This window comes from Erythrolamprus reginae, chromosome 4, assembly GCF_031021105.1.
Source record: "Erythrolamprus reginae isolate rEryReg1 chromosome 4, rEryReg1.hap1, whole genome shotgun sequence".
Taxonomy (NCBI): domain Eukaryota; kingdom Metazoa; phylum Chordata; class Lepidosauria; order Squamata; family Dipsadidae; genus Erythrolamprus; species Erythrolamprus reginae.
In genome coordinates this window covers 102,577,597-102,649,685 of record NC_091953.1, presented here as the reverse complement: position 1 = coordinate 102,649,685, position 72,089 = coordinate 102,577,597, and the positions used below count along the sequence as shown (strand labels likewise).

Genomic DNA, 72,089 nt, shown 5'->3' with positions numbered 1-72,089 from the left:
GGCCGATCTGGATTTTGTCCATGTTGCACGCGAAGTTTCTTCCGTTCGTTCGTCGCCAGTGAAGTAGACCCAGAGACAGGGTTTTGAGCAATCGGTACTTTTATTCAGCTCAGAGAACAAGTGACAGCTCAGCAAGGTAAAGTGACAATTCAGCGAGTACCGACTGACTCTGCCTGGAGAAACCGCTTCTTTTATACTTTTGCGGTTCCCGCCAAAGCTAGAGCCGGCCGCGTCTGAGCCAATCAGGAGCGACTTCCTGCTTGGGCTCAGACAGTGCTGGAAAGAGGAACAAACTATTTACAGAGTTACAAGGTAGCCATTTCGGATACAACATAACTGGCAATCCTTGATGGAAGAACCATTTGTTTAGGACTGTTCAAAATTACAATGGCACTGAAAAGACTTACACTTAGTTATACTTCTAAGTAGGGCATACAAAACCTTTGACAGACTTATCCTTGAATACTGCTCACCTGTCTGGTACTACATGGTATTTCGGACATTAATACATCAGAGAAGGTCCAGAGATATTTTACAAGTAGAGTACTCAGCTCCTCTGCTTGTGTGAACCTACCACCCCTGTTCTACTGTACCCATGTCTATGTACTCATTTTATGTGTTTATGGCTATGTTTTGCTTCTTTATATCCAATTATTTGTGCCATTTTTTCATGTCCTAAAGAGGTCATAGCTGCTTCCAGAAATGCTGCAAGAACTTAGTTTTAACAGAAATTTGTCACGTATTACAGAATCAAAGGCTTTACAGAAGTATATGTAGATTACATCTATTGCTTTACTCTGGTCAACATGAGAAGGCCAAATGTTTTTGCAGTGTATGAGTTGCAGATTATATGACAAACATTTCCTGAAACCAAATTGCTTATTAGAGAGTAAGCTATTTATCACTAAGTGGAAGGTGATGGATAGATTTATGATGGCTTCCATGACTTTACAGGTGATGCAGCAAATTATCAACAAGGCCAGGATCATTATTCTTTTTTTGAAGATAGGTATAACTGTTGCTAATGACCATAGGACAGGCAAGGAGGTGATTCTAAAAAATATGCTTCATAGATGGTGCTCTGCTATGGCAGAGGAGAACTTTTTTTTAGAAAATAGGCACATATTCCATCAGGATTAATAGATAGTGATCGCTTTGGTAGTGCCCTTTTGATGGTATCTTCAATAAAATTAATGTGGAATAGATTGTTGCAATTGGTAAGGTACAACTAAGAAATGAGGGGGAAATGCCATTGCTGTTGACAAAAACTGAACTGAAAAAAGTGTTGAAGAGATTAGCCTCAATGGCATCATTAATACAATCTTCACCATTTTGTCCTTTTAGAGGGGAATGGTTTTTGAGTCTTCAAATTTGGTGTATATGAAATTATAGAAGGCAGAATTAGAATTTGTATGTAACAGCTCTTATTCCTCTTTGCAGTGGTAATTGGTACATGATGTTTTTGTTTTGTGGCATAAGTTTTTGTAACCATTTTTGAAGTTAGCTACATAGTCAGTTTTATTTTTCCGTGAAAGGGATTTTTTTTGCAATGTATTGGAATTTCCTTAGGGGAATTTTTTCTTTTTGGTTTTGGAAGTTACTAAAAGTACATATAGATTAATGACTCTTTGAACTTCAAGTAGAAAAGTGTTACAGTAGTCATCTGCAGAGTTGCAGTCATTTAAAAGGTTTTGCCAATCCAGAGATGAGAAGTCAGCAGCTATGAGATTGTAGTTTGTTTTTTTGAAGTTGTACTTAGGAATCCTATTATGAGATAGGTTTCAGCAAGTTCTGACTACGGTAGTTGTGGAGAACCGGTAGTGGAAATTTTGAGTAGTTTGGAGAATTAATAGTGGAAATTTTGTGTAGTTCAGAGAACTGGTAAATATCACCTGTGACTGACCCCACTCCATCTATTCTCTGACTCCCGAGTCCCAGCTGATCAGGAGGAAATGGGGATTCTGCAGTAACCTTCCCCTGGAGTGAAAAGGGAATGGAGATTTTGCAGTATCCTTCCCCTGGAGTGGAGTGGGAACCGAGATACCCACCAAGCTATGCCTACCAAGTTACACCCACCAAGCCAGATGCCCACCAAGCCACACCCACAGAACTGGTAGTAAAAAAATGAATCCCATCACTGAAGGAAAGTAATTACCAGGAAGATAATGTGGAGAACTGAAGTAGCAATAGCATGATTTTTCTCGGCCCAATGCACAGCAACATGTGTTTCATGACCACTCTTGTGGTTTAAAAACTCATTTTCCCATCTGCAAGGTATTTTTTTATTTCATCTACTCATTTTCTTGATTAAAGATCCCGTTGTTTAAAAGTGTTAGTCTTACACATTTTATTCTTAAAACTTAATGAAACAATGTTTATTTGCATGCTGCTCACTCCCTTAATGCCTCAGGACAGCTGAGCTATTAAATGAAGAACCACTGAAGTCAGAGAAATACAATGAAAAGGAACCATAAACCATTATAGAAACAACCCATTTAAAGTAATGAAAGCAGTAAAAATTATTATCAGAGAGTCTAGATAAATAAGCATTCTTTGAGATTTCTCCTAAGGTAATTAAGGGTGATATCGTTTGACATCGCCAGTGGCATTTTCTCCCATAACATAGTGCTTGCCAAATGTGAAATGTATCTATGATCAGATCCAAAAATGTTATTTCATTGAGCATCTAATAATGCAGAGCAGGGTGAACAAGAGTACATAACTTGCTTCCTTCCTAGTCTCCTTTAGCTGAAATGTTTACAAATCGTTGGCCAGCTACTTATTGTTAGTTCATGGGATTCCTATCAGGGAGGGAATATCTCTATAATATTTATTTATTTATTTATTATTATTTATTTATTTATTTATTTATTTATTTATTTGTTTGCTTGTTTGTTTTGTTTTGTTTGTTTGTTTGTTTGTTTGTTTGTTTGTTTATTTATTTATTTATTTATTTATTTATTTATTTATAACAGAGCAAAAACAGCATGTAAATCCAATACTAAAACAGCTAAAAAACCCTTATTTCTAAAACCAAACATACATACAAACAAACGAACATACCATGCATAAATTGTAAAGGCCTAGGGGGAAAGAATATCTCAGTTCCCCCATGCCTGATGGCAGAGGTGGGTTTTTAGGAGCTTACGAAAGGCGAGGAGTGTGGGGGCAATTCTAATCTCCGGGGGGAGTTGGTTCCAGAAGGTCAGGGCCGCCACAGAGAAGGCTCTTCCCCTGAGCCCCCCAAACAACATTGTTTTGTTGATGGGACCCGGAGAAGGTGCACTCTGTGGGACCTAACTGGTCACTGGGATTCGTGTGGCAGAAGGCAGTCTCGTAGATACCCTTGTCCGGTGCCATGAAGGGCTTTATAGGTGATGACCAACACTTTGAATTGTGACCGGAAATTGATCGGCAACCAATGCAGACTGCGGAGTGTTGGTGTTACATGGGCATTTTTGGGAAAGCCCATGATTGCTCTCGCAGCTGCATTCTGCACGATCTGAAGTTTCCGAACACTTTTCAAAGGTAGCCCCATGTAGAGAGCATTACAGTAGTCGAACCTCGAGGTGATGAGGGCATGAGTGACTGTGAGCAGTGACTCCCGGTCCAAATAGGGCCGCAACTGGTGCACCAGGCTAACCTGGGCAAACGCCCCCTTCGCCACAGCTGAAAGATGTTTCTCTAATGTGAGCTGTGGATCGAGGAAGATGCCCAAGTTGTGGACTCTCTCCGAGGGGGTCAATAATTCCCCCCCTAAGGTGATGGACGGACAGATGGAATTGTCCTTGGGAGGCAAAACCCACAGCCACTCCTTCTTATCAGGGTTGAGTTTGAGTCTGTTGACACCCATCCAGACCCCAACAGCCTCCAGACACCGGTACATCACTTCCACTGCTTCGTTGACTGGATTGCAATAATTGTAATTTTATCTTTAGAGGAATGAATGGTGCTTATTCCATCATGTGGAAGCAAAGTAGTTAAACAAAACCATGTTCAGTATTTCAATTTCAGGGGTGTCCACACAGAATTATTTTTAAAAAGGCAAGATGATGACTATGATATTGCAATTAAAATTTTGCCTGTGGTTTATCCATGTCAATTCCCACCATTGTGGCCACCATCTTGATTTTGTTTTGTTACAACTTGTTATGAGAGAGTTTAAACTCTCAAATGAGCAGTTTTCCTAATCCGTTTACAACTTTCCTCATTTTGTTCTGTCCAGTGGTGGGTTGTAAATAATTTTGTCACCAATTCACGCAGATGTGTCCCAGGAGGGTTGTTGGAGCCTCCCATGCCAGCATTACCAGTTTATTTTATTTGTTTGTTTGTTTGTTTGTTTGTTTGTTTGTTTATTTTGACCAATACATAATACACATTGAAGAGAAAGATATGTAATAATATAAGTAAAGAAAAGAATAGAAGAAAATATATAAAAGTATAGGTGAACATATTTGAAAGGAAGAAAAGATAAATGAGATAAGGAGAGACAATTGGACAAGGGATGGAAGGCACACTGGTGCACTTATGCACGCCCCTTACTGACCTCTAAGGAACCTGGAAAGGTCAATCGTGGATAGTCTAAGGGAAAAATGTTTGGGGTTATTTATTTAGTCCAATACATAATACACATTGAAGAGAATAGATATGTAGTAATATAACTAAAGATACAAATAGAAGAAAAGATATAAAAGTATAGGTGAACATATTTGAAAGGAAGAAAAGATAAAGGAGATAAGGAGAGACAATTGGACAGGGGACGGAAGGAACACTGGTGCACTTATGCACGCCCCTTACTGACCTCTAAGGATCCTGGAGAGGTCAATCGAGGATAGTCTAAGGGAAAAATGTTGGGGGTTAGGGGTTGACACTACTGAGTCAGGTAATGAGTTCCACGCTTCAACAACTCGGTTGCTGAAGTCATATTTTTTACAGTCAAGTTTGGAGGGGTTAATATTAAGTTTGAATCTGTTGCGTGCTCTTGTGTTGTTGCGATTGAAGCTGAAGTAGTCATTGACAGGTAGAACGTTGCAGCATATGATCTTGTGGGCAATACTTAGATCGTGTTTTAGGCGACGTAGTTCTAAGCTTTCTAGACCTAGGATTGATAGTTCTAAGAACCCGTCTGGACTAGAAGAAACCCACTGCTGGTTCTGTTCGCATGTGTTGAATTCAGTTCCTGCTATTCTTACCCATTGTGAGTAAGAATTGCCAGCTATGAAATTTGTAATCTCTAATTGGCATTGGGTTAGAAAAGCTACATTATATGCAGAGCTGCACTCCATGATGGAGTGAGTCCATGCATCTGATGAAGTGAATCGAAGCTCATGAAAGCAAATTCCTTTTAATAAAATTCAGTAGATGGATAAGTGTTTTCCAATGATGTATTGTTTTCTCAGCTAACAATTGTTCCATATTTATGTCTCATTGCTAAATGTTTGGATTGAATCCATATAAAACACTTCATTTGCGATGATGCAAAAATTCCATATGCTGGCTATATGATTGTTTCTCATCCACTTGTTCAAGCTACCACTTGATCCTGCACCCATCAGGATATTGAATCTGCATGTGAAAACCAGCCCTATCATTATTTTTCCTGCTCTGTAAAGTAGATTATTTTTTTTAATTGCCAAGAAATCTCTCTCCTTACCCAGTGACGAACTGTGGTTGTTTAACAGTTAAACACCTGAGGACAAACATTATTTTGTTCTACCAATTCTTCCAGAGTTCTTTATATTAATGCTGTTTGCTTGCTTTAAAATAATGCTTATTACTTTAAAAAATATCCATACCATGGCCTTTAGCTTCATTTGTAATACTCAGGGCAATTTGGAACAGTTTAAAAATCAATACAATCAGTAAAATAAAATCAATAGCAACAAGTGAACATGAGTGAAGGGAAAGTCATCTGCAGCAGATGAAAGAAGTCTAAAAACAAAGGGACGAAGATAGGCCATGAGATGCATGTTCCCTAACATTACAAGATAGTATTTCAGTGATAGCAAGATTTTTTCTACTGACTTGATATGATCTTTTGGAGCTTAAAGGTTTTTTTAAATAATAGTAATGATAATTACTATTACTACCCTTGCTTTACTACCTTACTACCCTGATAAGAAGGAGTGGCTGTGGGCTTTGCCTCCCACGGACAATTCCATCTGCCCGTCCATCACCCTGGGGGGGGGAACTACTGACCCCCTCAGAGAGGGTCCGCAACTTGGGCGTCCTCCTCGATCCACAGCTTACATTAGAGAAACATCTTTCGGCTGTGGCGAGGGGGGCGTTTGTTCAGGTTCGCCTGGTGCACCAGTTGCGGCCCTATTTGGACCAGGAATCACTGCTCACAGTCACTCATGCCCTCATCACCTCGAGGCTCGACTACTGTAATGCTCTCTACTTGGGGCTACCTTTGAAAAGTGTTCGAAAACTTCAGGTCGTGCAGAATGCAGCTGCGAGAGCAATCATGGGCTTTCCCAAATATGCCCATGTTACACCAACACTCCGCAGTATGCATTGGATGCCGATCAGTTTCCAGTCACAATTCAAAGTGTTGGTTATGACCTATAAAGCCCTTCATGGCACCGGACCAGACTATCTCAGGGACCGCCTTCTGCCACACGAATCCCAGCGACCAGTTAGGTCCCACAGAGTGGGTCTTCTCCGGGTCCCGTCAACTAAACAATGTTGCTTGGAAGGACCCAGGGGAAGAGCCTTCACTGTGGCGGCCCCAGCCCTCTGGAACCAACTCCCCCCAGAGATTAGAATTGCCCCCACCCTCCTTGTCTTTCGTAAGCTTCTTAAAACCCACCTCTCCTGCCAAGCATGGGGGAAATGAGATACTCTTTCCCCCTAGGCCTTTACAATTTTATGCATGGTATGTCTGTATGTATGTTTGGTTTTACAATAAGGGTTTTTAACTGTTTTAATATTGGATTGTCATATGCTGTTTTACTACTGTTGTTAGCCGCCTCAGTCTACGGAGAGGGGCAGCATACAAATCCAATCCAATCAAATCAATAATAGGCAAGAGAAAGCAAAGTAGTAATAGGTGCCTTGGATGCAACCTCCAAAATAACTGGAGTACCACTTGCGTATCACTGGCATTCACAAAGTCACTATCAGTCAATTGCAAAAGGTAGCTTCATTATGAACAGCTTACATCCTTCAATGATACCCTTGACACCATCAAACACCACTATCTACCTATCTCATATCCTTGGGGAAGACTCAATAGATGGCAAATCCAGTCTAAACATCTGGCTGATCATAGTAAGAATTTGTCCAATCAATCCTACTTCAATTATCCATGCAATAGGAATATTTCCAAATGAAAGTAAAACTTTCACTGCCCTGGCCAATACCCTATGTAACAATTACTTACAGAATGAAACAGAATGCCTATAAAAAGGGCATTTTTGGACTCACTAACATAGGATACATGCAGTGATACATTATTGTTATTTCAGAGCATTAACTTTTCACGAGTGGCCACGAACATATGCATCCTGATTGATCCAACTTAATTTTTGCCAATAGGAGAGGTAACCAAATCAGGTTGCTCAATTTAAGATTTGTTGCAGGTTATATGTAAAATGCATTTCTTAGCTTAGAAACATAGAAACATAGAAGTCTGATGGCAGAAAAAGACCTCATGGTCCATCTAGTCTGCCCTTATACTATTTTCTGTATTTTATCTTAGGATGGATATATGTTTATCCCAGGCATGTTTAAATTCAGTTACTGTGGATTTATCTACCACATCTGCTGGAAGTTTGTTCCAAGGATCTACTACTCTTTCAGTAAAATAATATTTTCTCATGTTGCTTTTGATTCCCCCCCCAACTAACTTCAGATTGTGTCCTATTGTTCTTGTATTCACTTTCCTATTAAAAACACTTCCCTCCTGGACCTTATTTAACCCTTTAACATATTTAAATGTTTCAATCATGTCCCCCCTTTTCCTTCTGTCCTACACACTATACAGATTGAGTTCATGAAGTCTTTCCTGATACGTTTTATGCTTAAGACCTTCCACCATTCTTGTAGCCCGTCTTTGGACCCGTTCAATTTTGTCAATATCTTTTTGTAGGTGAGGTCTCCAGAACTGAACACAGTATTCCAAATGTGGTCTCGCCAGCGCTCTATATAGCGGGATCATAATCTCCCTCTTCCTGCTTGTTATACCTCTAGCTATGCAGCCAAGCATCCTACTTGCTTTCCCTACCGCCTGACTGCACTGTTCACCCGTTTTGAAATCACTACCCCTAAATCCTTTTCTTCTGAAGTTTTTGCTAACTTAGAACTGCCAATACAATACTCAGATTGAGGATTCTTTTGTAACAAACCAGAATCATAAGCCAAGAACAAAAAGTGGTGTGCTAAGAGAAAAATATGCCAAAGCTTCTTTCATGAATCAGAATTCTAAATAATTGTGCTTATCTCAGTGAAGATAAAATGAGAGCTGGGGTGGCACAGTGGTTACAGTGCAGCACTGCAGGCTACATCAGCTAACTGCTAGCTGTAGTACAGCAGTTCAAATCTCATTATCGTCTCACGGTTGACTCAGCCTTCCATCCTTCCGAGGTGGGTAAAATGAGGACTCAGATTGTTGAGGGCAATATGTTGATTCTGTAAACTGCTTAGAGAGAGCTGTAAAAGCACTTTGAAATGTATATAAGCCTAAATGTTATTGCTATTGCTAAATGTATGTCAGCTTAGCAGTTGCTAAGACAATTTTAGACAATTTTATTTTCCCTTTTTCCTGTGTGGATTTCAAATGACATTGGACCATTCATTTTTTTCAATATTTCAATATGATATTGCTTTGTTTCCAGTGCGCGTGGTCTTGCTGTTTTTGTACCGGTTATGAAATTTGCACTTCATGAGCTGCAATGTCCTGATTCAAAAAATACAGATATTTCTGTGAATTGTATACAAAATAAATATACTGCATATAATAATGCCTATATTTTAGGGGAAATTACTGGTGAAACAGGTTACAAGATTATATATTAGAAAGAAAAGGGCGGTAGGAAAAGCAAGTAGGGTGCTTGGCTGCATAGCTAGAGGTATAACAAGCAGGAAGAGGGAGATTGTGATCCCCTTATATAGCGCGCTGGTGAGACCACATTTGGAATACTGTGTTCAGTTCTGGAGACCTCGCCTACAAAAAGATATTGACACAATTGAACGGGTCCAAAGACGGGCTACAAGAATGGTGGAAGGTCTGAAGCATAAAACGTATCAGGAAAGACTTAATGAACTCAATCTGTAGAGTCTGGAGGACAGAAGGAAAAGGGGGGACATGATCGAAACATTTAAATATGTTAAAGGTTCAGGAGGGAAGTGTTTTTAATAGTAAAGTGAACACAAGAACAAGGGGACACAATCTGAAGTTAGTTGGGGGAAAGATCAAAAGCAACATGAGAAAATATTATTTTACTGAAAGAGTAGTAGATCCTTGGAACAAACTTCCAGCAGACGTGGTTGGTAAATCCACAGTAACTGAATTTAAACATGCCTGGGATAAACATAGATCCATCCTAAGATAAAATACAAAAAATAGTATAAGGGCAGACTAGATGGACCATGAAGTCTTTTTCTGCCGTCAGTTTTCTATGTTTCTTCTAAAAGTTTTAGATATCAAAATAGGCTGATTCATCCATTTTTAATAGTTTAATAGCACCTGATGGGGAAGGGCTGTCTAGTCCTGGACAATAGACATCAATTTCATGTTATTTCACTGGGCCAGTAACATTGAAAAGCAAGTTGCTATGTTGAAAAGAATGATGTTAAACATTGACAGGGAATGGAATATGACATGGGGCGTTTTCTGTTGTGTGACAATGGTGTGCACCTGAGCAGCAGTAGATCTGGCCATGTCCCCACTACACTGACATCACTATCTAAAGATAGAACAATTACATTTCAAAGACACAAACATTCTTTGGTGGCCCAAGGCAGAATTTTTACAATGTCATGGTTGCTGGAACAGTCACTAGGCTGGGACACTGCAGAACATCTGCAGGGCTTAGCTATTGCATAGTTGATTGAGCAAAAGAGAGCTTATTAGAAGCAAACAGAATGTTTTATCCACATTGTGTAACAACTCTAGCAAAATACAAACGAATGGATCCAGAGGCAAAAATTTACCTTGTACAGCTCCTTTTTCCATTAGTATGTAATAGAAAGGTAAGAACAGAATACTGTTTTTAAGGAGTGATATTAAGACTGCAAACACTAAAAATATTCTTTCAGTGAAATTTAATGCACAGCTTTTTCATTCTTGTTTTACTAGACATCTTGGCAGCATCTTTCCCAAATTCCTGAAATATTATTCCGAAAGTACTTTGAATCAATTAATGTCTTTCTGTCTCTTCATAGACTTAAGACAGTCTGATGGCTGTAAAAAATTGACAACACATTTTTACCTTCAATTTTAATAGCGGTAATCCTTACGTTTGAAATTAAGACATTAATAAAAGGATTAACTCTGAATCCCAATAATTCCTACGTGTTTCCTAGCTCCTGTTCTTCTGTAAACACCATAACGAAAGAGCTGGCAACCTATATTAATTGCACCATAAAGGTTTCCGTTCTTAATTTTGCTGCACAAACCCCACATGTATTTTTATATTTTATAGGGGGTTGGTGTGGGAAGTAATTGTTAACAACCATTCCCTCCAGCTGCCCGCCACCAAACTCGGAACCAGTTGCACAAGAAATCACTTGACAGGGGGGGGAGAGAAATCCAGATTTATGTCTTTCTTCATTCATGTTGGTCTGGAATTTTTACTACAGTTTCTTTAAGGAAGGACACCACATGGTTATGTATAACTGCTGAACATCTCAGTCACCTCTGTGATCAAATAACATCTGTGACTAAGTCAGTTTGGTGGTGTCTGTGCATGCAGGAAAGAGAGGTTTCCTTAATCCTCTGGGTTGGAAAAGACAGCTTCAAAATCAATTTATGAACTGGATTTATAGCTTCCTGCTCCTTTAGAGGAATAAAAATCCCTCAAATTCTCATGCTCTGTTTTAAACACAGAAGAGATCATTATATAATGTCCTCCACCACAATAATTTCATTCTTATTTATCATACAAACTTTCAGTTTGTCTGGATTAATTATCTAAATTATTGTCCTATCGATCTTCATGGTAATAAAATACAATGAATTTCTTCCCTCTTTTTAAATTTATTGGATTTGTATGCCGCTTCTCTCCGAAGACTCGGGGCAGCTCATAACAATAATAAAAACAATGTTACAGTGGAACAAATCTAATATTAAAAGAGAAAAAGACATATAAAACCCTATCATTTAAAACCAAATAATACATACATATCAAACATAAAGTATAAAAGTCTGAGGAAGGTGTCTCAGTTCCCCCATGCCTGGCGATATAGGTGGGTCTTGAGTAGCTTACGAAAGACAAGGAGGGTGGGGGCAGTTCTAATCTCCGTGGGGAGTTGATTCCAGAGGGCCGGGGCCGCCACAGAGAAGGCTCTTCCCCTGGGGCCCGCCAAACGACAGTGTTTAGTCGACGGGACCCGGAGGAGGCCAACTCTGTGGGACCTTATCGGTCGCTGGGATTCGTGTGGTATTTTAGAATCTAATATTTAGACACTCAGTGATGTGCTCCAAAACAATTTCCCCTCACCACCGGTATTTGTTTTTTCCCCCTGCCTTTTGAACTTTATATCAGACAGCACAAAATTTAAAAAAATCCATAAGCTCTTTAATACTTAAGATTAGAACCAAGTGTCAATTAAGACCAGGCTCCATATTTGTGCTGGAATAATAGTCTAAGTAGGAAATGAGTGCAGAAAATTTGGAATCAGCACAAAAAGCTAATCCTTCTTTTTAAAGTACGTTTACATATAGCGCTCTTTGTGTGAAGCAGTATCCAGCAATGTCTGCAGAGGAGTTCTGAGAGAAAAATGACAAAAACAGCTATCTGTAGTCCCGACAAAAGTCTCACACGTATAAATGGTTATAGGAGGAGAGCTGAGTTAGTCTACGGTGGCTCCTTTAGCAGTGCTATTTCCATCTAATTTTTATTAAAAGGCATCAGGTTTTGTGAGCTACAGCTCCATTCATCAGATGCCACCAGCTTTTGCTTTTTCAATAAAATTTGTTATATACTAACATAGAAATGTTATGGACTTTGAGGTGAATTTCATGTGGCTGTTTTCCTCATGATGACAAAAAGTGTGGTTTCCATAGATTCCCAGGACAACACTTCCTTAATTGGTGATGGCAAACACAAGCCCTTCACTCTACCACTCGCAACAGAATACCCTACGCAACTAGACTTACAATCCTAGATTTAAAACGCTTAGAAATAGATCACCTTAAACACAACCTAAGCATAGCCCATAAAATAATCTGCTACAATGTTGACGACTACTTCAGCTTCAACCACAACAACACACAAGCACACAACAGATACAAACTTAAAGTAAACCACTCCAAACTTGACTGCAGGAAATACGATTTTAGTAACCAAGTAGTTAATACATGGCACTCACTACCAGACTCTGTAGTATTATCACCTAACCCCCAAAACTTTACCCCTATATTATCCACTGTTGACCTCTCCCGATTCCTAAGAGGTCAGTAAGGGGCGTGCACAGGTGCACCAGTGTGCCTTCCGTCCTATGTCCTAATGTTTCTCTTTTACTAGTATCATGTATATAAATATTATTGTTATATCTTTGTATACCACCAATACATACTTGACAAAATAAGTAAATAAAATAAAAATAAATAAGAGTTCGCCCAACTTTGCCCCTTGAAATAGTAGCATTTACAGCTTGAACTTGATAGTCCTGGTGCATAAACATCGCTTTCTGAGCTTGAAACAGCAACCCAGCTTGTACCAGCGAGATTCAGAAGCCTTATTCATAACTGTAAAACTGAATTAGAGGAGAAAATGATATGTAATGGCTCATAAATAATGCAGCCATGGTTTAAAACATTTTCAAGAGTGTGTGTCAGAGTAGGACAAATATAAGATTGTTGAGATACTCACCAAACTTGATGCAGGCAAGCAGAACAGATGGGCCCCTTCTTACCTGATCATCCTTCCTAAGATGCTCGGGTTGTTTCAGTCAACTGCCATCACATCTATCTGGGCATCTCCAAAATTAAATTACAAAGAAATCCAATACAGGTTGTTCTTGTTCAGCAATTACATGTTCCTGGTGCTGAATAAGGAGAGTTATCATCCTGCCTTGTGGTGGCTATCACAGGATGTCCAGAGTTATCATGATTCAGATGGTTGGTAAGGATGGTTGCAATTTCCCAGTGACACCACCATCAATGACAGCTTCCAGGAAGCCAAAAGAATGGGAAACCCAGCAGGAGGACCACAAGATACTGTGACTATGCATGATTCATCTTAGCAATGGCAGCTGGCACTACTGCAGCTATTGTCCTATGTTGGCATAGTTACATGAGGTTGTACTTTACAATGGAATTGCTGATCAACAGAATTGCTGGTCCCAATTCCCAGTTTTTAAGTAGGACTATATATTTATTTATTTATTTATTTATTCATTTATTTATTTATTGTATTTATTTATTTAGTCCAATACATAATACACATTGAAGAGAATAGATATGTAGTAATATAAATAAAGAAAAGGATAGAAGAAAAGTTATAAAAGTATAGGTGAACAAATTTGAAAGGAAGAAAAGATAAATGAGATAAGGAGAGACAATTGGACAGGGGACGGAAGGCACACTGGTGCACTTATGCACGCCCCTTACTGATCTCTAAGGAAAAATATTGGGGGTTAGGGGTTGACACTACTGAGTCAGGTAATGAGTTCCATGCTTCGACAATTCGGTTGCTGAAGTCATATTTTTTACAGTCAAGTTTGGAACAGTTAATATTAAGTTTGAATCTGTTGCGTGCTCTTGTGTCTTATATCCTTCAAAGTACACTAAGAATTCAATGCCATGTACTAAGTCAATGCTACTTTTATTGTAACAGCAACAGAAACTTTCAAGTCTGAATGACTTGAAAGTCATTTTTTCCCCTTCCTTTCTCTTCAGGTGGAGTAGGACTGACCTGTCTGGGACATTTTCTTCTTGACATAGTCTCAAGCCTCTTTCATCTGCTTCTTGCCTTGATAGTGATACCTGTCCCTCAGCTCTGTACAATGTCTATTTGGAAGGAAGCCCTACCGGGTTCAATGAACCCAGTATGTATTTCATAGTTAAAAGAAAAATCATAGGAACTTGAGAAATAAAACCAGAGCAAAATTGTAAATTGGTTCTGTTCTCTTTGTCTCAATGTACGTCATCATTGCATTTGCAACCATTGGTTCAAGGGTGTAAGATTATTTATTTATTTTTATTTATTATTGGATGTGTTAAGACTACCCAACTTCAAGAAGATTCTGGGTAGCATAAAAAAGATCCAAAAGATAAAATATAAATATTGTATATGATTGTATAAATAAAAGCCAGCCTCCTTTCAGGTAATCTGATTAATTTACTAAAATGTTTCCAAAAGAAAATATCTCAGTAGGGGTCCTGGAGTTGGGGTGGCACAGTGGTTAGAGCACAGCACTGCAAGCTACTTCAGCTAACTGCTAGCTGTAGTTCAGCAATTCAAATCTCACCACCAGCTTAAGGTTGACTCAGCCTTCCCTCCTTTGGACATGGGTAAAATGAGGACCCAGATTGTTGGGGGCAATATGCTGATTCTGTAAACTGCTTAGAGGGGGCTGTAAAAGCACTATGAAGTGGTATATAAGTCTAAATGCTAAATGCTATTTGTACTCTATTCATGCTAATAAAAAATATTTGCAAAACTAGTTTGATTTTATAAAAATAAACTGGCTGTATTTCAAACCTGTAGATCAAACACATGAACATAGCTTTTTGTGGGACTGCAAAATCGAAGCAGTAAAAATGCAGAGCGCAAAATTGTATCTATCCCTACCTCTTCATAAATAACTCCCTTTAAATTCTGTGGGGCTTCCTTTCAGATCAATACATACTTTAAGACTATGATCTTAACATTTGCATCAGTTTGGATCAATCAGTGGATCTCCAAGATCAGGGGTCCCCAAACTTGGCAACTTTAAGACTTGTGGACTTCAGTTCCCAGAATTCCCCAACCATCATGGCATAGTTGGTTGAATTAATTCTGGGAGCTGAGGTCTACAAGTTGTAAAGTTGACACATTTTGAAACCCCTGTCCAAGATTTCAGTCCAAGACCAGGTAGTCCTCAACCTATGACAGTTCATTTAGTGACTGTTCAAAGTTACAACGACACTGAAAAAAGCAGTTTATGACTGTTTTGCAAACTTACAACCATTGCAGTACCTTGGTCACGCAATCAACTGGTAACTGGTGAACATTTATGACAGTTGTCGTGTCCTAGAGTCATGTGATCACCTTTTGAGACCTTCTGACAAGGAAAGCCAATGGGGGAGCTACCTTGGCTTAGTGACTATGTTACTAACTTAACAACTGCAATGGTAGTGTACTGGAACCAATGCTCTTCATTCTCTACATCAATGACCTTTGCGATTACATCACAAGCAACTGTGTCCTCTTCGCCGACGATGTAAAACTCTTCAACACCACCGATAACACAACTACTCTCCAAAAAGACCTTGATGCTGTTTCTGAGTGTCTAACACATGGCAACTCCAAATCTCAACTAGTAAATGCTCTGTCCTACAAATTGGGAAGAAGAATCTGAACTCCAAATACGAACTGAATAATCAAATTATCACAGATAATCCCCACTCGGGTAAAGACCTTGGTATACTAATAACAAAAGATTTAAGTGCCAAAGCCCACTGCAACAATATAGCCAAGAAGGCTTCAAGAGTTGTAAACCTAATCCTACGTAGCTTCTGCTCTGGCAATCTCACACTACTTACCAGAGCTTACAAAACTTTTGCCAGACACATCCTCGAATACAGCTCATCTGTTTGGAACCCATATCGCATCTCAGACATTAACACCCTTGAAAATGTCCAAAGATACTTCACCAGAAGAGCCCTTCACTCCTCCACACGAAATAGAATACCCTATGAGACTAGACTTTCAATCCTGGGCCTAGAAAGCTTAGAACCAAGATGCCTTAAACAAGATCTAAGTATTGCCCACAAGATCATATGCTGCAATGTCCTGCCTGTCGGCGACTACTTCAGCTTCAACCACAACAACACAAGAGCACACAACAGATTTAAACATAATATTAACCGCTCCAAACTTGACTGTAAAAAATATGACTTCAGTAACCGAGTTGTCGAAGCGTGGAACTCATTACCAGACTCCATAGTGTCATCCCCAAACCCCCAACACTTTACCCTTAGATTATCTACGGTTGACCTATCCAGATTCCTAAGAGGTCAGTAAGGGGCGAGTACAAGTGCACTAGAGTGCCTTCCATCCCCTGTCCTATTGCTCTCCTATATATCCTATACCTTTCTTCTATTCCTATATCTCTTCTTCTATTCTTTCATTGCTATGTTCTATTACTATATCTTCTTTTCTATTATTTCTTAGATATATTTTACTATGAGTATCTCCTCTATAACCTTCATCATGTACAGTGGTACCTCAAGATATGAACCCCTCGTCTTACGAACAACTCGTGATATGAACCCGGGGTTCAGAAAAATTTTGCCTCTTCTTACGAACTTTTTTCGAGTTACGAACCGGCATTCGGGAGGCTGCTGGAAAGCCCCCTGGCTGTTTTAAAAGGTGACAGCCGGGCGGCGGGGCTTCCCAGCAGCCTCCCGAACGCCGGTTCGTAACTCGAAAAAAGTTCATAAGAAGAGGCAAAAATGTTCTGAACCCCGGGTTCGGTTCGGGAGGTTGCTGGGAAGCCCCCCAGCCCGGCTGTGACCTTTTAAAACAGCCGCGCGGCTTCCCAGCTGTCTCCGAACGCCGAACCTGGAAGTTAGGGTTTGGCGTTCGGCTTTGGGAAGCTGCTGGGAAGCTGCGCGGCTGTTTTAAAAGGTGACAGCCGGCCTGGGGGGCTTCCCAGCAACCTCCCGAACCCCGAACTTTTGCCGAACTTCCGGGTTCGGGGTTCGGGAGGTTGCTGGGAAGCCCCCCAGCCCAGCTGTCACCTTTTAAAATAGCCGCGCGGCTTCCCAGCAGTCGCCGAACGCCAGTTTTTTTTGGGGGGGGGGGGTTTGGTTGCATGGATTAATTGACTTTACATTGTTTCCTATGGGAAACAATGTTTCGTCTTACGAACCTTTCGTCTTACGAACCTCCCCCTGGAACCAATTAGGTTCGTAAGACGAGGTATGACTGTATTTTACTTCATCATGTATTTTACTATATACCCACTAAAACCCTCATTGTGTATTGGACAAAATAAATAAATAAAATAAATAAATAAAAAACTCCATCTCTCTAACATTAAAGTAGTACTAAACTTTAAAATCAAGGGCAAAGAAAAAGAGAGAAAGAAAAAAGAAAAGAACAAAAACAAACTCTCAGTATTTAACATTCTATAAATCACATATTAATCATTATTTACAAAGAAAGGGAGAGAGAAAAGAGAGAGGGGGGGGAAAAGAATAGAGTAAAAAAATCCCCTTCACTCCAACATTTAGCTAATTCCCTAATAAAAATAGTTAGAATAATATAAAACATAAACTATCTTAAATTTGCATTAGCAACTAGTGCTGCCTCTTTTTTTTCCTTTTTTTTTCATCTGGGTGTCTACCTGCTATTTTTTCAATCTTTTACTTCACTTTTTTTTTTAAAAAAAATGCATATATTTTAGCAACAGAGATGTTGAGCTCAATCGTGGTCGTAAGTCGAGGACCAGCTGTAATGAAGAAAAATCCTTTAAGAGACCAAAGTTCAAGGAGAAAAACATGGATTCCCTTTCATCTTTCTTCCATTTTTATTACAGATACGTCCGTGGCCCTGATGTTCCTTTTCAATTAAAGGATGGCCAAAAACAGGATAAAGGGACACCCCTCCAGCACTTTTGAGTCTTCTCTCTCTTGCGTTCTTGTAGAGTAAGCACAGCATTCTCATTAAAAAACCCTGTTCTTGGCATTTACATTGACCTAAATTAATTCATATGCAGTAGATTAACTACGATTAACCACAGCATGTAATCCATTTTAATGTCCATCAAGGGGGTGGTGTTGAATTTTTAAAAGGCATACCTGATATTTCAGCCATATTTTATGTTTCCCACTTTTTGTCCGGTTCTACATAGATTTGATTAATATACACTCTTAGTTTATAGACACCCCCCCCAACCCCCAAATTGCCACACTGGAATACCTCCAAGCAACAACCACCCATGTTGGCAGTCATTAAACTGCTGTAAAAAATCCTGACAACTCTACAGAAGAACATCAAATCTTTCCAGAGTTCCTCCAGGGCTGGGGAGAGATTAACCCCCTCAAAATTAATATTGAGAAGAAAAGGAGAGAGAGAGAGAGAGAAACCACCACCCCAAATACCTCATTACTCCCTGCAGCTTTGCATCTAATTTAGAATCTCTACAACCTTGTGCCAATACATCAGCTCTACTTAGCAGGGATGTTTTGCTTTCAAATTAACATCTTCTTTGACTACGAACATTGGCCTGGGGGGGATTGTTTTGTGTATGTTTAGAAGTCTGTCTTACATGAAACTGAAAATGTCCTTCAAAATCAGTGAGGGAAGGGGAAGGTTGGACTAGAAGTAGTATTATAATGTCTTTGTTGATTTACTACTCCCCGTAGAAACAAGCTAGTGGGAATAATTTTCTTCTAGAGAGGTTGAAAGGCAGGAGGTCTTCTGTAACACTCTCCCTATGCTTAATGTCCCTGTCTCCCCTTAGTCTCCCCAAGAATTAGTTTCTAATCATCGGGGAAGAATGAATTAAGTAGCTTTTGAGTTCATATTGAAGAATAATATCCATTAAGTTGCCATTGTAGAGCCCAGATGATGTGTGGCTAATGTGTGTCGAGAGTATTTAATGCTCTGCAAAGGTCCAGGTGTGCTTGCTCCCTACATTTCTTCTTTACTAAATCAGATTGATTTTTTTTCACACACACACATATATCCCTCTCTGGTCTGCATCTCCAGCGTTTGCCAGCCCTGATTTACAATCTCCTTGACAGCCAAGCTTGCATGAAGCGATTTTTTTGCAATTAGCTGGGCACGTGATCAAGCTCAGCCCAGGGAACTGCCTCCAAATCTCCTTGCATGTATGAATTCTGCCTGCAGCTTGTGTGGCTTCAGATTCCTGGAGAATCTTGCTCGGGCCTGTGAGTTGGCACGGGAGCAGGATCACATGCTCCAGTCCTTCCCAAAAGGCTGCTTCTCCTTCCTTTCGCAGCGCACACCCAGCTTTTCTGCTGAGTTTGCAACATCACAAAAAGCGAATCCCATTTGCTTTCCTTGCCCTCTTCCCGTTTGGATTGCCAGGTGGCACAGGGTTCAGCGCATGGCTTGGCACAACGAACAGGGGGAGCGGGGAGCAAAGAACAGCAGAAAAGCTTCGCAGAGAAATGGCTAGAATGAATCAATAGCGACTGTCATTGCAATTTGAATTTATTAAAAGCAAGAAGTGTTCAGGGTGACATTGCAATACCAACCTATAGTATTTTAAGAGTCACCATCCCCTATAATCCCTGTGATAGGCACATCACAGTCTTTACGTTGAAGAACACGGCAGATTTGCAAGAATACCTGCTGAGGCTTCTAACATAGCGGCAAATAAAAAGAATGAAAATGGTCCATGTGTGCATAAAAAAGTCAAGATGACAGCCACAAGTATATGATCAAGGTCCTGCAGCTGTCACATGCACACAACCCTAGACACATTTTGTTTTGCCATCAGTTTTTCATTCAGGAGGAAGCGGAATAGAAAATAATAATAATGATGATGATGATGATGATGATGACGCATAAGAATTTATTCTAGTAATGGGACCCATGGCCCTTTGCATCAATAGCACATTTGTTGTGATGGAAATATCTTCAATTTTGCAAGTTTTATGCTTGGGAACATAAATAGAATACAGTGGTACCTCTAACCAAGAACGCCTCTACTTACGAACTTTTCTAGATAAGAACCAGATGTTCAAGATTTTTTTGCCTCTTCTCAAAAACCATTTTCCACTTACAAACCCGACCCTCCGAAACTGTAACCGGAAAAGGCAGGGAGAAGCCTCGGTCGGGCCCCTCTAGGAATCTCCAGGGAGGAAACAGGGCCGGAAAAGGTGGGGAGAAGCCTCCGTAGGGCCTCTCCAGGAATATCCTGGGAGGAAACAGGGCCTCCAACCTCCCTGTGGTTTCCCCAATCGCACGCATTCATTCCTATGGGAAAAATTGCTTCTTCTTACAAACTTTTCTACTTAAGAACCTGGTCATGGAACGAATTAAGTTCTTAAGTAGAGGTACCACTGTAGTGGGTTTTTGAAGGTCACCTGTTTGCAAGACTAGACACAAAAGTTTTTATACAGGCATTTCCCCCTTATTTCCCCCTTACAATCTACATACAAAAGGCATTCCTGAATCAGAAAGTCATGTGTGTCAGCAACATCCTACACAGGGGTTTTGCAGGGAATTCCAATTAGTGTCATGTCATGTTTCTAACGTACAAGGGCGGATTCCTGATTCTGCCATTACTGCGCTGGGCATGCAGCTTTGCTTCGACTGCAGGTGTGCGTGTGCGTCCCAGTGAGATTTTGCTTCGGCACATGCGTAGGAAGCAAAGTCTTGTGAGGGGACATGCATGTGCATGAGATTTTGGTGATTTTTCACCAAAATCTTGCATGCACGTCCCTTCGTGAGATTTTGCTTCCTGCACATGCGCAGAAGCAACATCTCACTTTTGATGCACATGTGCACCCACGGCAGAAGCCAAGCTGCACGTGCAGCTCAATTTTAGCTACTGGTGTGCCGTCCTTATCCGTATCAGTAGCAACCCGATACTGAATGTACAGCAATCCTAGCTTTTCAAATTAGACAGTATAGCTAGATGTAATAGTAGGTGGGAATGACCTTAGGAGATGTTGTGGTTGGCTCTGGGCCAGCTCCTGCTCCAAAGACTGTGGATGTTGGTTTGGGAGAATCCTCAAGTTCTCAGAGACTGATTTTACTGCCAACAGCTTTGGACAGTGAAGATTCTGTGTCAAGGGCAGACTCTGGGACTGAAGCAGGATCGGACAGTGACGTAGTTGCAGGCAGCCCATTAACTAATGACCCCATTAGTGAGTCATCATCATCAGACTCAGAAGAAGATAGATTAATAGATGCTTGCAGGTGCAGGTTTATGACGAGACGGGAACAACTGCTCAAGTATTATAGATGATAAGGGAGAACACCTGTGGCGGTGGCAATTAGGCTAATGCGTGCGTGGGAGTTTATCACTTTGGTGAAGAAAGAGTATTGTTCCAGGACTTACAAAGACTTTTTGGATATTTCACAGTTAAGTACATTTTGTAGACTCTTGAAGGGGGTGGCTGTGATGCTTTCACAGCTGCCTTTATCTGCTCTGTGTTGTTTTTGCTTTTAGCAGCATTCCAGGCTTGTGGTTTGTGGGAGAGCACTTTGGCTGTTTAAAGTGCATGAGTACACTACTTTTGTTTTGATAAACCGACTTTTTGTCGGCGTGTGTGTTCGAATTTACCTTTCTGACTTAATTGGGGCTCATAACATGAAGCCCGGCATAAAAGGAGAGAGGTGGAAGACCCACTGCCTAGACCCGTGATGGTGCAACAGGTGGCATGCGGAGCCATATATGCTGGCGCGTGAGCCATTGCTCTAGCTCAACTCCAACGTGCATGTGCGTACTGGCCAGCTGATTTTTGGCTCGCACAGAGGCTTTGGGAGGGCATTTTTGGCTTCCAGAGAGCCTCCGGGGAGATGGGGGGAGGGCATTTTTACCCTCCCTCGGCTCCAGGGAAGCCTTTAGAACCTGGGGAGGGTGAAACATGAGCCTGCTGGGCCCATCAGAATTTGGGAAACAGGCCATTTCCGGCCTCCAGAAGGGGGCGGGGAAAGCTGTTTTTGCCCTCCCCAGGCATTGAATTATGGGTGTGGGCACTCACACATGGACAATAGTGTGTGCACACACTCTTTTGGCACCTGAGGAAAAAAAGGTTCACCATCACTGGCCTAGACAAACAAAATTTCCATACAAAGCAGGAAGAGTAGCAAAATTGCCTCAGAACCCACCGTTCCTAGTTTTCAGCATAGTACAAATGAAGGGATGGAGAGATACTTACAAGATTGATGTAGGTCTTATAAGGTAGTCCGAACAAGAAACACACCCAGAATAAACTGCTCTAACTTTATTGCAAGGTTAGTTTAACAGAATCTTGTGTGGTTTTCATTAGTTGAAAATACTGGAATATATATGCACACAATACCTATAGTTAGAATGGCAATTGCACATTTTACTTTCTGCCACAATTTCTAAGGTATTTTTCACTGAAATGTGAGAATTTGAAATTATGGCTCATGTGGGGGCAGTTCTTTGTTCCTTCTTCCCAGGTGACCATAATAATTAGTCTGCAGAACAAAATGAGATAATAGAATTAGCCTGATCCTGTACTGAAGCAGATTTTCTACATCAATTTATTTGAAGAAATTGGTATGTTTAGCTTAGTGAAAAGAAGGACTAGGGGTGACATGATAGTAGTGTTCCAATTTTTTTAAATTCAAAGTAAAACTGGAAGGGACCTTGGAGGTCTTCTATTCCGACACCCTGCTCCAACAGGAGAACCTATATCATTTCAGACATGTGGCTGTCCAGGTATCTTCTTTAAAGTCTCCACTGATGCAGCACCCATAACTTCTGAAGGCAAGGTTTTCCAATGGTTAATTGTTCTCACAGTTAGGAAATTTCTCCTTAACTCCAGGTTCCTTCTGTCCTTTATTAGTTTCCATTCATTGTTTCTTGTCTTGCCTTCTGGTGCTTTGGAAAATAAGCTGACCTCCTCTTCTTGATATAGTGTACATCAGAGGTGGGTTTCAGCAGTTTCTGATCAGTTCTGGGCAACCAGTAATGGAAATTTTTAGTAATTCTGAGAACTGGTAAATACCATCTCTGACTGTCCACGTCTCCATCTATTCTCTGCCTCCCGAGTCCCAGCTGATTGGGAGCAAATGGAGATTTTGCAGTAACCTTCGCCTGGAGTGGGATGGGAATGGAGATTTTACAGTATCCTTCCCCTGCCACGCCCACCAAGCCCCACCCACCATTCCCCACCATGCCCACAAGCCCAGCTCTGCCCAAAGAACTGCCAGTAAAAAATAAAATCCTACCACTGGTATATATAATATATAAAGATATTTGTTTTCGTACAATATAAATATAATATAAAGATATTGTATGTATAGTGTACTTTATATAGATAGGGTAGAATCAACCTTCATGACAATATTTATGTAGCAGCCTCCAGATCTGGGCTACAACTAAAGAACAGATAAATATACTCTTTAGGAATGGTTTATTGGAATGTGGTTAGTGGAATAATGCATGGTTGTTGGAATGTTAGCAAACTTCAATACAGAGCAAGCAATATAAGATATAATATTTTTCCTTCCATAGTTAGGAACACATGATTCTACTCTCAACAGAATAAGAATATAAAGAAATAAGAAAAGATACATTTTGTGAAATAGTATTCTTAATAGCAATATAAGTTTTTCTGTCTGCCCTTTGATAAAGCAATTTTTAGAAGCATCATCTAATCAAAATTGTGACGTTTTAACTGCCTGGGTTTCAAGTGAAAATATAAAGTGAATTTCATTCATTTCCGGAGAACTCAATAAGACTTTTTTTTTTTTTTAAAAAAGGCTGACGGGTTGGTTTGTGTTCTAAAGAAATTATGTATAGATAAATCAGATTCTTTGCCTTTCTCTATACAGTAACTTGTCTGAGCTAGCCTTCTTGCTAGAAGGAACATATGCGGGGAGTTTACTACTTAGTAATTCATACATATGACATCAGCTGTATTGATTTTAAAAGTAACATCTGTATGTGTATGAGAGAGTGCCATTATTTAACTGGACGTTGTAATGTAAACTGAAACTACTGTATGCTGCCTTGAGATTCAGAAAATAACTTAAAACTTAAATGTGTTCAAAATAGATCTATAGAAAAGGAGTTAATGCTTTCTGCAAAGACCACACTGTTACAGCCACACCTCAAATATCAGAGATATTTAATTTGTTAAAACCCTGAAGCATAAACCTTTTATAGCAAAAGCTTGTTCTCCCACCCCCCCTCATCTGCTGAAGGGCAGGATTTTTACTCCATTTCCCCCAACAATTTCACAGGAGATGGGGGGGGGGACAATTAATGAATCCAATCAGTTGTCTATCCTACTTTTGATAAAAAAAGAGGGTATGTTTTTGTATTTTAAATCTGGGAGTTCTTTTTGTTCTTTTGGCAACACTTTCATGCTAGAGTCTGCCTGCCTATCTGTCTGTCTGTCATGCTATTTATTTAGCAATTCACACTTTGATTGAGCTGTCCATCATTTCTCCAGAAAACTCCCCAAGACCCTCTGAAAATACGAGAGATCCATTAGATGATTAGGACAGGCTTCTCAAATAGATCTTCCCCTCTGCATGGGGATTGAAGCACGGCACTTCAATCAGATATGGTCTGTTCATAACAAAGTTCAATCGTCTCCATATGTCCCAAACCAAAAATCAGATCTTGTGTGTGCCCTCAGTAAACTGGATCAGATCCACGTTGCCATTGTTACCATGAATTCCTGATCTATTTCAGATCTTTCACCAAGGAAGGCAAATTAAAACTTCCAAGTACAGCGATACCTCTACTTAAGAACTTAATTTATTCCGTGACCAGGTTCTTAAGTAGAAAGGTTTGTAAGTAGAAGCAATTTTTCCCATAGGAATCAATGTAAAAGCAAATAATGCGTGCAAACCCATTAGGAAAGAAATAAAAGCTTAGAATGTGGGTGGGAGGAAGAGGAGGAGGAGGACAGTCGCTCCCAGAGCTAAGGGAGCATTTCTTTTCTCTGGGTGCTGACAGAGGTTTATTCTCTCTTCCAGCGCCCAGAGAAAGGAAAATGCTTTGTTCGCTCTGGACTGCCAAAGCCTCCTTAAGCGCCACCAAAAGGCTCCTCTGGCAGCCCAGAAAAGCCCGAGATGGCTGGGATTAAAGGGGGAATGGCAGGAAACTGGCTGGGCCTTCGTGCTGCTCTCATATTTCCTGGGAATTTTTTCCGGGCTCGGGTTCTTAAGTAGAAAATGGTTCTTGAGAAGAGGCAAAAAAATCTTGAACACCCGGTTCTTATCTAGAAACGTTCTTAAGTAGAGGCGTTCTTAAGTAGAGGTACCACTGTACAATCAAATTGTGGAAATGTACTACCAACCCAGCATTAATGTTATCCATCCCTGGCCAGGATAACACAGCGGAACAGGAAGACTAATCCACAAAACACAATCCACAAACAAACCCATTTGATCCTTCAAACCAGGCAAGCATCAGCAATGTCATGCCTTTGATGTCAGCAGACTTTCATGGATGATAACAGCTGCCCTCCTCCCCTCCCAAATGGGATTGTGGCTAGTGCCACATCCCAAATGTGGGTGGGCAGAACTCTTCCATTCAGATTTTGATAATACAAATTAGGTCTGCCATCTCATTCTGTGTTGGAATGAATGAATGACCTTGGGGATAAAGGGAAAGAGATGCTACCTAGAAAACCACCAGATAAGAAGGAAGGAGCCAAATAAAGGAGCCAAATGAAGGAAGGAGCCAAATGAGACAAATAAATTTAGGAAGAACTCACTTTTATGGATCAAACAGTTAAAAGTTGTGGCTGGAAGTTGGTACTTCAGATTTGCAAGAGTCTCTTAAGATAAAGAGCCTTACAATAAAGTAAGAAGGACTGACACATCCAGAGTTAAATTGGAACTCTGCCTCTTGCAAAAAGGAGAGAGACTTCCCAGTCTATTGTGCTTTTAATTAAAAGTGTCCTCCTCTGGAAATAATAACATCCTTTGTCTCTTCTTGTTCAGAACAACTTGGCTTTAACTAATGAATTGCTCCACCATTCTTTTCCTATAAAAACAAGAACTTTTTATAGCAGCTTCTTATTGTGTGATGACAATGATTTCCAAGTAATATGCATAAGAAAGAATTCTAAACGTGACCTTTTTTCCCCTGCAATAACAGTTAATCTTTCTTTTCTTTTCAGATAAATTATCAAGATAATATGGTGCATCTGGGCGAAGGCAGATGGACCCACATGTTCCCTTTTCTCATAGTAGGTATTTTGAATGCATAAGCTGCAGGTCCATCCATTAACTGTAGCGAATTGACAATAAAGAACCATTCATTAGTGCTTTATTAATCAGAAACAAAATTTCCCATGTACTATAACTACTTCAGAATATTTCATTTTAAAAACACTTTTTATGTCTTTAAAATAAATCAAACCCATAAATGTCATTAATGTAGTTGAATCTCAAGGGATTAGGTTGATCTGATTGACAAAGTACATGCAATGTTTATTATTTTTACAAGATCCAGGGTTTGTGCTGGATAGAGATGGAGAAAGAAGAGATCAGAATTTCCAAGCAGCTCCAACTTACCCCGCTGCCAATTCGCTTCCTTGTGCACTGCGTGGCTGTGTGTGTGCTTTGCACGCACATATACACAGTGGCAAAAATTACTTTTTAAAAAAGCTAAAAGCAAGATGGCGACCGCATGCACAGTGCTGGAAACTCAGCTCCTGCACATGCACAAAAGGAAAAAAAAACAGATTTTATTTTTTAAAAGCAATTTTTTTAAAAAAAGATGTTGACGCCCACAGACCTGTACCGACAGAACCAGTTCTGTGACATCATCATGACATCACCAGCAAGTCGCTACCAGTTCAGGTAAAGTGGTCCAAACTGGGGAAAACCCACCTCTGGATGGAAGAGATTTTGTTTCTGGGACCATGTTTTGTATTACCATATGATAGAGTGCTGTGACAAGATGGTCTATCTGTCCCAAAGACTACAAAAAAAAAAAGTTTTTTACAATATCAAGTCCAATAAAAGGACTTACTAAGTTTCTCAATTAACTCTGAAGAAGAACACAGATTCATAAAGTTTATGGCCTTCACTGTCTAGATAAATCAAGGCTCACAGCATGGAAAATAAACAAAGGAGAGTTTGAACTCATTACAGGAAACCAACTGTAAATTGATTGACATGATTCATGCAATTACAATAGCGCTTAAGAATCAATGGAAATGAAGAAAGAGTTTTATGTTAAAAATATGCATATTTGCTCACAAATTCAGATAGATGACTTTGCTTTGCTGTAGAAAACATCTGGATTAAATTAAACTAGGAAATGCTATTGCAAAAACAATAGTGTTATTGGTTTATGTCACTGGCTACTCAACCAAACAGAGTATCTTTTAAATGGACTGAAGGTAATACCGGTAGTAATGGCAGATTAATTGGGGATGAACTCTGCCAAATTTAGGAAGAAATCTATAGGAAATTTTCAAAATGGTCAGAAGATTCCATCACTTCACCAATTGGTAAAAGAAACAAGTTGTTCAAGTATTCTTGTCTTGATCTCAAGCAATAGAGTACATATAGCAGATGAAGACAGCAGATCATACTTACCCACTACTAGAGAATGTACTGTAGTTATATGCAAACCTTTGTCTTCACGAAAGCAGATTTGAATAAAATCAGGGCAATTTTAAGAGCAACTCTGCAATTCTATGATCCCCTGAACCTGGAATAAGCTTAAAATCTAGAGCTTATAAACTTCAACTAACAGAAGGAAAAAGGATTTGGGAATTATCACTCACTGCTTACTTTGGAGATAAGTGAAGTTTATTAAAAAAGAAACAAATGAAAAATAAGTTCTGAAAAGAAAATAATCCGTTTAATTTTGAAATGCTGAAATTGCTATATAGCCCAAGCTATCTTATGTTCAATGTAATATTTGTTTCAGAAAAGTTCTGAAAATAAGTGGAAATGGATTCTTTTGATCTTGAGAATAATAGCTGCAGATTGCTAATTTTAGAGAGTGTTACTAAGAAGGCATGCTGTATAATATTTAGTACTTTCATGTGAAAAGCATTTTTGCTTCATTGGTGGGTTTCATCCCCACCTTTTAGGGTGGCCATTTGGGTGTAGGTGGCACTCAGAGCCATATTTGATGGCACGCGAGCCGTTGCCCTAGAATGTGCAAGCTGGTCAGCTGATTTTCGGCTCACACAGAGATTTTGGGAGGGCATTTTTGGCTTCTGGAAGGCCTCCAGGAGTGGCGGGATGGGGCATTTTTGCCCTTCACAGGCTCTGGGGAGACTACTAGGCCTACCAGAAGTAAGGAAATGTGCCATTTCTGGACTCCAGATGGCCTTGGGGGTGGAGGAGGCCATTTTTGCCCTCTCCCAACATTGAATTATGTGTGTGGGCACTCATGTGTGTGCGATAGTGCATGCGCATGTGCTTTCGAGAACCAAGGGGAAAAAGGTTCGCCATCACTGTTATAAACCATTAATGTGCAAATAACCTTCAGCATCTTTTTCAAACAAAAAAGCCGTTTATATTGCATTTATTGACAATTAAAATACAATATTTCTTTATTAGATATTTTAGACATAATTTATTCAAACAAACCAGCAGTTTCTTTTTTCAGATCCACAATTAGGGTGCAATAAATATAAACTTATGTGTCTTTGATTAATAGCCAAGGCTTTACATTCTTTACATTTTAAAGGAATATAATTTTATGAAGAAAGCTAAATTATCCACTTATTTTTGAAAAATGGGCTCCATTTTTTATTTAATTTATTCTAATTTTGAAGTCTACCTTACAACCATTGATAATCTAATTTTCTCCCTTTTCACTTCCATTGTTCTCAATATATGCCTTTACACATATCTTCAATTGTAATATCTCATGTTTTAACAAATAAGATGTGGACAATTTTTAAAATTTAGCTATTGTTCCAAATACCACATTCTTCATATTTTTGGCTGCCTATCAAATAAATAATAGACATAAATATATTTATAGTCTTTCCTATTCCAAGAAAATGTGAAATCATGGAAGAAATTCAAGATCATCTGGTTCAGCTCATAAAGATTAGAAGATCCATGACAAGTTTTCATGGGGAATGGTTTCTTCAATGTCCAGTAGCCCATATTATTGGGGTGGGTGTGTATGCTTTAAGGGATGTGTATGTTTTAAGACCAGTGATTCAGCCATCCATCATGTCTGCCTTTAAAAAACTATGACACTTGGCAATAGAAATAACCAAGCTGTACTTTCTGATACAGGCATCACTTGTGTATTCTGGTCATGGTGAATATTCTAATTGTGGTGAAAATGAGTATTACAATCAGACAACCGGAATGTGCCATGAGTGTCCACAGTGTGAGCCAGGAGAAGAACCTTATATGGTGAGCTTTCCACATCATTGTGATGTTCTTGAGGTCATTTCTTCTAAAGGTGCCAATTTGAAAAATGCATCATAGAAAATAACAATTGTTGTGATTAGCTCCTGCCCCAAGGAATGTGGAGGTGAATGTGGGGGAGACATCCACATGCCGCAGGCCTGTTTTGCTCCCAGTAGAATCTGCTGACGAAGTCTCCTCTGACCAAGGAAGCGTGAGTGACAGGGAAGAGGGGAGTTTGGCAGACAGCCCAGGAGGAGATCAGTCATCTGTATCATCCCTGGATTCTGAACAAGAATTAATGACACATCCACGCATGCATAGAGTGATGCATAGGAGACAACAACTGAAGGATTATTACAAGAGAAATGAGGCCACCTGTGGTTGGGTGGGGCTGCTATAATTAGTGCTGCAGATAAAAGTGCAGCCTGGTGTTTTAGCCTCATGGCAGTTTATCTGATTCATTGTTTCGTCAAGATCGTGGTTTTTGCTGTTCAGGATTGTGTGTGTGGACTCTCTGGACTTTAGAATTGGACTCAATATCCCAGTTATTGGGTGAGCAATTGGACTGCATTTAACCTGTGCCTTGTGTGTACCAGAAAATCCCTTTGACATTTAAAAAGGGAGCTGTTTCTGTTTTTCTGTTTATAAAAACTTTTGGGTTTTCCTTTTATCGTGTGGTGTGTGTCTTCCTGGACTAATTACCCTGTAATTATGGGCGGTTGAGACACGCCGGCAGAACAAACAATGTTATTAAGAAATGTGTTCAAAATATTATAAAACGTATTTTTGAAGAGCATCTGTTTTCATGTAGCTGTAGTGAATGTGTTTTCCATGCAAAAGTTGAAAAGAGATGTTCCATAAAGAGAAAAAAGGACCATATCTTCTTCCTTGAATGCGTGTGTGTGCATGCGCACTCACACACACACAAACACACACACACTGGAGATGAGAAATCCTGCCTCCTAGCCAGAGCAGTAAACAAGATCAGACTAAATAAGTTTGGCCTTCCTTTATAAAGGCAATTTCTGATCTGTACTGAATCATATCCATAAGCCAACAAAAGCACACTTTTTTTTAGTCTTGTTCAACAATGGCAGTCAACAATGTCATTTTCCCTGTGGTGCAGGATATCATTATTCTAAATTTCCTCACTGTCAGGAAAATAGCCTTCACAGGACTGCTATAAAGTAAGAAAATAGCCGTTGTGTTCCAAATAGGATTTTTCAGACAAGGTTGGTGAGTCCAGCAAAGCAGGAACAGTTTCTCTCCAGTGCAATTTCCCATAATTACTTTGCCTTAGAAATATAATTATCCCTGGCAGCATTTTTTTTTAATGGGCACCATATTTTGAATAAGAGAATGCAACTCTGTCCTACATAAACCTAGCAGTACGTAAGAGATTCTTAAAACCTCTCCTTCGGAGAAATAGCAGTAACAGAGGATTTTTCCCTGATATTTCATCCCTGTTCATCCTTTGTACATCACCGTCTTTCAGCTTTTGAATGCAAATAAGCAGGAGAAATGCACAGTAAAAGACCTTTGCTAGGGTCTCTTTATGTTCACGCTGAAAACTATGAGGTTTTAAATGCCCCTTGCCAGATCTTAGGTAACTGTAGTGCTGAGTGATTAGTGAACTCCTGTGCCAGTAGTGACAAAAACCCAAAGAGCTAAAGAATATTTTTAAAAACAAAGGATGGTCAACATTATGATAAAAATGTGTGTCATAAAAGCTTAGTAAAAAAGAGCAAACATTACTGTCTACCAGAAACAAGAAACAAGCCACAAACACCTAAGGGAGGAAGACAAAGAGGTTCTACAAAGACTAGGTGCCACCCCAAAGAAGGCTCCTCTTTTTATTAGATTAGTCACAAAGGAAAGTCATGCCAGGTCTTTTTTCACTGGATTGAAAGCACACTTCATATTTCCTTCAAAACTGAATTTGGACAACAGCGCTATAAAAAGACCTGGGTATCTCTATTCTGTTCTAGACTGAAGTTATTATTTAATCCAATCAGGAAGGCAAAACACAGACTACCAGGCAATAATCTGCCAAGCAGGGCAGTGGGGAAAAAGAGGAAGGGTCATCATCAATTCTGTCTGTGTCATTGAAAAAAACTGGATTATTTGAAACGCTCTTGTTCTCACAGACATGTGGGTATGGCACTAGAGATGAAGATTATGGTTGCATCCCGTGCCCATCAGAAAAATTTTCTAAAGGTGGATATCATATTTGCCGGAGACACAAAGATTGTGAAGGTTTCTTTCGGGCGACTGTGATGACACCTGGAGATAAAGAAAATGATGCTGAATGTGGGCCTTGTCTCCCTGGGTAAGGATTTAATTACCATCTAAACAGTCTTCATTCTGTGCTTCCTCCATCTTTCTTCACTCATTTAAATCTATGATAGTGATCTGTATATTAGTAATGAAGGTGTCCCCAAACATTTGTGTTAAAGAAAGGAACAAGAGTATTAAAGCACATGAAATATCAAGTCAAATGCACACTTGCTTGTTCCTTAAAATTAAAAACCACCACCATTCTGAAACTTTTATTTTCACATAGAAAGCAATATGAAAACGTAGTCCTGGGTTAAATCCTAATGATTATAAAACTAATTAACCTACCAAACTGAAGTGAAATGAAAATGTTCTGTGTTTCTGAATCCAGGCACATTTTTTGCAGATATGAGGGTGGTCTTTGCATGAGCCACCCCTGCCAATAAATCTATAGAAATAGATTACTTAAAATTAAATCCACATGACTACTAGATGACATAGGAATTAGTTTTCTGTATACTTTTACTGCCATCTCATGGTTATCCAGAGTTTTGCAACCCTAAGTGCTTTCCCAATTCTTAAATGACCTCTAATTCTGGGTCCAAACCAAAGCAATTAGTAAAATAGCAATGTTTCTTTCTTCCCTAATTACAAATAAATGAATTTTTGCTTAGCATTCATCATAGTATTATTTCAGGTTTTGCTAATAAACATTTGAAGCTAGAGAGAAAGTATCATAAAAAGCACATAAAACCTGTTTCCTAATCAACATGAATACATTGATGTTTTGCCTTGATATGATTATCATTAGCAAATGATGGGATAAATCTTAAGTTCCTTCCCACTTAATTTTTGTATAAAATCCAAATTGAGGAATGGCAAATATCTTTGTGTATGCCCAGGAACACAGGATATTGCCAAAGCTCCTATAAACTCATTGGGTGTTTATTTTAACTATCCTGTTTATCATAACCAGGTTACACCCTTGATTTTTTTCCCCCAGTACCTAAGGATATTATTTTTCTGTCAGTTAAGGCCAGGCTCTGTCTGGAAGAATACCTCTGCCGGAAATTTCTAGTGCAGAAAATATTTAATTTTAGAAATGTGTTGAACTTTACTGCAAATTTTGTGCACAAATGTATGTTGGATTAGACTGATATCAGTCATGCCATGGGCTTTCAAGCTTGATTTGACTAATCTTATGAGGCAGTGGAGAAGGGACCTTTTTTAGTCAAGCCTAGGAAAATAGATAATATTGAAGCACTTAAAGTAGGGTATTTATACAGAAATTAATTATTTCAACCATAGTTAATATCAGTAAATCCAGTTTTATTACTTTTGCCTTGTTTGTTCTTTTTTTACAGCTATTATATGTTAGAAAACAGGCCTCGGAATATTTATGGGATGGTTTGTTACTCATGCTCAATGGCACCTCCAAACACTAAAGAATGTAAGTTGGATTCCATTTTAATTTTATTTTCCTTTAAATTTAACTCAAATTTTAGGCCATTTAAAATACTATGATGTTGTATATAGAATCTGTTGACTGGGCAAAATTTTGGATTTTTCATAATTCTATTTTATAAGAATGGAGTTTATATTTTCTATTATAAAAATCAAAAATTCCAATGCAGAAAACACCAGGTATAATACTTAAATATCCATATATCAAATCACATTCAAACATTTGAAGTGTATTACTTTTTCCAAAAAAAAATCTGTATTAACAAACATATCAATATTAAATTCATAATCATACTTCAAGGTCCCCTCCATCATTTTACAATTCCTGCAAAATGAAAAAAATAGCCATCCTTTTGGGGGTGAGTCGATATATAAATCTTAGTTTATAATCTTTAATAGTCTATAAAATGCTGTTTATTTGGAATGCCCCAAATTCATTTCAACACAATTTTATGCACACTGAGAAAATATGCACCAAAGACAAATGCCTTGTGTGTCCAATCACATTTTACCAACAAAGAATTCTATTCTATTCTATTCTATTCTATTCTATTGATATTATAATCAGGAGAATTTAGTCTTCCCTTCCTTCATGCAATTGCATAATTCAAATTCAATGATAATCGATTACGGTCCCAATATCTTTATTCATTCGACTATTGCCCTATGAATTTTCTACTTCAGTATTGTATGTGCATTATTTTGACTGTAAATTTTGGCAAATTGCTAAGGGATGTGATCTGGCTTGCCAGGAGTATAGAGGTAAAAGTAAAGCAAGGCATAAACAAATAAACAGATTGAAGACAAATAACTTGCCATGGAATATAATAAAACTTTTTATTTTATGGATCTCCTTTAATTTAACTTTGAATGCAAAGGGGGGAAAAACCCTGAATTTAAATTAGTCCAAAGCATTTTTACATAATTTTATATTGAGTGTGTAACCTTGGCAATTTAAAACTTCAACTCCCAGAATTCCCCAGCCAATATGGGTAGCTGGTGAATTCTGGAAGTTGAAATCCACAACTTAAATTTACCAAGATTGAACCCTGGTTCATATACATATTTCTATAATTTATGCTACAATTATGTAAATTATATAAACAAAGCAGCAGATGATTGAAAACCTATAGATATTAGGTGGTCTTGGCTATAATGAGATCTGGATTTATGGCACTGATGGAGAAATATGGCCCCTTTATGACTTGTGGACCTCAACTCCCAGAATTCCTGAGTCGGCATTCTGGGATTTGAAGTCCACAAGTCATAAAAATGCCATAGTTCTCCACCCTTGTTTTATGGTGTAAATTATTGCAAGCAGTGCATCAGTTAACTGTCCTCACCAGACAAGGAGGATAAATAATAATAACTGAGGAATAAGGAGTGTTAAATATGTTCTATACCTTGAGCTATTTATAAAAATAATACAGGTGAAATAAAAGTATAAAGAAATATTTATAAAATGTCCTAAAAGAACATGTAACAAAGGGATTTTTTTTAAAAAAATGGGGGAGAAATATATTTACACTGCCAGGGAGAAACTAAGTAAAAAATGTCAGGGAACTCGCTCCAGATTCACTGGATCATCAATTTAATTCACAGCAATAAATGTCAGCACAAAGTCACGTTACAGATAGTGAATGCAGGCACAGCTGAAACGGGCCACCTAAATAAAACTGGTTTATTAACATTGCATGAACACTATTTGGATTTCAAATGAGCATCCTTAAAAATTAAAGGTACACTATATTTCACAGCTAGTATTGCTTGGAAAATGCTTCCCACTGTTCTAGCAAAGACTTATTCAAAATCACGGGTACTCGGTTGGGCAAATGAAAATGGATGTCATTTTTACATAATATACTGTATAAAATGTTATTTAATGCTACATTTTACTTAAACTATACACATTACTTTGCCTCTTAAGCTGAGAGATATTTATTTCATTGTATTAGAGAACTGAATTTCCTGTTCAGTTTGTCTGGTGTCTCTGAGCTATGCTAAGATTCATATTCCAGAACTGCAGAAAAGTAATACACTGTATTTTTCAGAGTATAAGACACACCTTTTTACACACACACCCCAGGGTGAAAACTTGGGTGTGTCTTATACACTGAATGTAGCCCCATCCAACCACCACCACCCGTTGGTTTCTGCCTGCCAGCAATTTCCCTCCTTGCAGCAAACAGCATCAGAGCCTGATTAGCACAAGGAACTGATTATCTGCTTCCTGACACTCATCTGATTGATTGAAGTTGGCGGCAAGCCCACATGCTAAAATAAAAGTGAAACTAAAGTTGCACAGGGCAGTTGCAGTTGCAATTGCAACTTGCAACTTGCAAAAGCTGCAACTGTTGCAGAGAGAGGCAAAGGCTGAAACTGGCTGTTTGGTTTTTGCTGCAAGGAGGTAAGTCAATAATTATAAATGTTTATAGAATGTTCAAATTATTAGACTTATTTTTTAAAGACTGCCTTATTATTGTTCGAGACCAGTGTTTCCCAACCTTGGCAACTTGAAGACATTTGGACTTCAACTCCCAGAATTCCCCAGCCAGCGAATGCAGTCCAAATATCACTCTAAAAAGACAATTAAATTAGAGGATTAATAATATTTGTATTGCTCCTTAGGATTTGTAGAAGTATTCACATTCCAACGTTTCAGTTATTTGTTTTTGTACTTACCTTTGGTTTTGTTCTTATTTTTAAAAAACTTTTGTTTCTTTCTAGTATTGTTTTAGTTCTTCAGTAGCCATATAGTATTACAAAAATTTAAAAAGCAAACCCAAATTTTATTATAGCAAAACTTTTGTCAACTACACCCTATCCAATGCATAGAGAATAATACTGATAATACTGATATACACCTCTTTCAGCATAAAATAACATATTGCTGATGTAACAGATCAGTCTGAGAAAATGTGTATTATATTTTTTTAGTCCTCTAGCTAGCATGTCTTCTTTAAATCAATCAATAACTAATTTCTGAAAAAAATGTTTGAGATCATAAATTGCTTCTCTGCCTCAGATAAAGATGGGTAAATATCTCCATTCAGTCAGAAAAATGTGCCAACTCTCTATTTCACATCTCAGCGGGATAAATTGAATCATATAAAGTCATCTTTTAAATGGATAGGAATCTCAAATAATTGGTCTCTCTTCATGAAAAGAAAAGCAGTTCAAAGTTGAGATTTTGCAAGAAACCAGCAAAATGTGTAGCAAATTTGTTTCTTATTATAGGCACAGGCGTTACTTCTGGTGTGTCAGCCAGTTTCCCAAGTACTTCTGGCACAAGTACCCATTCTCCTTTTCAACATGTGCACAAAGGTAAGAAAAGCAGCTCTTGATTTAATTCTTCTTTGTAGTTAATAGCAGGCTTTGCAGTACAGTGCAGTGCAGTACAGTAGCCTTTATAACGTCAGCTTGAAGGAAATTTGGCAAACACAATGACACACAACTAGAAAAGACCAAATGAATGTTTCTGGTCTATTACCACTAGGCTTACTTACTTACTTACCTATTCATATTCATTCATTCATTGCCCCGGAAACGGAGTAATGATGCTGACACAGTGTATGGGTTAAAAATAAGGTCAATTTATTAAAGTAACATAAATTTAAATAACGTAAATTTAAATACGCAAATTTAAATATTCAAATTCAACTATAAACAAAGGACCAGCAGAGGCCAAAAACTAATGGGCGGAAATTCCTGCCAAAACCTTCCTGGGCAACATTGGACAAAAATTCCTTGCTGAACCAGGTGAAGGTAGCCACCTTCACCTGGATCCAAGCCACGCCCCTTGGCGTGTGGGAGGAGCTCACCCTCCAATCCCCGAGGGGAATTGGATCCGGTGAGTCCCATGGGCATCCTCTCTCCAATCCCCAATGTTGTCAATACCTCTAGTTCTTGGAGAGAGTCGGTCCATCACCCCTTTAAGAGATGCCCAAAGGAGCATGCGCGGTTGCTCCTACTGCCCATTTCCGCCCCTAACCTGCCAACCCCAGTGACCAGAGGGAAGCCTAATCAGTACTATAAGGCACCGCACCCCCTAACCATTCCATCCGTACTGTCAGTGTGGAATAGGCGAAAAAACAGCCGCCTCTAAAGGGGAGGCCGCAAAAAATTCCTATTCGGCCCTGAAGCAACCTCTTCAGACACACTGTTGATAGCGGAGGGTGGGCGGGTGTTCGCTTCAGGATCCAAGGAGGCAAGGAGGAGGTCCTGCTCAGACCGCCCTTAAATAGGGCGATCCAGGACCTCCCCTCAAGCCCAGAATGCAGTGCGCCATCCTGGCGCACTGCCAAAAGCCAAACTTCCGGTTTTGCCAGAAACCGGAAGTTCGGTGCTCCGCAGAGCTCAGAACAGCGTCCCCTTGCTCCGAGGCAATTTCGGCCGGCGGTTTAAAGCGCTGGCCATGCATTTCTTTCTTTCATTCATTTATTCATTCCATTTCTAGAACTACCTATCTAGCTAAGTGACACTGGGAGTTTATAATTGTAAAACTGTAAAACTGTTAAAACAATTGATGACAATAAAAACATTCTAAAAATAAATATATACCACAGCCCAGATAGCTAAACAATTAACAACAACTAAAAGAAACAGGGCTGTTAACACAGCTTCAGACGCAGTTAGATATCCAAGTTTTTAAGCATTAGAAAAGCCCCACAGAATTGGGGCTGTTCTAATCTCCAATGGGAGAAAACCCCATAAAGCTACAGGAGAGTATAAAATTGTAAAACAGTGGTTCTCAACCTTTCTAATGCTGCGAACTCTTAATACAGTTCCTCATGTTGTGGTGACCCCAACAATAAGTCTAGCGCCAATTCTCCCAACAGAGCTTTGAGCTGATTGGCAGGAAGTTCAGAGGGACGCCCCCACTGTAAACGCCTGATTGGTCGGATTGTAAAGATACGTTCCTAGGTGCCAGAATAGAAACTTTAATTCGTAACACCATGGAAAATTTGTTTTCCCCCATGATCTTAGGCGACCCCTGTGAAACGGTCTTTTGACCCCCCAAAGGGGTCCTGATCCCCAGGTTGAGAAGCACTGTTGTAAAAGAAGAGGCTGCAATCAACAGACAATCCTCCACAATGGCTTCTTTTCTCAGATATGAGAAACTCTCAGAATTATTCTTCAGCAATCAGTCTACTGCAGTAAAGATGAATTATATGACTTTCATTTGCCAATGGATGTACCTATTCAGGGAAATTAATTTAGTTGCGTTATCTCCTTGGGTGTAACTGACTTGGAAAGGAGAAATTTAATGAAATGTAGCCAAATGAACAAGCTTTTGGCTGCTAATCCACCAGATCCTTGTTTAGGAGACATATATATATGGAAATGATATGCAGCCTTGTAATTGGGGCATGTGGTTTATGAAATCAGCTTTTTGTTCTGATCCCAAGAGTAATCATCACTGTAATGTGTGAAGAATGCCCAGCAATTTCATTAGTTAATTGCAAAGAGAGTGAGCGTGCTGTACTTGCATGGAAGTAATTTACTAGGCATTTAGTGAGACTTCTACACTAGGGCCTTTTATGCATGAATGGGGAATAGCCGCATACAATAAGTCAGGGTTTTCCAACCTTGGCAACTTGAAGATATTTGGACTTCAACTCCCAGAATTCCCCAGCAAGCATTTGCTGGCTGGGGAATTCTGGGAGTTGAAGTCCAGATATCTTCAAGTTGCCAAGGTTGGGAAACACTGCAATAAGTCTCCGTTTAAAAATATAAAAATTGGGGTTTTGTTTTTTTCCTGAATTGAAGCAATTTTATTTTCTTTGTCAGTTGCATGTTTCAAACTGGCACAAAATGAAAGCCAACGAGCTGCAGAAAAATATATTGAGATGCCTACATGGCACAAGGTTGTTTGTTTGCTGTTTATTTATTGAAATTTATCTGGCTGTCCAACTCCCGCTGTGACTCCAGGTGGCTTATAGAGTTATTCAAAGGGTAATTTGCTAAAGCTGAAATAAGAATATTTATTTTATAATAATGCCAAATCCCAGTTGGAACCTCTGGCTGACTGTGTGATTAACCATATAATACTAATAAGTAAATAGAATAGAAACAAACAAGCAAATAATAAAATACTCCACCTAACCTCGCCCTACAGTGAGATAGGTAGCAAAGAAATGTAACAAAATAAAACAACCGAAATTGACAAAATAATCCATTGCGAAGAGTCAAAGAACCAAATAGTAAATCCATTTCTATTGAAAATTCAAGTCTTACTTTTAGGTGACAATTCTAAAAAAAAAGATGGTAGTTGCAGAAGGATTTCAACTCCAGCTTTGATCTTTTCATGGCTAATACTAAAAAGACTGAATAGACAAACTGGTATATCGGTGAGCCATTATAAAATGTCCACAATTTGCAATGAATGTCATATTCTGAGATGGTATTGACGAGTGAGGATAGAGCATCCAAGACTACATTTCTCTTATTGTTATTTTCTGAATGAGCTCTGTGAACAATGCTCTGTGGAGAATGGAGATTGAGAGAGTGTGAAGACAGATTGCAATCTGAAACATAGAAGTTTATAAAGGCCACTGCAAGCAAAGAACAATTCAGTTGACTTAAAATACTATACAATATGGCAATACAATCCTAGGTGTAGCTACTGTATATTATTAAAATGATGTGAGCTCTACACGCTAGACACGGAATGTAACAGATTGGCTGCTTAGAAGGGAAAGGTTTGACCCAAGAAACTAGGAAGTTGTTCTCCCAATTCTAACCACTATCATTTGGCCTGCCAGAGTGTTTCTGCAGAAAAATACAGTTCTTCATACACATTTAGTTCTTCATCTTTGCTCTAGACAAGTGATGGTGAATCTATGGCATGGGTGCCAGAGGTGGCACATGGAGTCATATCTGCTGGCACACAAGCCATTGCCCTAGCTCAACTCCAATGTGCATGTGTGTGCCAGCCAGCTGATTTTTGGCTCACACAGAGGCTCTGGGTAGGCATTTTTGGCTTCCAGAGAGCCTCCGGGGGGTGGGGAGTGGCTTCAGAGAAGCTTATAGAGCTTGGGGAGGGAGAAACATGAGCCTACTGGGCCCACCAGAAGTTGGGAAAAGGCCATTTCTGGTGTCCAGAGGGTCTATGGGGGAAGGGGAAAGCTGTTTTCACCCTCCCCGGGCATTGAATTATGGGTGTGGGCACTCATGCATGTGCAATAGCGCACATGCACGCTTTTTCGGCACCTGGGGGAAAAAAGGTTCGCCATCAATGCTCTAGACACTTAGTTGGCTGAACTTAGTAGAATTTATTTTCATAATAAATTGCCTTTGCATTTAGTGCTGATGGTTTCCATAAAGATGTGATGTGATGTGCTTTTATTAAAGCTCTTCTATTTAAAAAGATGCTTTTCTCAAAGCTAAGGAGGTTGTTCCTCATCTCCCTGGACATCTTTGGAATCTGCTTTGGCAGATTGGAAGCCTTCTTAAAAACCTTTTTAGGAAGCTGGATGGGCAGTGCAGAATTACATTCCATTTTCTTCAGGGAAGTTTACCTTTTAAATATGTTCAGTTTGATTATATTATCCCCAGTGAACTGTTTAAGAGTACATATAAATGTACAATACAAGTACTTGTACGAGGGTCACCCAGAAAGTAATGCACCACATTTTTTTCTTCAACAATTATTTATTGAACACAATGAAACTTACACACAAGAAAGAATGATGTTTCTTCTACACTCTCTATTTTTCCACATAATCTCCATCCTGTTTTATGGCCTTCCTCCAGTGAGACACAAGGGCATGTAGGCCTTGTCAGTACCACTCCTTGTTCTGGTCACAAAGCCATTTCTGCACTTTGCGAATCACCTCTTTGTCATCCTCGAAATGTCTTCCACGACTAACTGTACTTCTGTCAACTGTAGATTCTCCATAAACTGTACACAAACGTTTGTGAATATTCCCAGACTTTCTTTCTCTATAGTGAGAAATTCAATGACGACATGTTGCTTGTAACGTACATCATTTACAGATGCCACTTCAAAACACTGCTGCAGCTACACTATCTATCTGAAGAAACAAAAAAATTAAACAATTCAAATAATTTATATCTAAAGTTTCGCATTCATACCATTACTGTAGGCTGAGAAAAAAAATGTAGTGCATTGCTTTCTGGGCAATTCTCCTATTAAAGACAAATACTCTTGGGTTGACTTTCATTTATTCTCAAGGAATTGTAAATTATAGATCTGGGCAATCTACAACCTCTAAGGCGTGTTCAACCTTCAATTCCACGTTTTATGCTCCCATTTTCAGCACATACAAATCTAAAGACAGTAATCCCCCAATATCTCATATCCTCTCACTAGGGTAGTGTCACGATGCTACTGCTGTGTGCACTACAGTCCTTAATTAAACGAATAATAATAATTTTAAAACACTATTAAAATTAGGCTAATAATTACAAACTCGGTAGGTTCAAAATAACCTCCAATGAACTGTTTGATGGATTTTGTTATTTAATTGTTGCTTTTAAGTAACTGTAGCAAGCAAAGCACCACCAAAAGGAAATTGTTGCTTTCTTCAAGCCTACAGAAGGGCACCCTAATTTAAGATGGTCCTGGTACTACCTATGAGATAATAACAAAACATTGGAAGGATTTTTATCTGCTTTAGAAATATTAGATTGATCCTAGATATATTTATAGCAACAGCAATAGCATTTAGATTTATATGCTATTGCTTATATGCTTTTTAAAGCCCTCTCTAAGCGGTTTATAGAATCAATATATTTCCCCCAACAATCTGGGTCCTCATTTTACCCACCTTGGAAACATGGAAGGCTGAGTCAACCTTCAGCCGGTGGTGAGATTTGAACTGCTGAACTAGAGCTAGCAGTTAGCCGAAGTAGCCTGCAGTGCTGCACTCTAACCATTGTAATCGATTAAATGAAGTAGTTGATGGTTAACCCTGAAAATGTTTTTAAATTAGATTATTTCTCTCCCCTCTGCTTGTCGTTCTAGGAGATCTTTCTGGACAAGGGCATCTGGCAACTGCTCTTATCATTGCCATGTCCACTATTTTTATAATGGCGATTGCTATTGTGCTGATCATCATGTTTTACATCATGAAAACTAAAACTTCAGCTCAAGGTAACTGTCAATTAATTGCAAAAATCACAGTTTTGAAATTGGGGAGGGGGAAAGTTGCAGCAGAATTTTTAAAAGGTGAGCTGGCAGTTGCAATGACAGAATTGGAGTGACCCTTCTGTTCATGGGCTACAATGATGTAACAAAAGGATGGATTTTTGATCATGCTGTATTTGTTCATTCATTCATTCATTCATTCATTTATTTGATGCCGCCCATCTCTGAGGACTCGGGGCAGCTCACAATATATAAAATATATAGTACACAATATTTTAATCCAATCAACTAATTAAAAATCTAAACCCTCCCCCCAAAAAAGACCATAAAAAATCATTCCATTCACTCCAATTCTCTCAACATATTCATTGGCTAGGGGGAAAAGATCTAATTGCCCCAGGCCTGGCGGCATAAGTGAGTCTTCAGACTCTTACGGAAGGCAAGGAGGGTGGGGGCAGTACAAATCTGTGGGGGTGAGCTGATTTCAGAGAGCCGGAGCCACCACAGAGAAGGCTCTTCCCCTAGACCCATCAAATGACATTGTCTAATTGACGGAACCTGGAGAAGGCCGACTCTGTGGGACCTGACATTCTGGGATTCATGCGGCAGAAGGCAGTCTCACAAGATTTGCCAACTTGTTTTCAAAATGCTTGATGTAGGTGATGCTGACGAGTGATCTTAATAAGGTGTGTATTTTGATCTTACAGCCTGCTGCACCAGCCAGTCAGTGAAGACGGTAGAAGCCCAGGCCAATGTACAGGAAGAAAAAACAGAACCCCAAGGTTGGGATTGTTTTGTAATTTCCGCTGTTTAGACTTCAGTGCCCACAGGGCTTACATTGCTTTCATGTAATTGCATAAGCAGCGCCAATTGTTAGTGGAAGAGTAATTGGAAAGGCATCGAAAACTAATGAAAATTCAGGTCTGCATTTGGTTATTTATGCATTCTTACCTGCTTGGAGAAGCTCCAAGGCAATTGTATTCACAACTCAAATGCCGGGTGGCTGTTTTGCATTTTTCACCACTTTGTTCTTTTCACATTCTTTTCCCATTGCAGAAAATGGAAAAATTTTCTCTGAGAATGATGAGTTTGGAAAATTGACAGCAGCTCCAGCTAAGGTTGTCAAGAGGTATGTGTTATCTAAACCAGTGTTTTTCAACCAGTGTGCCGCGGCTCACTAGTGTGCCGTTTGACACGGTCAGGTGTGCCGCGAAGCTCAGAGAGAGAAAGAAAGAAAGAGAGAGAGAGAAAGAAAGAAAGAGAGAGAAAAAGCGAGAGAGAGAAAAAGAACAAGAGAGAGAGAGAGAGAAAGAGAAAGAGAACAAGAGAAAGAAAGCAAGAGAGAAAGAGAGAGAGAGAAAGCAATAGAGAGAGAGAAAGATAGGGAGGGAAGGAGAGAGAGAGAAAGACATAGAGGGAGGGAGGGAGAGAGAGAAAAAAAGAGCAAAACAGAGAGGAAGGATGGAAGAGAAAGAAAGAGGAATGTAGAGAGAAAGAAGGAAGGGAGAGAAAGAGCAAGAGAGAGAGAAATAGAGCGAAAGGGAGGAAGAGAGAGATAATTCTTTTGTCCAAACTTTTTTTAGCCCCCACTCTCCCCCCAATCAATGTGCCCCAGGGTTTCGTAAATGTAAAAAATGTGCCGCGACTCAAAAAAGGTTGAAAATCACTTATCTAAACAGCATTATTATTATTATTATTATTATTATTATTATTATTATTATTATTATTATTATTATTATTATTATTATTATTATTATTATTATTATTAATATTATTATTATTATTATTATTATTATTATTATTATTATTATAATATTTGTATGCCGCCCCTCTCCATAGACTTGGGGCGGCTCAAAACAGTGATAAAAACAATACATAATGACAAATCTAATAATTAAAATCTAAAATAACAATTATATATATAAAATCTAAAAAAACCCAATATATAAAACATACATACAGTCATATTATGCACAAAGATTACATAGGCAAGGGGAAAGTGCCTCAGTTTCCCCAAGTTTGATGGCAGAGATGTGTTTTGAGGAGTTTACAAAAGGCAAGGAGGGTGGGGGGAGCTGATTCCAGAGGGTCGGAGCCGCCACAGAGAAGGCATGTTGGTAGTGGGGGTGTAACATGGCAACAAATGCAATCCATGAAGTGTATGTGTGGGGGAAATGATTGTTCCTAAACTGAGCCCCATTGAATCCAGTGTTGAAGCAGTTTTCATGGGCAACGACATGGCTAGTATAATGAGAAAATAAGATCAAATAAATCAGCAGGGACAATAATGAAGGCTCAAGCATTGTTTCAGAGGAACAGTTTCCATTGCTTAAACTCTTCAAAATTAAAACTATAAATAAGTAACGGTGCCCACATGCATATGTGGATCAGTCCCTATTCAATGAAATGTGAGGAGTGGATTTATATGTACAGAGAATTCACTCATGAATATTCAGTAGAATACTCACCAGGCCTGGACTTGGGCATGTGTTTGTTGTAAGTCCTCTTGGAAATGGAAATGCACAAAACACCACAATCCTACATTGCTGAAGAAAGCCAGGATTACTTTTGAATAAATATACTGCTAGACATTAATTTGCAGACACAACTGAAGAGTGTTAATGTTTCCGCACCCCGCCCCACTTTTTTTACAGTACAGTGGTACCTCTACCTAAGAATGCCTCTGCTTAGAAACTGGCTTACATCAATCTGAATATTAAAAGAAAAATAGAAATAAAAGCAAAATCCTATATTTTTCTATAATAAATAAGTAAATAAATAATTTACCATGGTGTTCAGTGCAGGTTATCAGTATGTTTAAATCAATATCCAAAAAGAGTAGAGTAGAGTAGAATTAGAATAGAATAGAATAGAATAGAACAGAACAGAATAGAATACTTTATTGGCCAAGTGTGATTGGACACACAAGGAATTTGTCTTTGGTGCATATGCTCTCAGTGTACATAAAATAAAATATACATTTGTCAAGAATCGTGAGGTACAACACTTAAGATTGTTAGTAGATATTAACTCTACCCCCAGTCAATTTTTCACTGAAAAACTCTGGCATCTTAATGCAAGCTACACTTATTTTGGATATAGTGTATTTCAAATACTGTAATATGCATGTAGGTTAAAAAAAAAGTGGTACCTCTACTTAAGAACGCTCTCCTACTTAAGAACTTTTCCAGATAAGAACGAGGTGTTCAAGATTTATATTTTTTTTGCCTCTTCTTAAGAACCATTTTCTACTTAAGAACCCGAGCCTGGAAAAATTTCCCAGGAAATTTGAGAGTGGCATGAAGGCCCGGCCAGTTTCCTGCCATTCCCCCTGGGTTTCTCTCTCTGGCGCAGTGTATGGGAGGCAGCCTCGTGCTGGGTGTATAGGAGGAGCGTGCTCCTCCTTGCCGCCTCAAAGTCCCTCTTTTTTTTTTAAGCCTTAAAGTTTTGGATTTTTTTGATTCCCCTCACCTCACCTTCTTCCTTCGACAGTGACTGTCCTCCTCCTCTTCCTCCTCCTCCCACCCAAATTCCAAGCTTTTATTTCTTTCCTAATGGGTTTGCACGCATTATTTGCTTATACATTAATTCCTATGGGAAAAATTGCTTCTACTTACAAACTTTTCTACTTAAGAACCTGGTCACAGAACGAATTAAGTTCTTAAGTACTGTACTGCTAGACATTAATTTGCAGACACAACTGAAGAGTGTTAATGTTTCCACCGCCCCCTTTTTTTGCAGTATTACTTATGCTCAATCTAGTATTCATCATCTATATTAAATAAACATTTAACAAGTATGCAATTTAAATATAAAAGGGTATTTCTGGAATTGTGCATGTGCTGTTTTTGAAAAGCAAACCTGGTTAGCATATTTATTTGTTTGTTTGCTGCTTTTCAGCGAAAACGATGCTTCTTCAGAGAATGAGAGGCTTTTAAGTCGCAGCATGGACAGTGATGAAGAAGCTGCAATTGACAAGCAAGGGACTCCAGAGTTGTGCTTATTGTCTCTGGTACATTTGGCTCGAGATAAATCGTCAACAAACAACAAATCAACGGGAGTAAGTTAATTGGAAATCTTGTTGAATCAGTGACCTTTTTAATGATGTGTTACAGTGATTTGTTGCACTTTTAATGGACAGTATCCAAAAGGAGAATATACGAAAGAGTGGTTGTGTTGAGCTGATGAGAAAAAGCTAAAAATGGGATGGAATTATATTATTTCCATCAAACAGCTAAAGCAGTGTTTCTCAACCTTGGCAGTTTTAAGATTGGTGGACTTCAACTCCCAGAATCCCATAGCCAGCATGAGGTCTTAAAGTTACAAAGTTTATTCTATTCTATTCTATTCTATTCTATTTTATTTTATATTTTATTTTATTTTATTTTATTTTATTTTATTTTATTTTATTTTATTTTATTTTATTTTATTTTATTTTATTTTATTTTATTTTATTTTATTTTATTTTATTTTATTTTATTTTATTTTATTTTATTTTATTTATTTATTTATTTTGTCCAATACACTATACATATTGAAGAGGATAGACATGAGGTATTATATATAAAGAAAGGATATAAAAGTAGAGGAGAAGATATATGAAAGGAAGAAAAGGTATATGATATATGAGATAAGGAGAGACAATTGGACAGGGGACGAAAGGCAGGCTAGTGCACAGCCGCCCCGAGTCTTCGGAGAGGGGCGGCATACAAATCCAAATAATAAAATAAATAAAAAATAAATGTATGCCCCTTACTGACCTCTTAGGAACCTGGAGAGGTCAATCATGGATAGTCCAAGGGAGAAATGTTGGGGGTTAGGGGTTGACACTACTGAGTCCGGTAATGAGCTCCACGCTTCGAGAACTCGATTGCTAAAGTCATATTTTTTACAGTCAAGCTTGGAGCGATTAATATTAAGTTTGAATTTGTTGCGTGCTCTTATGTTGTTGCAGTTGAAGCTGAAGTAGTCATTGACAGGCAGGACATTGCAGCATATGATTTTGTGGGCAATACTTAGATCGTGTTTTAGGCGTTGTAGTTCTAAGCTTGAGAAATGCTGTGATAAAGGCTACTCGCAAGCCCAAAAGAGGCAATTTTCACAAATCCCTGTGCTTTTCCCTGCATTTCCCAAATGTTAGCACACCTGGGTGCCTTTATCCTACCATCCTCTTTGCCAGATGATCTCCTTTGGCACAAAGAGAGACGTTTGCCTTTTTTTTTTTTTTTTTTTGCAGTATTGTAGTTCTAATGCCACAATTAACACAACAATAGGGAATATGTTCTTTCACTCCTGCTTTCCTCTGTGGGTTCATAAAAACTTTACAGCAAAGAAAAAATAGAGAGTTTGGGTTTATAGAAGAAAAGGGAAAATGTTGCTATATGTATATATAGATATATACCCACTAAAACCCTCATTGTGTATTGGACAAAATAAATAAATAAATAAAAATTTGCAACTTAATGGTGTTTAAAAAATAAAGAAAGGGGAAGTTTAGCAGTAATGTGGCACAGGGTGGGAAGAAAACATGCTTCATGAGATGGGATGGAAATAAGAACATAAGAAGAGCCATGCTGAATCAGGCCAAAGCCCATCAAGTCCAGCATTCTGTGTCACACAATGGCCCACTAATTGTCCATGGGGATCTTGTGCAGAAAGAGAAGGCAAGACCCTCCCTTTCCCTTGACCCCCAACAAGTGGTACTCAAGGGAATCCTGCCTGCCTCAACCAACATAGAGGCAGCACTTGGACATCCGTTTTAATAACTATCTATATCAGGGGTCAGGAACCTTTTTGGCTAAGAGAGCCGTAAACGCCACATATTTTGAAATATAATTCCGCGAGAGCCGTACAATATGTTTAAAGGGCCATTGACAGATCAATCGCTCCAATGTTCACTTAGTACAGCAAGGAATGCTCCTCCCTGCTGTATAAAGCCACAACTGGACTGAAACAATGGTAATTAGCAGTAAAAAAATTAAATAAATAACTTACATTGTGAGCTTGCGATGCATGACATCAGTCCAGCAGTCTGGCTTCTTCTTTTTCCTGCGCATGACTGGAAGCTGGCATTCTTCCCACCTGATGTTGAGAGAATGCCAGCTTTGAGGCATTCGCAGAAGAAAGAAGATGGAACGTTGGACATGTCACATAACGCATTGTAAGTTATGTCAATTATCTATTTTATTATTTTACAAATCTCTATGCACACTGCACATACCTTATTTAAAGTAAAAAACAAAATGGGAACAAATACAATATTTAATATTTATTCTTCCTCTTTCTCTCTCTCCCTTTCTCTCTGTCCTTGTCTTTCTAATTCTCTCTCTCTCTTTCTCTGTCCTCTCTTTCTCTTTCTTTCTCTCTTTCTTTATCTCTCTTCTCTCTTTCACTCACTCTTTGTATCTCTCCCTTTCTCTCTCCCTCTCTCTGTCTCCTGCTTTCTCTCTCTCTCTCCCTTTCTATCTCTCTTCTTCCTTTCTCTCTCCCTCTTTCCCTTTCTCTCCCCCCTCTCTCTTTCTTTCTCTCTCTTCTCTTTCTTTCTCTCTGTCCCTCTCTTTCTTTCTCTCTGTCCCTCTTTCTTTCACTCTGTCCCTCTCTTTCTTTCTCTCTGTCCCTCTTTCTTTCTCTGTCCCTCTTTCTCTCAGTCCCTCTCTTTCTTTCTCTGTCCCTCTTTCTTTCTCTCTGTCCCTCTCTTGCTCCTGAGTGGGCCGGGCCGGAAGACCCCGCGTGGAGCCCTCGCGACGCCTCACCTGGATTTTTATACCGGAGGAAGGGAGGGAGGCATTCCTTCATGCACCCCCCCCTCGCCTTCCCCTCCCTGGCCCGGAGCTCCTCCCCTTTTTAATTGCTCCAGCTATCAAAAGGGCGATTACCATCGGCTCCCCTGTCACCCGGGCGGCATTTCCTCCACGCCCCTAAACGAAGCGGGGGGTGGGGGGGCTGTCAAAAGCACAGACTCCCGGCTGCTTCCGAAGCGAAACTTTTTTTCCTCTTTTGTCTTGCTGGAAATTCCGGCGGCGATTCTCACCTGCTGCAAGTCCCCGGGACGCCTCGGCTGCAGGTTGCAAAGCTCCCCCCCCTACACTCTGGGAGCGGTGACTCACCAGGAGAAGACCCACGCGGCTCCTCTGGGGGCCTTGCGGAAGGCGGCGGCGGAAGCTCCCATGGCTGGCGCTGGGTGTGAGGGAGGATGCTTTCTGCGCGGGCGGAGGCCCACCCTCGCCGGAAGAGCTGCCCATCTAGCAGTCCCGCTGCCCCATTGGCCGGCAGGGGATGATGGGCAAGGGACGCCTCGGGGAAGGAGGGCAGGGTGGGAAGGGAAGGAGGGGGCTGGCGGGGGTTTAGGGAAGGGGAGCCGAGGCCAGCCTTGCAGCTCCTCGGCGGGAGGAGTCGAAAGCCACCAGGAGAAGACTGGGCTCAGCAGCAGAAGCGCCGCCCCCGCCCCCCCCATTATTCAGGCTCTCTTCGGGGTTGGGGAGTTTTTGGCGGGCGCCGGGGCCCGGGCCATAGACAGGTAGGAGCCCTGTCTGCGAGCCAGATACGGCCATCAAAAGAGCCATATCTGGCTCGCGAGCCATAGGTTCCCGACCCCTGATCTATATGCTTAGCATCCATGAATCTGTCTATTCCTGCTTTGAAGCTATCAAGGCTGAAAGCTGTCACGACCTCTTCTGGAAGTGAATTCCACAAACCAACAACCCTCTGGGTGAAGAAATATTTCCCTTAATTTGTCCTCACTTTCTTACCTATGAGCTTCAGGGAGTGCCCCCTTGTCCTAGTATTGTGTGATAGAGAAAAGAATTTTTCTCTATCCACCTTTTCTATCCATTTGAGCTTGGGGTGGGGGTTTCAACTTACAGCCTCTACTGGTGCTGATACGTGTGCAGCTCTGGGTGACTGGTAGGCCTGCCTGCCTGTCGAGAGAGATTTGGCTTCTGCGCATGAGCAGGAAGCAAATCTGGTGAGAAAACATGCAGGCGCACAAGATTTCTGTGATATTTTTTTTTGCTTGCACACATGCGCAGAAGCAAAAAACCCCACTGAAAATCATCAAAATCTCTCAGGTGCATGTCCTCTCACAAGATTTTGCCTCCTGCGCATGTGCAGAAGTCAAATATCACTCCGACATGCATGTCTGCCCCCCTGTCCAATAGGAACCCAATACTGAATGGAACGGAATGGAATGGAATGGAACAGAACAGAATATGAGCTTCTAAGAGAGAAGATCATTGTCTTAACAGGGCACTGTTCAATCAACTACAAAATTTTATATGTACAGTGTTCCCTCGATTTCCACGGGGAATGCGTTCCGAGACCGCCCGCGAAAGTCGAATTTCCGCGAAGTAGAGATGCGGAAGTAAATACACCATTTTTGGCTATGGACAGTATCCTAAGCCAGAGGTCCCCAACCGCCGGTCCGCGGACCGGCACCGGGCCGTTGGGAGTTTTCAGCCGGTCCGCGGCGCCAGGGCCCCCTCGGCCTTTCCGCACCACCAGCGGCGCTCCCCCCACCAGCCAGCCAAGCCCCGCGCCCACCGGAACCGGCTCCTCGCTCTCCCCCCGCCGCCCGCCGCGTTTGCAGGAGGTGGGGAGGGTCGGGCGGCCCGCCAAGGCCAGGAGGGACGCCGCTGCCCCCCTTCCCTCTCTCCGCCCGCCGCTGCGCCTCCTTGACGCCGAGAGGAAATGCCGGCAAAGGCTTTTCTCAGCGGAGGTCTTCAATGTCGGGGGCACACGGGCAGTTGCACGCGCTCCCTATCTCCCTGCTAGCCCACTCGGAGTATTCAAAATAAGAAAAACCTTTGCCGGCGAAGGCTTTTCTTATTTTGAATATTCCGAGTGGGCTAGCAGGGAGATAGGGAGTGCGTGCAACCGCCTGTGCGCCCCCGACATTGAATATCACCTTCGCCGGGCCCACCTCTCCTGCAAACCCCCTTGCTGAGAGCCCGGGGCGAAAGTGCTCTCGCAAAGGTGAGGCGGGCAGGGCGTGTGCGCGTCACCGCTGAGAAGAACGGAGAACGAGAGTGAGTGATAGCAACAGACAGCAAGATAGAGAGAAAGTGAGAAAGAGAGAGTGAGAGAAAGGGGGGAGAAAGAGATAGCAAGAGAGAGAACAAGAGAGAGAAAGAGCGTGAGAAAGAAAACAAGAAAGAGTGAGAGAGAGAGAAAGCAAAAGAGACAGAAAGAAAACAAGAGAGAGAAAGTGAGAAGAAGAGAGAGAAAGAGGGGGAGAGAGAGAGAAAGAGAGGGAGAGGGAGAAAGAGAGAGGGAGAGGGGGGAGAGATAGCAAGAGAGGGAGAGAGAGAAAGAGAGGGAAAGGGGGGAGAGATAGCAAGAGAGGGAGAGAGAGAAAGAGAGAGGGAAAGGGGAGAGAGGGGGGAGAGAAAGAGAGAGGGAGAGAGAGAGGAGATAAAGGAAGAGGAGAGAGAGAAAGGAAGAGAAAGAAAGAAAGAGGGATAGAAAGAGAGAGAGAGTAAGAGATGCTCAGTGAGCCTTTCTTTGAAGTTGCCTTTCTTTCTTTCTTTCTTTCTTTCTTTCTTTCTTTCTCTTTCTTGCTTTCTTTCTTGCTCTTTTTCTTTCTCTCTTTTACCTTCCCCTCCTCTATTTCTTCTTTTCTTTCTCCTTCCTACCATCTTCCCTTACTCTCCCCTTTCATAAGTTTCCTTGCTTCCTTCCTCTGTTCCTGTCCCTTCCCCCCTTCTTTCTTTCTTTCCTTCCTTCCTTTCCTCCCTCCATTTCTTGCTTTCCTTTTCCTTCCTCCCTTCTTTCCTCCCTCATTCCCTTCATTCACTCCTTCCTCTCTTACTCTCTCCTTTCACACCTTTCCTTGCTTCCTTTGCACCCTTCTTCTGTTCCTGTCCCTTCCCTCTTTCCTTCCTTCCTTCCCACCCTCCGTCCATTCATTCACCCATTCCTCTCTTGATCGCCCCTTTTACGGCGCCGCTGACAGCTAGCTCCGCCCCCCCCCACCGGGCCATGGAAAACTGGTCTAGCTTAAAGCCGGTCCCTGGTGCAAAAAAGGTTGGGGACCTCTGTCCTAAGCTATCCCTTAACACTTTAAACCCCTAAATTACCATTTTCCAATCCCTTAACAACCATTTACTCACCATTATTACTGGTACTCACCATTGAATAAGATACTTAGTAATCCTGATATTTATAAACATAATTATTTATTAACAATATTTTTTTTTTGTTATTTATTTGCAAAAATTATTAGTTTGGCGATGACATATGACGTCATCGGGTGGGAAAAACCATGGTATAGGAAAAAAACCTGTGAAGTCTTTTTAATTAATATTTTTTGAAAAACCGTGGTATAGGCTATTCGCGAAGTTCGAACCCGCGAAAATCGAGGGAACACTGTATCTCTAAAAAGCACAGAGAACTGAACAGCCCAATATGAATTTGGCTACATGAGGTAGTGACCAGCTGCTGGAGGGAAGAGACATGCTTGGCACTGATCAGTAAAATATGCCGGCAACATTTATGGACTTGATAGTACACAGTGCCCTTACAATTTGCTTTTTTCATTAAATGTATTCAAGTATATACTTTATCTGCTTTATAGGCACAGAATAGAGTGGAGTGGAGTGGAGTGGAGTGGAGTGGAGTGGAATGGAATGGAATGGAATGGAATGGAATGGAATGGAATGGAATGGAATGGAATAGAATAGAATAGAATAGAATAGAATAGAATAGAATTTTATTGGCCAAGTGTGATTGGACACACAAGGAATTTGTCTCGGTGCATATGCTCTCAGCGTACATAAAAGAAAAAGATACATTTGTCAAGAATCATGTGGTACAACACTTAATGATTGTCATAGGGGTCAAATAAGCAATCAAGAAACAATCAATATTAATAAAAATCTTAGGATGCAAGCAACAAGTTACAGTCATACAATCCTAAGTGGGAAGAAAAGGATGATAGGAATGATGAGAAAAACTAGTAGAAATAGAAGTGCAGATTTAGTGAAATGGCAAGGGTATGATTGAGAAACAAACTGCAGTTTTATTATTACCCTTTTAGCCAACCCATCTTCCTCTTAGAAGCATACAGATCTTGCAAGAATCATTAATGCTTGATTGTAGTAGGAAGGCTGTTGACCCCTCAGGGAAATCTGTGATGCATATAAGTCTGGATGAAGGGATGTAGGTCCAGGGCCTCTGAGAAGACTAGGTTGTTGTTGCAGCATCATTATTCCCTTTACAACTTCTCAGAGAAAAAATGTTCAAACCTGGAACAAAGGCTCCCACTGATACTCCCAATTGCAGCATGCAGCTGCCCACTCCGTAAGACAGAGAGGAAGAAGGAATGGAGGGCATAGTTCCTTCTAAGCTGAGCAGTGAGCAATCGCTCACTTAAAAATCATCATCAACTCAGAGTTTTCCAAACCTGCCCAGAAGCCGAGAGGGAAAGAGTGAGAGGGAAGGAGAGAGAGAGGAAGAGAGGAAGAGAGAGAAACAGATAGAAAAAAGAGAGGAAGGAAAAGAGAAAAAAAAAGAATGGGAGTAAGGAAGAGAGAAAGAAAATCAAAATCTAGTTTGAAACTAGCTCAACTATTTAAGTGGCATTTTGATATTGATAGAGTTGCCCTATTATGAGCTCACTGTTATAGACACACAGTACAGTCTTTTATTTTGAAATTCTCTGAGGCAAAACAGGGTGGGTTTTTTATTTATTTGTTTGTCTGCCTGCCTGCCTGCCTGCCTGCCTGCCTGCCTGCCTGCCTGCCTGCCTGCCTGCCTGCCTGCCTGCCTGCCTGCCTATCTATCTATCTATCTATCTATCTATCTATCTATCTATCTATCTATCTATCTATTTATTATTTCTGTGCCGCCGAGTCCCAAAGGGACTGCCGCTCAGACACTATACTTTTCCGGCCACCCCCCAAAAAAATTAGAGGGAACACTGATGGGGTGAGTGTTTCCAAATTGTAAGTGTAAACACAGATTACAATTCCAGGTAAGGTAACCACAAGTCACTTACCCAAAGGACAAGAAGGCGGAAGGTGTGAATCCCCAAAGGGCTCAGGAGAGAAAAGGTCTGAGACCTCCAGCCTCCAAACTCTGCGTGCTTAACAATCCCAGTGTAGATTACTTCAAAAGCATGTCTTCTGTGTCCATTGTGACACAGTGCACAACAAAGAATAAAGGGGATCTCTCTTTACTTCTTTTGAAAGGAGAATAATAAATAGGTTGCATACCGAGAAGAGAAGCAGTAATGTCAAGGAAGCCCCATGGAAGAATCTTGCCTAAAGCCGCCTCAGACTTGTCAGTGCCAATAATGATCTTGATATTTCCTCCCCATTTTCCATGGATTCAGAACTAAGAGTTGAATAGTTCGTCCAGCCCAATATATATCTCCTGAGAAATAAAACCCTGTGGGTCAAGTTACATGAATCCAAACCAGGACAGTGTGTGCTTAGAACAAAAACAAAAAGAATAGATTTCATTTAAAACATAAACTATTTGACACAATTCCTTCTTTCCGGGTAGGAATCAACGAATATATGTATTTTTACACTTTAGAGCCACGATTCATATGCAATTTATGTTCAAACTAAAACTACTTTATATACCATATCAAATATATAAGGATTCTTCACAATCCTGAACGACTTAGACAGAGTTGGCTTCAGTATTGGGTTGTTACCAGTACAGATAAGGATGCTGCACTGGTAGTGAAAATTGAGCTGTGCGCGTAGCTTTATATTTCCGGTATGTGTGCGTACGCACCTGAGTGAGATTTCACTTCTGCGCATGCGCAGGAAACAAAATTTCATGAGAGGATTCATGAGAGGATGGCGGTAGGGAAAGCAAGTAGGATGCTTGGCTGCATAGCTAGAGGTATAACAAGCAGGAAGAGGGAGATTAAGATGCCGCTATATAGAGTGCTGGTGAGACCACATTTGGAGTACTGTGTTCAGTTCTGGAGACCTTACCTACAAAAAGATATTGACAAAATTGAACGGGTCCAAAGACGGGCTACAAGAATGGTGGAAGGTCTTAAGCATAAAACGTATCAGGAAAGACTTAATGAACTCAATCTGTATAGTCTGGAGGACAAGGGAAAGGGGGGACATGATCGAAACATTTAAATAGGTTAAAGGGTTAAATAAGGTCCAGGAGGGAAGTGTTTTTAATAGGAAAGTGAACACAAGAACAAGGGGACACAATCTGAAGTTAGTTGGGGGAAAGATCAAAAGCAACATGAAAAAATATTATTTTACTGAAAGAGTAGTAGATCCTTGGAACAAACTTCCAGCAGACGTGGTAGATAAATCCACAGTAACTGAATTTAAACATGCCTGGGATAAAAATATATCCATCCTAAGATAAAATACAGAAAATAGTATAAGGGCAGACTAGATGGACCATGAGGTCTTTTTCTGCCGTCAGACTTCTATGTTTCTATGTTTCTATGTATGTGTGAGATTTCTGCAATTCTTTGCTGCTGCACATGTACAGAAGCAAAAAAATATCACTGAAAGTTTGCATGTGCGTTCACATTCCCCATAAGGTTTTGTTTCCTGAGCATGCACAGAAGCAAACTCTCGCTTGGTTGCAGGTACCCCGAAGATGCAAAGGACACTGGAGCGGGGGAAGTGGCAACCCCCACCTGTTTGTGTTCCTCCCAGTTCAGACCAGTTTGCCCGAACCTGTAGTGACCTGCTGCTGACATTACAATGACGCAATTACGTGTGTTCTCCACTGGCTGTCTCTTCCTTTTCGTTGTTTTTGCTGGGATACTTCATGAAGCACAGTGAAATGTTGGAGCCATGAGCTGCATTTTCCTCCAAGTTCCATCTGGAAAGATCTGGTTGGGGGGGAAGGCCTCTATCCATCAGTTCATGGCAGCGGGCTCAGTTGCAGCCCAGATGAGTCGGGAAAGTGCTGGGAGCCTCCCGTGTGTTGCATTCCCCTCTCAGTCTTCGCCTACAGCCCTGCACCGCTCGCATCTCCTGAAGCCGCCACCAATGGGGCCGTGACATAACATGGGGAGTCGGGTAAGCTGGTGCAGAGGTGCAGACAAAGGCTTGGAACAACACACGGGAGACTTTGGGGTGTCTGCCATGGCTGCCTCAGGTCCCGCAGATGAGTGCTTTCTTCCTTCTCCCGCTGCTGCTGCTCTGGTGCAAGAGAGACAGAGAGAGAGAGAGAGAAAGAGAAAGAGAGAAAGAAAGGAAGTGTGTGTGTGTGTGTGAGAGAGAGAGAGAGAGAGAGAGGAAGAACAGAACAGAACAGAATAGAAGACAGAAATAGTCCTTGACTTATGTCCACAATTGAGCCCCAAATTTTGGTTGCTAAGCAAGAGCATTGTTAAGCGGGTTTCACCACATTTTACTAAATCCATGATATTTCCTGGCTCTAATAGTCATGTGCAAGCTAGGGAAGAACATCTGAAGGCATGTGTAATGTTCTAATGTATAGAAGTTATGGCTAAATGTATGGCAGAAAGTGGATTCTGCGTGCGTTTTTCAAAATGCAGTAATGAGGTTGAATTTTACTCAATCCATGATATTTCCTGGCTAGAAGAACTCTCTCTCTGTGTGTGTGTGTCTGTGTGTGTGTATTTGCACATACACATACAGTATACGTAGTAGAAAATGTATCTTTTTGTGTGCTTGTATATATATATATGGCATATACTGTATATGCATAGAATTAAGTAGTATATTTTGGATGTTCAGTAGTAGTAAATAGACAGCGGAATTGTATCTCGTTGAGGCCTTTGAGGTGAGGAGAGGCACCCTAACCCCAACCTTTGACATGAGTGATGTTAAGTTGGCCACGCCCACCCAGTCACATGACCACTCAGCAATCCCCCACCCAGTCACATGACTGCAAAGCCACTCCAACCTGACTGCCAAACCACTGTCACTCAGTCACATCCTATGAAGCCACACCCACCATCACATGACCAACAAGCCACACCCACAAAATAAGTCAGCATGGTATTTGGAACCCACCTCTGGACTTAGATCAATTTAGTCTTGAAAGATAAACGTTATTCTCTTTTATTTTCCTTAGATACAAAGCCGGAGAAAAAAGATACTCGACCTATATACTAATGTATGCAGTGTGGCAGAAGGTGAGTGAAAAGAAATAAAATATAGAAACTGAAAACACGTATGAACTGCTTTCTTAAGTACATGTCTTTTTTTAAAAAAATATTTTTTATTATTTTCAAAGTAAAACGAACAAAGACATACAACATTGAACATTTAAGGAGCTACTATTGCTCCGCTTATCATAGAAGTCTAACTAATACAAAATATAAAAAGCTCTAACTGTTACAAGATCTAAGCAGAAAAGCCACACTTGAAGATTACATTATCATTAAATTTAATTATAGATTTTTAAAATTAAGATTGTTGATTAAGTTTCTTTATATATTTTTTTTTTGAACAAAAAATAATAATAATATACTTATATGTGTATATATATCAAAAAGCAATAAACAAATTATTAGTAATACAAAAAGAAGATAATATAATCACTTCTGAGTTAGTTATAATATAAACTATATAAACTATATAATTCTATCTTATGATTTTTAAGCAGTCATTTATACATGTCTTTATGGAGCTTCAACACTGCCAAGGTGTCACGAATGCTAGATACAGATTAATCCTATTCTAAAGCTTTTTTTTTTGGAAGAAGTAAAGCTGAATATTCTAATGCCAGAATCAGGTTGGCATTTGATACGTTTGGAAATTCAACAGGGGAAAGTCTTGAAAACTTATTTTGTAAGCAATATCCGTGGAAAAACTCCAGTAATAGGATTTGTAGCCCCATAGGCATCCTGTCTTTATCTATAATGTTTAAGAATCAATTCAGTAGTTATTCTAGAAGACAGATGACACAAGGTGGAAAGTGTTAAAATAAACTTCTATTGTAGGGTTATTTAAGCTGATTAACTATATTTGTACACAGCCATACTCAGAAAAAAAGCTGTCTGTGATATACTGTACATTATTTAAAAACTGTAAAATAGGCAAAACATATACACCTTATATACATTTGTGGACATAAACTGTTCATATCTGTTTTGTTTACTTTATCTCAGAAGAAGCTTTTGAAGAAAAAGAAACTTTCAGAACTTGATTTCTTCTTCATTGTAATAAGACGTGGGAAGCGCATTGCTCCCATTTTTTTAAAGCACCCACACACAAATAAAAAAGAAAATATTACAGTTAGATTCTTTTGAATTTCTGATTAAAGGCTGTGGAACATGAGACCTTTCAGATGATTGAATTCTTCCACCATCTCTCATGAAGAGCTGTGTAGGCTGCATCAGTTCAGACATGTAGCTCAATGAGACGCAAATTCCCAGGTCTGGTAGAAATTGACCATTTCTCCTGCCTTTTTTGAGGCTGGAGACACACATCTCTTTCCTTTAATTAAATTTTGTTGTTGTTTCATATGAAGGTTGGCAGAAGGTTATGCTGGCAACCTTCATATCACAAGGGATAGAGAAGCAATGGATTAGTATATATTCCAGGAGAAGGTACAGATAAAAAAAATGTTCAAAACATAAAGTAAGAGACTCTTTGCTTTTTCTTATTCTACAAGATGAAATCAAAGCAGCAAAATAAAATACTGTATTTTTTGGAGTATAAGATGCACCTTTTTTCTCCCCAAAAGAGGGTGAAAACTTGGGTGCTTCTTATACACCAAATGTAGCCCACCCCCAGCCACCCCTACCATTTGGCTTCTGCCTCCCAGCAATTGACCTCCTTGTAGCAAACAGCCCAGAGCCTGATCAGTACAACCAACAGATTATCAACCTAGCAACTGACTGAAGCTGCAGCTAGGCCGACATGCTAAAATGAAAGTGAAACTAAAGCTGCAAGGAGGCAAATTGCTTGGAGGGAGAGGCAGAGACAGATTTTATTTTCTTGTGCTAATCAGTTGCTGAAGTTGGATGCAAGGAGGTAAATCAATAACTATAAATGTCTATAGAATGTTCAAATTATTAGACTTATTTTTTAAAGACTGCTTTATTATTGTTCTAGACAACTTAACAAAATGAAGAAGCTTTTAAAAATAAATGCTTGATCTGAAGAAGCCCAGTGCTATTGTGTCTTTTTTTACATAGCAGAGAATAATGTATATTTCCAGAAAGCCAGATCAATTTTAACAGGATCTGTACAAGTATAATCTGAAATGTAGCAGTGTTTAATATTAAGATAAGGCAGTTGAGTTAAACCTTGACATAGTCATGTTTGGAGTAGATCTATATAATTGGGAGTTAGTGCGACTATACTTAAGAAAACTTTCTGGCATTAATATACTGCCATAATGTACAGTTCTCCAATTCTTTGCTATTTCTATGGGTTAGGCACACACGCACAGAAATACACAGCAAACAGTGCATATCATCTGTGCTATTTGCTGGGAGGCAGAGGCAGATTCCCCCTCCTTGTTTTCCTCCCTCAAAACTAAGGTGCATCTTATACTCCAGTGCATCTTATACTCCAAAAAAATATGGTAAATGTTGTTAAAGAATTAGCAGTAGAAGGGGAAAGTATTATGAAATAGAAATGGGGATGACCCGATCGATAATGTCAACCCTGTAAATGCATAATGTGAATATATCTTTTCATAGTATATTTGGAATATACAATATATATTGTATACAGTATTCCAAATATACTATGAAAAGATATATTCACATTATGCAGTGAACAGTGCAGTCAGGCGGTAGGGAAAGCAAGTAGGATGTTTGGCTGCATAGCTAGAGGTATAACAAGCAGGAAGAGGGAGATTATGATCCCGCTATATAGAATGCTGGTGAGACCATATTTGGAATACTGTGTTCAGTTCTGGAGACCTCACCTACAAAAAGATATTGACAAAATTGAACGGGTCCAAAGACGGGCTACAAGAATGGTGGAAGGTCTTAAGCATAAAACGTATCAGGAAAGACTTAATGAACTCAATCTGGATAGTCTGGAGGACAGAAGGAAAAGGGGGGACATGATCAAAACATTTAAATATATTAAAGGGTTAAATAAGGTCCAGGAGGGAAGTGTTTTTAATAGGAAAGTGAACACAAGAACAAGGGGACACAATCTGAAGTTAGTTGGGGGAAAGATCAAAAGCAACATGAGAAAATATTATTTTACTGAAAGAGCAGTAGATCCTTGGAACAAACTTCCAGCAGACGTGGTAGATAAATCCACAGTAACTGAATTTAAACATGCCTGGGATAAACATATATCCATCCTAAGATAAAATACAGAAAATAGTATAAGGGCAGACTAGATGGACCATGAGGTCTTTTTCTGCCATCAGACTTCTATGTTTCTATGTTTCTATATTATGTTAAGGGACAGACATGTGAAATACTAAAAATGCACATCCAATAACATGGCTGTAAACTTCTTCCAGGCCTCAGTCCCACAGAGCTGCCCTTTGATTGTCTGGAAAAGACCAGCAGGATGCTCAGCTCCACTTACAACACCGAGAAAGCCATTGTGAAGACCTGGCGCCATCTTGCTGAGAGCTTTGGATTGAAGCGGGATGAAATTGGTGGCATGACAGACGGCATGCAAGTCTTTGACCGCATCAGCACAGCGGGATACAGTATTCCAGAATTGCTGACAAAACTGGTTCAGATTGAGCGATTGGATGCCGTAGAGTCTCTTTGTGCAGACATCTTGGAGTGGGCCCAAGTGATGCCGAAGCCTGATCCAGCTGTGACCTCCTGACTTGCATTTTGGCGATCATCATTTCCAGATGGTGATTGAAATAACAAAGGGATTCAGAAGGAAATAAACATTTGAAGCTTCTGTAGCTTTTGTTTCAGTATCGTTTTTGCTATTGAAACAATAAAATACAACAACAGCCAAGAATTGTTCTTGGTTTTTGGAATAAAACACAAAGTGCTCAAACTGAAGACTTTTTCAACAACTTGTTTGTGTCCCCAAAAGATATTACAGTTCATTTACAGTTCCATTTACAAGCATGAGTACAGATCAATCTGCTAGTATCATTACTCGTTTTGAAGAAATATGGGTTAATTTTGTTTCAGTCCTGGATAATGAATATGTCACATCAAAAATAGTGATCTATATAAAAATCTGTGCTGCTACAAGAAGTATTTTTTGAATTACAATTTTTTCCCCATATATTATGGATTTGGGGGAGGGAAAAATCCATACCTGTAGGTGAAGTTGAATGAATTATCATTATTACAAGATCTATAGCTTTATTCCAATTTATTCAAATGATAGCAAATAAAAGTTTGTATACGTGGTCCACACAAAAAGTTCAGCAATATTTCCATAGATGCTATAGTGGAAACCTAAAGTACTTATAATATAAGCAGAATTCATTTATTAATGTAATATTGCATTTCATAAACATGTGATTGGAGCCATCTTTTATGCACTAGAATAAACAAATGGCAACATTTGTTAGTTCTTGAAAAGAGAGCATTAATGAGAGGCAGAAGCCTGTAATAAATCTAACAAATTGATCAATTTTAGATGCAAAGGAAATTAATTACTGTTGAAACACTTTTATGTTTTAGCATTTAAAAATATTACACATTTCTTGAGTAGAATTGTTGCGGTCACCAACAGAAATGCATGTGGTATGTTTAGTTTTCCTATGATGCTTTTACTTTATCCAACACCATTTTTTCTGGACAGCTGTAATAGGAATACTAAACAATAGTATTGTTAATGAAGTTAATGAAGAGGCAAAAATATCTATTTTTGATACAAGCACAGCTCTCTCTCACATTTGAAAGTAGTGAATTATCATTCTTATGATTATTTTAAAAATAAATCTGGCTTATAATGTCTGAGCAAATGAGAACATTACCCCCAATTTCTCATGGCTTGTGAATTTGTATGGAGTTTGGGCATGTTTGGAGATGAGTTTCATTTAATTCACCTTTTCCCCAGAGGATGGGCCATCTGTCAGAAGTGTCTGTATGTCATGTGAATTAAATACAGTAGTACTTCATGATACGAACTTAATTGGTTCCAGGAGAAGGTTCGTAAGGTGAAAAGTTCGTAAGACGAAACAATGTTTCCCATAGGAATCAATGTAAAAGCAAATAATGCGTGCAAATCCTTCAGGAAAATCCCAAACTTTAGAACGGAGGCAAACAGAGGGTAGGGAGGAGCAGCTAAAAGGGGGCGGGTGGAAGAAGCAAGGCTAGGCTAAAGGGTGAGTGGGAAGGAAGAATGGCAAGGGGGCGCCCCTCCCTTTTCTTTCTTCAAAAGACACCCTTTCGGTGCCTCTGCAAGCACGCTGTTCTACTACTTTTGTTAATGCAAACTCTTTCCCCCTCTAAGCCGCCCCTTTCTTTTCTTTCTTCAAAAGACACTCTTTCAGTGCCTCTGCAAGCACGCTGTTCTCTGCAAAGTCTTTCCCCCTCCAAGCTGCCCCTCCCTTTTCTTTCTTTAAAAGACACTCTTTCAGTGCCTGAAAGCACGCTGTTCTCCTACTTTTGTTAATGCAAAGTCTTTCCCCCTCCAAGCCGCCTCTCCCTTTTCTTTCTTCAAAAAAGGGGGAAAAAAGAAACCCCTTCATCCCAGCAGCAGCAGCTTGGGTTCGTAAGGTGAAAATAGTTCGGAAGAAGAGGCAAAAAAAATCTTAAACACCAGGTTCGTATCTTGAAAAGTTTGTTAGAAGAGGCGTTTGTAAGATGAGGTACCACTGTATATCACAATCATCAGGGCTTCTACAATGGATGCAGGTTCCTCAGAACTGAAGACTTTCTTTTCTGTTTATAGGATGTTGGATTGAGTACTGACTGATAAAACTGTATTGCTCTAAATTATTTTATTTAATGTAAAGCTACTTATTTTTCCAATATTATTTAAAATAACTGTATAACATGTTTTAATATGAAATCCATGGAAGAATAGATTATAGGAACATCATATGAACACCTAAGGTTACCATGATCTGCATTGCATAATTATAGGGACTTCATCCTTTATTACATATCATCAGCACTTGAGAAATTTGCATTTGGATCAGTTCCTATGACCCATCCTGATAACCCACTTTGTGCAAAAAAAAAAAAAGAGAATAATAACTATTGAGTTTTAACATAGCATATCCCTAGTGTAAACACTTTGCCCTTGGATACAATGGCCTGTGGTCTTTATTTATAGATTTGAAAGGAATAGTCCCTCTTTTTATGCCAGGAATCCTAACTAAAGAGCCCAAGAGTTGGTAGAAATTTAATTAGCAAGTTTGTTAATATACCTATCAGAAACTGCTATGTTGACAGATTTCAGTAAGTTATTATTATTAAAAGAAACAACATGCCTTTAAAACATTTTTAATTACAAGAAGCATGACTGAATGAAAATGCTATAAAACTATAATTCATGTTCAGAAAAATAATAACTAGGCCAACCCCCCTAGTGCCTTCATTCCAAATAAGAAAAATCAAATTCTAGTCTAATGGGGTCACAGAGATGAATATTTAATATTGGTATGTCTCCATGTAGCATCAGGTTTGTTAGCCTATGAGTTCTTGCATTAAAATATATTTTACTATCCGAGATGTGTCCTTTCTCCTCTGAATAATGATAGAATTATTTCCTGTACTTAATTTGCAAACAGGGTATTTGTTACAGTTCCTTTTTCCAATGCAGCTGGAAGCAACCTTTAAATCTATTTTTGTAGATACAAATAAATAGAAGTGTCAGATTAATACCTTGAAAAAAGGGAGGAAGTAAATTTAGGTTTTATTCTGAGCCTCCAGGGCCTCTAATCTAGCGCACAGTATGACTATTCTCGTGGATGCTCAGTGGAAATCCAAGCAATCCCGGTGGAATTAATATCTGCAAATACCACACATTAACCATTACATCGTAAGATGTGGTATGGCAGAAGAAGACCTCCCATGGTGGTCTTCTGAACATCTGCTCTAAAACAATTATCCAGATGTAGGAGACAATTGTCATAGCAGGTGGCAGGATCTAGCCAAGCTTGGCTGATCTTGAACAGGCTAAGCCGAGTTAAACTTTCTAGATAAATAATAATAAGTGGATAAAAATGCCACAATAAGACTTGGTTGTGTACTGTTGCTCAGAAAACAAGATAAATGTATCAAGTATACTGTACATGCATTAAACTAGGACCAAGGGAGACTATCTTTTTACTTTTTTTATGATGGTGACATAATAAATTAATCTCGTAGGTTCATTGTTGCAAATGGGATTTAGTTTTTATTTCATTTTTGTAGCAAGGGTGGATTCTAATCAGTGAAGAGCTACCAAAAATTTTACTACCACACTGTGGGCGTGGTTTATGCAGGGCGCCCTGCATTTTCTTTCAACATCTTTCAGTACAAAATCGGTGTTCTGGGGTGGAGCTCCATTTTTGCTACCCCTCTGCATCCCCCCCTGTCCGGGCAGTAGCCCACCCCTGGTTCTAATTTACCTTGCTGCTGATTTGCTTCCTCCTGTGCCCTGTGGGTGCATAGGCTGTTTGGCCGTGCGCATGCGCAAGGCCTAAACATTTTTAAAAAGCCAAACACAAGATGGCAACTCCTGTGTAGTGCTGGAAACTTGGCTTCTGTGCATGCTCAAAAGGAAAAAAAAATCCAACCCCCCAAAAAAAATTCAAAAAAAGATGGCCGCATCCACAGACTGGCACCAAACAAACCAGTTCCATGACATCATTGTGACATCACCACTGGATCACTACCGGTTTGGGCAAACCAGCCCAAACCGGGAGGAACCCACCTCTACTTTGTAGTATTAGTTTTGGTAGAATCCACAAGGTAGAATCCAAAAAAAGAAAGAAATACCTTTGGGTCATAATTTTGGGATTATAATGCAAGAATATGCAAGAATTTCAATTGCTTATTCTGCATCTCCAGATAAATGCAGCTCCAAGCTATAAATAATAATTCAGATCCCCACTTCCTACTGACAACATTATCTTGGAGAACTAAAGAATTGCCATTAGATTTGTTTTGGTAATTATTTAAAAATACATACTTTATGTCTGGGGATTATCAAAGCTTTGAAATCAACAGTACCAATGTGAACAGAGGACTAATTAATATTTTGTTTGAAATAGAAAGAAGCTTTTTACTGTAATTTAAAAAGCAGCAAAAGGCAAGATTAGTCCTGCATTCTTGATAAGTATTGTAACAATTTTGTGTAATTTTGTATATATAACTTATTGTTCCACATTATGAAAAATAAATATGATAAAAGCATAAAGCAACATGTGTGTTCTAATAATTTGGTTGGTATCTTTTTTTATACAAAAGGCAAGTTTTGAAGAGTTCATCTTCTTTGCCAAAAGTTAACACAAGTATGGTTACATTTTTAAAACATGTATTATCTTAATTTAGTACAATATTGATATTTTATGTAATATTAAGTAATGTATCAATAACTGACAATAAAACATCAGTTTTATCTGAAGTTCCCAAACATTTGTTTAAAATAATTAGCCGTCAGCATCAAAGGTGGTTCTGCCTACCAAAATAATATATCATGCTGTTTGCAGGGTATAATGCATTAAAACTTTAAGCAAAGGAATATAACTATGTGGTTAAGTTATGAGCCACTTTTATTCCGAGTTCAATAATCGACCAGTCAATTTTGGTGCTGTCTGTGCTTCAAACCAGAGTAATTTTCTTGTGCAAGAAAGATATTTATTTCTCAGGTTAAATCTCGTGGACTCAATTTAAGGTCTTCTAATGATGTACCATTTGTGAACGGTACCTTCTCTAGAACAGGGGCATCCAACCCCTAGGCCATGGATTGGTACTGGTCATTGGCTTGTTAGGAACCGACCCACACAGCTGGAGGTGACTGGTGGATGAGTGAGAAAACTGAAACCACCCCTAACCTGCTGGTCCATGGGAAAAATGTCTTCCAAGAAACTGATCCCTGGTGTCAAAAAGATTGGGTACCACTGGTCTAAGGAATCTTGACCCCACCCCCAATAATTTTACTTGACTCACTACCTTTCCAGAGTCCTCCATCTTTATTGTGCCTTCACAACAGCTGTATTTCTTCAGATGGGTCTAAATTAAATTAATTAATTTAATAGGATTATTAAATTAATTTAATAGGAAAGTGAACACAAGAACAAGGAGACACAATCTGAAGTTAGTTGGGGGAAAGATCAAAAGCAACATGAGAAAATATTATCTTACTGAAAGAGTAGTAGACCCTTGGAACAAACTTCCAGCAGACGTGGTAGATAAATCCACAGTAACTGAATTTAAACATGCCTGGGATACAGAAAATAGTATAAGGGCAGACTAGATCAGCGTTTCCCAACCGGTGTGCCGCGGCACAGTAGTGTGCCGCGAGACATGGCCAGGTGTGCCGCGAGAAGCTCCAGCTGGGCGGGGCGCTGCTGGCGCCCCTGCCTGAGTGTCGTCCTGTGGATGGTCTTGGGCTTCACAGTCGCTTCCTAGTTCCCTCTCCTCCCACCGCCTGTGTCTCCCGCCGTCGCCTCCCACCAAGCCGTCGCCCGTTGCCGTGGGTTCCTCGAGTGGGAGCTGCCGCTTCCCTCCGTCCAGCTCAGCCACGCTGCCGTAGAAAGCACAGAGGTTATTGCCACCGCTTCTGCCTCCACTCAGGGAGCCACCGTGGTCACCGCGCCTTTTCCTCTCGCTCAGCTCAACCACGATGGCTCCCTGAGTGGAGGCAGAGGCGGCGGCAATAACCTCTTGGCGGAGGGGAAGCGCTGACGGGCTCTCCTCCTTCCCCACCCCCGCGCTTCTCTCCCGCCCTGGCTTTTGCTTCGCCCCATGATTTCCCCGCAATTTCATCCAGGCCACCTCTTGCCTCCTTTTGAACTGCGGGGAAATCTGCGGGTGAAGCAAAAGGCAGGGTGGGAGAGAAGCGCGGGGGTGGGGAAGGAGGAGAGCCCGTCAGCGCTTCCCCTCCGCCAAGCTGCCTGCTTGTCCTCGCGCCTCGTTGCTACCTCCTGCCTTTTTCCAGGGGCCTTTGGAAGGTACCCAGGGAAGGGGGGGTTGGGGGTGGCTGCAGCGGCTTCTCGTCCTCCTCATCGGGCTGCTAACGCCCGCCCGGCCCCTCTTGCATGCAGTCCCTTCACCAAGCACTTTTTTCTTCTCACAGCTGAGGCAGGATTTGGAATGTCGGGAGGGGGGTGCGTGCGGGCTCCGCATCCCCCTGCCACCCAGAACATTTAAAATAAGAAAAACCTTTGCCGGCCTCCGCAGAGAAGAAAGGAAGAGAGATAAAGAGAGAGAGAGCAAGAGAGACATAGCAAGAGAGGCAGAGAGAGAGAGAGAGAGCAAGAGAGACATAGCAAGAGAGGCAGAGAGAGAGAGACAGAGAAAGAGAAAGAGAGAGAAAGAAAAAGAGCTAGCAAGAGAGAGAGAAAGAGAGACAGAGAAAGAGAAAGAGAGACAGAGAGAGAGAAAGAGATAGCAAGAGAGAGAGAAAGAGAGAGAAAAAGAGAGAGAATGAAAGAGAGATAGCAAGAGAGGCAGAGAGCAAGGGAGAGAGAAAGACATATAGGGAGGGAAGGAGGGAGAGAGAAAGAGAGCAAAAGAGAGAGGAAGAAAGAAAGCGGGATGGAGAAAGAGAAAGAAGGGAAGGAAGAGAGAGAAAGAGTGAGGGAGAAATAGAGCGAAATGGAGGAAGATTTTTTTTGTCAAAACTTTTCTTTAGCCACCCCCCCACCCCACCCCCCGTTCAGTGTTCCCCAGGATTTTTGAAAATGTGAATAATGTGCCGCGGCTCAAAAAAGGTTGGGAAACACTGGACTAGATGGACCATGAGGTCTTTTTCTGCCGTCAGACTTCTATGTTTCTATGGTAAATGGAGCATATGCCATTCTTTCTGGACTATTGTCAGAACGTTTTAAAGAGAATTGAATATCACACTTAAGCTGGATATTCCAAATCATGCTTCATAAAAAATGCAACTCAGATTTTTTTTTTAAAGCAGTGAATATGTGCATCTAACGGTGTGCTACATTTTTCACCAAGCTCTGTGGCTTCACTTGAATTAGCAATAGCATTTAGCAATAGCATTTAGACTTATATACCACTTCACAGTGCTTTACAGTCCTCTCTAAGCAGTTTACAGTAAATAAGCATATTGCTCCCAACAATATGGATCCTCATTTTACCGAACTTGGAAGGGTGGACGGTTTAAGTCAACCTTGAACCTACTGAGATTCGATCTGCCAAACTGCTGGCAGCCGGTGGTCAGCAGAAGTAGCTTGTAGTACTGCACTCTAACCACTGCACCACTGAGACTCTTTAATTTTTGCAATTGCTTTTGGCTGTTGAGATTCCCCTTGTCCATTGTTAATTTTTCACATGTTCCAATCTGAGATGTCTCGGTTGCGTGGGTATGTGATTTTTTAAAATTGATGCTTATACTGTATTTGCCACTAAATGTTGTCAGAATTTCATGTGGAATCCCACTAATATAGAAAAGAAGCGAACAATACCCAAATATAGTACAGTGATACCTTGTCTTACAAACTTAATTGGTTCCGGGACAAGGTTCTTAATGTGAAAAGTTTGTAAGACGAAACAATGTTTTCCATAGGAATCAATGGAAAAGCGATTAATGCGTGCAAGCCCAAAATTCAACCCTTTTGCCAGCTGAAGCGCCCGTTTTTATGCTGCTGGGATTTCCCTGAGGCTCCCCTCCATGGGAAACCCCACCTCTGGACTTCTGTGTTTTTGCGATGCTGCAGGGGAATCCCAGCAGGGGAATCCCAGCATTGCAAAAACAAGCGCTTCGCTGGCAACGGAAGTCCGAAGGTGGGGTTTCCCATGGAGGGGAGCCTCAGGGGAATCCCAGCAGCGCAAAAATGGGTGCTTCGCTGGCAACGGAAGTCCGGAAGTGGGGCATCCCAGCGGCTGCGGTGGGTTTGTAAGGTGAAAATAGTTTGTAAGAAGAGGCAAAAAAATCTTAAACCCCGGGTTTGTATCTTGAAAAGTTTGTATGATGAGGCGTTTGTAAGACGAGGTATCACTGTATTTGTTCCAGATTGTTGGGAGCAATATGCTGATTCTGTAAATCGCTTAGAGAATGTTGTAAAGCACTATGAAGCAGTATGTAAGTCTAAGTGCTATAATGCTATTTATTTCATAAACACATAATTCAGAATATAAAGTATCAGCATGAACATTAATCTCCAATTCAATCCAATAATTTAAATTAAAGGGTTAACCATGGCAATTCTTTCTGTGCCGAATTAAACAATAAGGGGTGTTTTGGGTCACTCGTGCTTACAAAGTTTGGTTCCACTCATCACAGTGAGTGAAGTTTATATAGGACAATATTCAAGAAAGATGACATGCCCACTGCATTTTAAAAATGCATTAATATACCTATCAGTGTGCAGAAGATTACTACACAATTTCTGAAGTTCTGGATGTCTCCAATTCAGTCAGATATGTACTCTTGAAATTGAGGCCATTTGCGATAATACTGAGTTTTTCCATGACTGTTCATCTTATCAAATTCACTATAAGAATAGAGCATAAAAGGACTATCTATGGATCTGCAGGTCAATCTCATTTTAGTTAAAGTTCATGACTCACTTTCAGAAAAATTTCAGAGTATAAATGGGATTCGTAGAAGAGTAGCAAGCAAGCTGCCCCATCAATGTTCACACAATTTGTGTGCATGAACCATAAACTATCACAAGCTAATTCTTTTTCTTCTTTTTTGTGTTCTTTTCTCCCAGAGATTGGTGACCATCAGCAATACAGTGATCCCTCAGGTTTTGCGAGGGTTCCGTTCCAAGACCCCTCGCGAAACTCGATTTTTCACGATATAGCGGTGCGGAAGTAAAAACACCATCTGCGCATGCGCGCCCTTTTTTTCATGGCCGCACATGCGCAGATGGTGGAGTTTGCGTGTGGGCGGCGGGGAAGACCCAGGGAAGGTTCCTTCGGCCGCCCAACAGCTGATCTGCTCCGCAGCGCGGCAGCAGCGAGGAGCCGAAGATGGGGTTTCCCCGTTGCCCAGGCAACGGGGAAACCCCATCTTCGGCTCCTCGCTGCTGCCGCACTGCGGAGCAGATCAGCTGTTGGGCGGCCGAAGGAACCTTCCCTGGGTCTTCCCGCCGCCCAGGCAAAGGGGAAACCCCAAGATCGCTTGCCGCTTGCCCGTTCACCTGCCCGCCCGGCTGCTCGCTTGCCGCTCGAGAGCAAGAGGGGGAGAGATAGAGAAAGAGAGAGAAGGAAAGAAAGAGATGAGAGAGGGAGGAAGAGAGTGTGAGAGAGGAAGAAGCAAGATAAAGAGAGAGAGAGAGAAAGATGAGAAAGGAAGGGAGTGACGTCATCGGGTGGAAAAATCGCAATATAGCGTTTCGCAAAGATCGAGATCGCGAAACTCGGGGGATCACTGTATTTGCTCTTTTGACGTTTCTAAAAAAGGAAATATATTTTTGTCAAACAATTTTTTTTTGTTAGTTGCAAAGTCATGTCTGACTTTGAATGGACAACATTCCTTCAGGCTTTTCTGTCCTCTACCAATCACCTGGAGTTCATTTAAGCTCACACCGACTACTTCAGTGACTCTGTCCAGCCACCCAATTCTCTGTCGTCCCTTTCTTTGTTTACCATCAATTGTTCCAATCATTAGCCTCCTCTCCAGTGAATCCTTCCTTCTCATCGTTGTGGTTGGCTCTGTCCCAGCTCCTGTCCCAGGGAATGGGGAGGTGGATGCAGGAGAAAATTGAACATGTCACAGGCCTGTGTTATTGCTGAGAGAATCAGATCAGAGTTTAGTTTCCTCGGACGAAGAAGAAGGTGGGAGTGACTCGGCAGAGGAGGGCTTGGCACACAGCCAAGGCAATCAATCTTCCTTATCTTCTATAGCTTCAGATGATGACAGTTTGGATCCACGCAAGCGCAGAATTATGCATAAAAGAGACCAAGTAAGTACATATTACAAGAAATAAGGGAGGCCACCTGTGTTTGGGTGGGGCTCCAGTAATTAGGGCTGCTGCTATAAATAGCAGCATGTGGCTTTGGCCATTGTGGAAGAATATCTGTTGCAGTTTCATCAGGAATCTGGATTTTGTTGCTTTTTTATGCCTTTGAAACCAAAGCAGAGCAGCGTGTGTGTGTGTCTCCCTTCGTTGGAAGAAGAAGGGGTGTGAAGTTTCTCCCCAGCTGCTGGCTAAGTGCTTAATGACTGCTTAAGGGACATTGTACAGACTACCTGATTGTGTTGGGAAGAGTGCTCTTTGCAATACAAAGTTTATTTTGACTTTTGTGATAAAGAACATTGCTTTGAATTTTCAAACATGTGTGTGTGTGAAATTTGTAACCTTGAATTTTCGGGAGGCTCCTATTAGAGAGCCCGACAGAACACTCATTAGGTGGCCAAAGTATTTGAGTTTCATCTTCAGGTCTTGGCCTTCTAAAGAGCAGTCAGGGTTGATCTCCTCTAAGACTGACCGGTTTGGTTGTCTTGCAGTCCAAGGGATTTGCAGGAGTCTTCTCCAGCATCATAGTTCAAAGGCTTCAATTCTTTGGCGCTCAGTCTGTCTTATGGTCCAAATTTCACAGCCATACATTGCAATTGGGAAAACTATAGCCTTGACTATATGCACTTTTGTTGGCAGGGTGATGTCTCTGCTTTTTAGTATGCTATGGCTTTGCCATGGCTTTTCTCCCCAGGACCAAGCGTCTTTTAATTTCTTGGCTGTAGTTCCCATCTGCAGTGATCTTGGAGCCCAGGAAAATAAAATATATCACTACCTCCATTTCTTCCCCGTCTATTTGCCATGAATTGAGAAGGCAGGGTGCCATGATCTTAGTTTTCTTTGTCAAACAATACATATAATTTTTTCAATTAGGA

The 72,089-nt window shown here is 40.2% G+C and overlaps 1 protein-coding gene across 1 annotated transcript; it reads left to right on the top strand.

Annotated features, from left to right (window-relative positions):
* The first annotated feature begins 26,200 nt into the window (after positions 1-26,200).
* EDAR (ectodysplasin A receptor) lies at positions 26,201-60,986 on the top strand. The gene is made up of 11 exons (XM_070751846.1): positions 26,201-26,260; positions 29,292-29,414; positions 31,559-31,740; positions 33,053-33,138; positions 36,390-36,476; positions 42,145-42,270; positions 42,972-43,046; positions 43,321-43,393; positions 46,165-46,324; positions 57,301-57,361; positions 60,667-60,986. The coding sequence occupies exons 1-11, from the start codon at positions 26,210-26,212 to the stop codon at positions 60,984-60,986; spliced, it is 1,344 nt and encodes a 447-aa protein (XP_070607947.1). The 5' UTR covers positions 26,201-26,209.
* Positions 60,987-72,089: the final 11,103 nt, after the last annotated feature.

Bases quoted from the DNA above. Each gene is read 5' to 3' on its own strand.
- EDAR (XM_070751846.1), top strand. From the start codon at position 26,210: ATGGTGCATCTGGGCGAAGGCAGATGGACCCACATGTTCCCTTTTCTC. The intron at 43,394-46,164 runs GTATGTGTTATC...GCTGCTTTTCAG, and splicing joins CCAGCTAAGGTTGTCAAGAG to CGAAAACGATGCTTCTTCAG. The intron at 46,325-57,300 runs GTAAGTTAATTG...TATTTTCCTTAG, and splicing joins CAAACAACAAATCAACGGGA to ATACAAAGCCGGAGAAAAAA.